The sequence below is a fragment of the Hevea brasiliensis genome, chromosome 5 (assembly GCF_030052815.1).
Source record: "Hevea brasiliensis isolate MT/VB/25A 57/8 chromosome 5, ASM3005281v1, whole genome shotgun sequence".
In the NCBI taxonomy this organism is placed as follows: domain Eukaryota; kingdom Viridiplantae; phylum Streptophyta; class Magnoliopsida; order Malpighiales; family Euphorbiaceae; genus Hevea; species Hevea brasiliensis.
This window is the reverse complement of record NC_079497.1, coordinates 87,190,161-87,262,249: the sequence shown is the minus strand read 5'-3', so window position 1 is coordinate 87,262,249 and position 72,089 is coordinate 87,190,161.

Here is a 72,089-nt window from a genome sequence, read left to right as displayed (position 1 = left end):
TAGGGGTGTTACAATTCTCCCCCCCTTAAATAAATTTCGTCCACGAAATTTTACCCAATAGCCATCCTACAATAGTCATACGTTTGTTTTCTCCTTTCTATAAGATCGTATAATCTTCTTTCCCTCGAATTTGTATAAGACTTTTAACAACCTAATACAACATTTAATTTGTTTGTATAACACCAATCTTCTCTCACTATTGTCCTGTCTAATATTTCGATTCATGTTCCTTCTTGAATGACTCTTAAGGTCATGTTAGAATGATTTATCTAGTTATTGGTCCTCTGACCATTCTAGTCAATAGTCTTACTTACATTCGTAACATTTTTTGTTATATCTGAGCCAACTGTTCAAATTTTTACTTCCATAACTCTTTTTATCTATTAATATTCTATAACTTACTTCCTTTTGTGCTAAACTATAACCTTTCAATTTTCTAACTTTTGAGTTTTAAATCCCTAAGTAGGATTTTCAAACTTATTTCTAACAATTAAATTCTGTCCTGGCATAACTATACCAAAACAGATGTTGTTGGCAACTATCCTCATCTTGGTGTACTATCGAGTAGTATGTAGCTCTACACAATAATCTCAAGTCAATACTGTAATCTGCAGCTTACAGTACAAACATCAAGAACATTGCATAATTACTACGATACATCCCAATAGATCAAATTTTTCGATATTTAATCCTTTTCGAATTTACTAATATTCGAATCTTATTCTGATTACAATATCCATTAACAATCACTAACAGTAACATCCTTGCCCTCATCTAGAACAATTCTATTACTATAACTTACTTTTACGTCCTCTTGTCTTACATTAAGTAGGCTCGCCAATTAGCTTTGTAATTTATGGTGTGTTAGAAAATACTTTTCGCCGATAAACTCTTTCAAAACTAATTTCACTTATTATCACAATCCTTATCCTAAAGGACTAATCACTAATGCATCAAAATTTATTTCCCTGTAAAGGAATAACAACAGAACATATAGTTCTAACACTAACATAAAAGTATGCAGACTCCAGGTCAAACAATACATATATATATATCTCAGTTACTAATTGTGAAAGTACCAGCAACAATGTCAAAAGTCTAAGCCTCTTCTCTCTGTCGTATATCGTATACTCTAACTGATGCATCAACTTGTTCTGGCTGATTCACAGTACTCTGACTTCTAGGCGTACTACCCCTACCTCTACCTCTGCCTCTACTAACTGATGGTGAACTCTTTGGGGTAGAAACTTGGGTTGATCCCTTTGGTGTAGTAAATGATCCAGAATGACATGGATTTACACAATCCCTAGCAAAATGACCAGTCTCTCCACAATTAAAACATGTTCGTACGGCTCTATAACATACCCCACTATGTGGTTTATCACAAGTTTCACAAAGTCGATCTAACAGCGCATTTTTGGTTTTCTGTTGAGTTTGCTGATCCGATCAGGGTGGTTTCTGTCCAGAAGATCTATCTCTAACGGACTTCTTACCACCTCTGTTGTGTCCCCCAAAGTTTTTCCTCTTTCTAGTAAGACCACTGGAACTCTGTTCTACTGACTTTCCCTCTTTTTTTGTCTTCTCTGATTTCTTTTTCTCAGGGGCCGCTTCAGATTCAATTCTTTCTAATTCTAGTGCTTGAGAAATAAGCTCAGAGAAGTTGTTATGTTTTAATCCGACCACTTGTAATCTGACACTAGGCTTCAAGCCGGTTTCAAACCTCTTATATCTCTCCCTACTGGTAGAAAGTAGACTTACTGCATAATGGCTCAGGCGGGAAAATTCCCTTTCATATTCAGCCACCGATCTACTCCCCTGTTTCAGACTTAGGAACTCTTGCAGCTTCTGATCCACATAAGCATCAGGGACATATTTTTGTCTGAACTCCCGAAGGAAATCATTCCATGTTAGCACTAAAGGTTCTACCAGACTATGGGGAATGGTTTTCCTCCAGTCATATGCATCCCCTTGTAGCAGAGATACTGAGTATTCAAATCTGAGCTCCTCTGTACAATGTAGCTTTTTGAACACCCTATCCATTCTCTCTAACCACTGTTCTGCCTCTAGAGGATCTACTGTCCCCTTGAACTCAGTAGCCCCATATTTCATTAATTTGTCATCGCTAATGTAAGATCGTGGTTGTACCATCGTGTATGTATTGGGACTTGAGTAGGCATATTACACCATTTGTTGGAACATTGCGACCATCCGCTAAGCGAGCAGGAACTGGTGATCTGGGGCCGGGTGTCGCTAAACCATCGACACTATGTAGGGTCAGCATCCCTTGCACCTCAGCCTCTATAGATTGATCGACTGAACGATCACCCTCTTCCATAGTCAATGCGACGATCTTAGACCTCCTGAACAAATAACACAAGGAGATTTCCTCCCGTTAGTGCATATTTATAATGTAATGTACTGTATGTATGAAACAATGATATTGAGCATTTATACTATGAAGAAAGAATATTCAAGTAACAGGTGAAAACAAAATTTAAAAACTTGCTCTGATACCACTAAAACATGTCACACCCTACCCCCTTGTAAGGCATAACATGATCCCGTAGTATACCTAATGAATTACCAACTTTGTCTACTGATAACCCATTAAATACACTACAAGGGATTTTAAGACTTTTCTTACTTCTTTTTATAGTGGTGAGCACTATTTACAGGTGTTAAAAACCTTTTTGAACTGAAGTGAAATAGCTAACACATTTAGACTATTAATAATTTCTATAAAAATTTTGGCAGAGTGCCATCTGTATTTTGGACAAAACAGTTCTTCAAAAACCTGTAAAAAGCACTTCAATATGTTTCTCAATCTCAACTCCAAAATTTAATCAACATAATATATTTTTTCAACTCAAATCCACAATAAATTTTCATAGATTGAGATAAAAGAAATATAATACAATTTTTTTTACAAGTCAAAATACTCATAATTTACTTTACAACTTCAATGTACAATTTTAATTTACAACTGCTCAAGACCAAAAACAATATATACATACAGTGAACATACATTACAGTACAAAATGCAAAATGTGGTATACTCAATATACCCGACGATCTCTCGCTGAATGCAATAGTAGCCTAGTCTGCTGCCTTGTCAGTCTGTCTACCTACGACAGCAATGAAAAGCTATCGCTGAGTAAAATTTACTCAGTGGTGCATAATAACAATTTGAAATGCGATACATAAATATTTTATTGACAATTCACAAATCAAATAGTTCACAATTCCATTTCATAATTTACAAAGTTCATATAACGTAAATTTGATCAAATAACTGAGTAACACAGTTTTGCCAATCAATAACACAAATTGATTAAATAACTAAATAACACGGTTTTGCCAATCCATAACACAATTTGATCAAATTACTGAATAACACGGTTTTGCCAATCTATAACACAATTTAATCAAATAACTGAATAATACAGTGTTGCCAATCAATAACACATTTTAGGCCATGACACAGTTTTTCCACACATGCCGTGTTGTACACCACGACAAGACACACTCACCCCAATAATCGAAATCAATGAGAGAGGAAGCTATCTGAATAATGAGTACTCATCCACACTCACCTCAGACTGGCAAGTCAAAGAGGGAGGAATATAATCACACACACCCTAGACTGATAAGTCAAAGAGGGAGGAATATATTAATAGTGTCATGCCAAGTGTGAATCAAAGCAATTTCAAATCACAATATTTCATACAAACCATAAATCACATTTTATCTCAAAATTTCCATTTGCAAAGTTGGCAACACAATAAGTTCCAAATAATATTCCCAAAACCAAAGCAATAAAAAATTATTCATAACTCATTTCTCCAAATAAATTTGCTAGTAAAAGCAATAAATATCAAAATTATTGTGCACAAACACAATTTAAAACAATAACATATAAATAATCATAATTTATTTCAATTGAAAAATTTAAAAGAAATACTTATTGTGCACAAACACAATTTAAAACAATAACATATAAATAATCATAATTTATTTCAATTGAAAAATTCAAAAGAAATACTTATTGTGCACAAACACAATTTAAAATAATAACATATAAATAATCATAATTTATTACAATTGAAAAATTCGAAAGAACTACTTATTGTGCACAAACATAATTTAAAATAATAATGTACAATAATCATAATTCATTTCAATTGAAAAATTCAAAAGAAATAGCCGTTGTGCACAAACCTGTGATATATGCTTCCTGGCCTTGACTCAGTGTTTCCTTCCCTTTCCCTGAGTCTTTGCTAACTGAGAAACACAATTTGAAGTGTTTCAGTAATCATTTAAACTGTCTCTAACGATAATCTTGATAATTAATTCACTGAATTTTATTATTTGCTTAGTCAACCTAATATGTCGACCCTCGATGCATTCTAAGTAAATTAGGTTTTAATGTTACTAATATGTCACATTCGATAGGCTTTTAGGGTTGGTACATGTTACCAAATTCATTTCCATGTATCTTGCATTTTCTTGCAATTTGCTGGATTCCAGGATACTAGTTTGACCTAGCTGGACGACCTAGTTCCCTCGGTTTTCGGGTTTCGGTCAAAACTACAAACTTGTAGATCTATGTCTTATTGCACGCAGGGCGAAATTTCAGGTCATTCTGGGTTATTTAGTCCAAGTTATGGTCATTTTACTATTGCTAGTCAAAATGCATCAAAATTTGTCACTTTAGGTCACTTTAGGTTCGGCCAGTTTTTGGACCCAAACTTGTGCAAGCTGTTAGACTTACTTATGGTCATTTTTGGGCTTTGGTGTCTTCATAAGACTTGTAAATATAGGTCTTAACTATTCATGGTCAAAATTTCTGGTCAATTGGACCTGTTTTGAGTGAGTTGTGGCCTAAACACTAAATGCTGCCCAAATGGTCAATTTTCAGGCCTTATTTGCACTTAATCCGGATTTGGTTATTTTTCAAGCTACCTTACAAGCAGAATTTTGGCAAGCTTCCTTCATGAAATTTGGCGCATTTTGTGCCTAGTTTCACCTCCAATTTGTTTCATGCCAATTGGAGCCACACACTTAAGGTTCTACGCCCAAAATGCAAACTGCCCTATTGCATTTCCTTCATACACATCAAGGATCACTTTTAACACTTACCAAACTCAACATTCAAGCCAATTCTGGTTGTACCATAACCTAAACATATTTTACTACATATTGTTGATCATTTTGGCAGCTTACAATCACATTCAACATACACCACAAAGTGCGAAATTTGTCAAATTCAATTACAACAATTTAACTACCTATTCATGCTCATTTACATGCTCAACTTCACACCATCACACATATATCCAAACTGCCATCACAACTAACACAATTCAACATTAATATTCCATCATCCAAACATGAAACAACATCCTTATGGTTCACCCAACCAGGCTGCCAATTCATGCATTACATTCCATTAATTCCCAAGCTTCAAATTTCAAATACACATCCACATATACTAAGTATACATCACCCAAATAATTTCCTACACACATATACATTTAATCAATCCTTTAATCTACCATTTAGAAGCAAGAATAAGCTGTCCTCAAAGTGTTTCCATGGCTACCAAAAGTACACATCCCCTTCAAACATCAAACCTCAAAAATTTCTCCATAAATCAAGTACCCATAACATCCTTACAAACTTTAATAAAACAATAATCAAAAACTCAAAATTACCACTTTGGAAATTCTTCAAAACTCCACAAAAACATTCATTTCTTGCTGCCTATCTACTGCCCTTGGTGTGAGGATCATTTTTCATGAAGACACTTGCAAGAAATCAAGGCTTGATCATGGAGAACTTGAGCTCCATGCATGGTGCGGCCATGGAGTTTCTTTGGGAGAAATCTTCACTTCGGCAATGGAAGGGAATGAAGGTTGAAGATGAGTTTACAGATTTGTTAGTGGATTTACACCTGCCCATTTAATGGTTGTTTAACCCCATAGTGCTCCACTCACCATAAATAATGATATTATATGTTTAAATGTGTTAATTACTCAATTTGAATCCCATTTTTGCTATTTACATTAGGTACCACTAATTAAATTTTTCATGACATTTTCCAAATATAATATCATGTATTTTCAATGGCCATTTGGGTCAAAAGACAACTCGGGATGTCAAATGCCCACAATGCCCCTGTTCGGGTTGCATTCCTGAGTTTTCGGTAACACTGGGTTTTGTTCGTTTTTTGATTTCTCACTTTTCTTTGTACTAATTAATTAATTTTTCTTTGATATTTATAATGATATTTGTACTTCAATTGATGTCTCTTTAAGTCCTAAAAATATTTTCCAAGGTTCCTCGCGGTCCAGAGCTAGTCAACGGTCCACGCCGTGACTTCCCGGTGCGATCACCCATCGTTAGGGTTCTCGGCTCGCTTAACTTGGTTACATTTCTTTGCTATTATTTTTCCTTTGTTTTACTTGTATTTTCTTTTCTTGTATTTCATTATTTTATGGCTCCTCACTCATATCGAAGTGTAGTTTTAGGCATCCTAGCTGTCCGAACAACACTGGTCACCGGAACAGTAAAACACACTACCGAACATAGGGGCGTTACATGGCCTCTGGAGGTAAGGGACCAGGAACATTTGAATCTAGAACATATCCTATATGTTCAAGGTTCAGGACAAGATTCAAATTTCTTAGCCAATCAGAGATATTAGGTCCTGTCAACCTATTGCGATCAAGTATGCTTGCAAGGATATTGGATGGTGGTGGTGGTTTTGTGCTCATTATTATCAGAAATTAACTGCAGAAAATAACCAGATTAATTAGTAAATATATCAAGTAATTAACCAAAATGATTATGGTCTTTTAATCAAATTGGTCCTCCCACTAACTTAGCAAATCCTATACTTCCAAAGTAGAAAACGGAAATCCTAGTTGGATGGATTTCTAGTGGGTGATTGAATTCTTATAATTCTACTGATCATCCTCAGGTACATCCATTATTGGATTTATAATAAACTATAAGTGAGCAACACCTTGCTCATCATATCTTATATGAGGTTCAATCCTTTACCTAGCCCCTAATGCTTAAAATCTTAGGTACATCCATTATTAACTTATCTTGCATTAGTTAAGTTGATCCCATTGAGCCAGTAATTATGCAAATAATTTTAATGTCCTTAGGTACGTCCAATATTGGCCACCAAACCATTTACATATTTACAACATCTCATGCTTAATAATTATTCTTAAGAAAATCTCTTAAATTAATTGCATCGTATGCAAGTATTTAAAATTTCCTAAAATAATTGCCTCAATGGATGGCCTATGTTATAATTACTTTAATTATAGCATTTTCAACTTAATCATTTGTTTGGAAGATTGCTATGGTCATCCTAATTACTATTAAGGTCTCACTTTGCACATTATCCATTTAGCATGCGCATATCATATAATTGCATACATTCTCATACATCTCATGCATTCATTAATAAGCACTAAATATGGTATGATCATGGACTTTCTAAGGGATTCAATTCTGAGCCACCAAGAATTGAATCAGGGCATTCCTAAGTGCATTTCATTCATTCATTTTACAAGAGTTACTGAAGGAGTACATAATCAACACTTGATCTTGAATTCCTCCCACTGGTCCCACCAATGCTCTTGACCTCCTTGAACTTCTTGCAATCCTATTACATAGTAATCCATGGCATACCAAGGTAAATTTACAAGAACTTAAAGAAATGAAATTACAACCCAAAAATTATTACGAACTTAATAATACATGCCCAAAATAAATTAAAATAAATTAATTAATTTACAATCTCAAAGAAACATAAAAGAAATAAATCCAATCACATTGCTCTTTTATAGTCCATGATCATCCATCATGCATATCACTATTTAACAATTAAATAAAACATATATACCTAAATTAAATTGAATATCTCATATTCAACTTAAAAATCCAGATTTGAATATGATTCAAATAAATTTAAAAAATCATATTTGAATCTCATTCAAACAAATTTAAAAATTCAGATTTGAATCACATTCAAACAATTTTTAAAAAATCTGATTTGAATCACATTCAAACAATTTTCAAAAATTCAGATCTGAATATTATTCAAACAACTTTAAAAAAATCAGATTTAAATATGATTCAAACAACTTTAAAAATTCAGATTTGAATCACATTCAAACAACTTTTAAAATTCAGATTTGAATCACATTCAAACAACCTTAAAAATTTAGATTTGAATCATATACAAACAATTTATAAAAAATCTGATTTGAATCACATTCAAACATTTTTTAAAAAATTCAGATCTGAATATTATTCAAACAACTTTAAAAAAATTAGATTTAAATATGATTCAAACAACTATAAAAATTCATATTTGAATCACATTCAAACAACTTTTAAAATTCATATTTGAATCACATTCAAGCAATTTTTAAAATTCTGATTTGAATCAAAATTTAATTGTGTGATTAAAATTCTAATTAAACAATTTAATTAGACATAGGATGAGCTTTTAGATCATACAACAATTGCAAATTAAAAAGCCAAACCTTGAGCCACCCTTTAGCCACAAACCTTACGCACCATGAAGGTGTTCTCTTGCATACTGCCACACATCCATTGCAACCAGCAATGGATAAATCATCTCATGACCAAAACACACAATTAAATCATATAATCAATAATCTAAATGGTAAATATAGTGGCTCTAATACCAATTGAAGGAATGGAAGCGTGAAAAACATAAGTTTATACCATTGAATTCAAAAATTTTTACCTAGGGTCACATGCATCATGCAAGATTTATTTTTATCTATTTCATTTCAATGATAAACAACATATTAAAACTCTTTTAATATGTTCTTGGATATGTATTTGCCATTTAAGATTTTAAAATTAATCAGATTAATTTTAAAACCCTAGATTAAATCAAGAACAAACACACTAACCTCTTGATGCACTGTAGTGTATTTGTGCCTTTCAGATGCGTCTTCAGGACACCAGATATTGTCCCTCTAGATTTTCCACACTAAGAACATCTATGGCGGCCCTTGAACAGCGTCTAAAGCTTTTTCTTTCATTTAGAAAATCAAGTTCTGCCTTTTAAGAGAATAAAGATGTGAACAGGACACTAGAAACGATTTCTAGTATTTTTAATTCAAGAGATTGTTTGTTAATCTCTTGGAAAGATGAGAGAAGAAGATGAAAGAGAAGGGAGACTTTTGGGTTGCAGCACCACGGATGAGGAGATGCTGGTTGTATTTTTCTCTCTTTATAACAACACTTATATAGCTAGGTTAACACATTAAACCCTTGCCACATGTCACCCTCTGATTGATTATAGGCTTAATTGACCCAATCACATTGGGCCAAGTGTCAAACCTATATTTAATCTTAATTTCAATCATCTTACATGATTAAAAGACATTTGGCAAGCTTATGTATAATGCCATGCGTCACCATCTCATGGTGCCACATGTCACCCTGTGAAATGACCAAAATGCCCCTGTGTCTTAATTTTGAGTTCTCAACCCAAAATAATTATTTCTCTTCTTCTAATCAATTTATATAAAATATAAATTAATTAATTAATCTATATTAATTAATTTCTCATTAATTAAATTCATATTTAAACACTTTAAATATAAATTTAACTTATACTGTACATCCAATAATCTAGATTTGGTTTCAAGTCATGCTAGGGACTTTGCAATCTAATTGCAAACCAAACCTATTTAATTAATCAATTAAACTCTTTAATTAATTAATTATATCATATTTAATTAGGTGATAACTTGTGTATGTGTGTGACTTACTAGGCTCATCACTAATTGGCAATGAGATATGATATCAATTCTTAATATCATCAGAACTCTTTCTTACCATAAATTATTTCTCTAAATCATTTTATGCACCACATAGACCATGGTTAACACCTAGCATAGCATGCCATGGCTACCTAATTAGTAATAAGGTTTACCTTAAATGAACCTATAATCATATGTTACCATGCACTAGAATCTCTCTGTTACAAAATCCCAACTCAAGCTGGAGTCATGGTTTATGTCAAACCCCATTTGCTATGAATATTATGTTCTCTTTTAATTCTAGTTCTTGATTAAAATGATTTTCTCATCAAAAACTCTTTTCTGATTAAATCTGTCTGTCTTGGGCAGGAACTTGAAACATCAAGAACAATTAAATGAACATAGGATTTTATCTCTATTCACTTAGAGGAATAGATTCTATCTTGATCAACACCTACCTCCATATATAACTAGTAGGAGCCAACACATGCCCATATACCCACACACAGTACAAGTATGAAAGCAACTCAAACCACCTATATACAAGATAACTGTGCTATCTCAAGTCTAAAGATTATATGCACTGATATGATTTATGATAATGCATTGACAAGAGTAAACTCCATGTGCTTGTCGCAAGTGTCACTGGTTCGGCCTACTTATCATTTATAAGTGCCTATCATGTTTGTCATATGGCATGAGACTCACCATTCCATCTTATTTATATCTCATATAAATAACTTGGGAACAAACATGAATACAATCTTTTTTGGATAAGTCATGTCCTAATTATAAAGTATCCTCGATTGTGAACTTATTTATGATACTTTGTACTAGAAATACTGTCACTCATATTCTTAACAACTTAAGAATAGAATTTCTAAGAAAATATCAATAGACCTTTTCTATTACACATAAATATATTATGTAAATGGAAAAGTGGAAATGCCTTTTATTAATAAAAACATGTACAAGATACATACTAAATGATATGCTCTAGGGCATACTACTAATAGTCTATACACCCTAGTGTGTCACCATGGGAACACCCTAGGCAAATCCCATATCGGCAAAACACGGGAGAGATGCTGGATTTATAAGTTGGTTGTTCATAACTCCTAGTGACGCGTTTTAAAACCGTGAGGGCTTCTGCTAAGAGCGGACAATATCACTAGTGAGTCGGGCCATTACATTTGTGGTATTAGAGTCGCTCCGAGTGCAACCTTGAGCGATGGTGGGGCAAACCTCAGCAAGGACGCTGAGTCCCATAAGGGGGGTGGATTGTAACACCCTAGGCAAATCCCACATCGGCAAAACACGGGAGAGATGTTGGGTTTATAATTTGGCTATTTGTAACTCCTAGTGACGCGTTTTAAAACCATGAGGGCTTCGGCTCAGAGCGGACAATATCACTAGTGGGCCGAGCCATTACAGCTCCAATGCTGTTTGTAAAGAAGAAGGAAGGGACTTTGAGGTTATGCATTGATTACCGGTAATTGAATAAAGTGACAGTGAAGAACAAATATTCATTGCCTAGAATTGATGATTTGTTTGATAAGTTGAAGGGAGCAGGAGTATTTTATAAAATTGATCTTAGATCAGGGTATCATCAATTAAGGGTGAAGGATGCAAATGTGCCAAAGACTGCATTCATAACCCGATATGGGCATTATGCGTTTCTAGTGATGCCCTTTGGCCCAACAAATGCACCAGCAGCATTCATGGACCTTATGAACCGTATCTTCCATCCATACTTAGATCGGTTCATAGTGGTCTTTATTGATGATATTTTGGTGTATTCTAAGACCAGGGAAGAACATGATGAGCATTTGAGGATTGTTCTGCAAACCCTGCGAGAAAAGGAGCTGTATGCTAAGTTGTCCAAGTGTGACTTCTGGTTGAATGAAATTGCATTCCTTGGACACATAGTGTCAGCTGATGGGATTAGAGTGGATCCCAAGAAAATAGAAGCAGTGATGGAATGGAAGCCTCCCAGGAATACTTTTAGTAGTATGCCCTAGAGCATATTATTTAGTATGTATCTTATACATATTTTATTAATAAAAGGCATTTTCACTTTTCCGTTTACATAATATATTTATGTGTAATAGAAAAGGTCCATTGATATTTTGTTAGAAATATTATTGTTAAGTTGTTAAAAATATGAGTGACAATATTTCTAGCACAAAGTATCATAAATAGGTTCACAATTGAGGATACTTCATAATAAGGATATGACTTATCCAGAAAGATTGTATTCATATTTGTTCCCAAGTTATTTATATGAGATATAAATAAGATGGAATGGTGAGTCTCATGCCATATAACAAACATGATAGGCACTTATAAATGATAAGTAGGCCGAACCAGTGACTCTTATGACAAGCACATGGAGTTTACTCTTGTCAATGTTTTGTCATAAATCATATCAGTGCATATAATCTTTAGATCTGAGATAACATAGTTATCTTGTATATAGGTAGTTTGAGTTTGATACTGCTTTCATACTTGTACTGTATATGGGTATATGGGCATGTGTTGGCTCCTACTAGTTATATATAGAGGTAGGTGTTGATCAAGATGGAATCTGTTCCTCTAAGTAAATGGAGATAAAATCCTATGTTCATTTAATTGTTCTTTATGTTTCAAGTTCCTGGCCAGGACAGATAGATTTACTCAGAAAAGAGTTTTTGATGAGAAAATCTTTTTAATCAAGAACTGGAATTAAAAGAGAACATAATATTCATAGCAAATAGAGTTTGACATAAACCATGACTCCAGCTTGAGTTGGGATTTTGTAACAGACAGATTCTAGTGCATGGTAACATATGATTATAGGTTCATTTAAGGTAAACCTTATTACTAATTGGGTGGCCATGGCATGCTATGCTAGGCATTAACCATGGTCTATGATGTTCATAAAATGATTTAGAGAAATCATTTATGGTAAGAAAGAGTTCTGATGATATTAAGAGTTGATATCATGTCTCATTGCCAATTATTGATGAGCCTAGTAAGTCACACACATACACAAGTTATCACCTATTTAAATATGATTCAATTAATTAATTAAAGAGTTTAATTGATTAATTAAATAGGTTTGGTTTGCAATTAAATTGCAAAGTCCCTAGCATGACTTGAAACCAAATCTAGATTATTGGATGTATAGTATAAGTTAAATTTATATTTAAAGTATTTAAATATAAATTTAATTAATGATAAATTAATTAATAGAGATTAATTAATTAATTTATATTTGATATAAATTTATTAGAAGAAGAAAAATAATTATTTTGGGTTAAGAACTCAAAATTAAGACATAGGGGCATTTTAGTCATTTCACAGTGTGACACGTGGCACCATGAGATGGTGACACATGGGATTCCACATAAGCTTGCCAAATGTTTTTTTTAATCATGTAAGATGATTAAAATCAAGATTAAATATAGGTTTGACACTTGGCACAATGTGATTGGGTCACTTAAACCTAGAGCTAATCAAAGGGTGATATGTGGTCAGGGTTTAATGTGTTAACCTAGCTATATAAGTGTTGTTATGAAAAGAAAAACAACCAGCAGCCAATCCTCTCCTTCGTCACGCCATTTTGAGGCTCTTCATCTATTCTTCTTCATCTCTCATCAATTCAAAGAGATTAGCCATCAATCTCTTGAATTAAGAACACTAGAAATTGTTTCTAGTGTCCTGTTTACATCTCTAATCTCTTAAAAGGCAGAACTTGAATTTCTAATTAATAGAAAAAGCTTTAAAAGCTGTTCAAGGGCTGCCATAGGTGTTCTTGGTGTGGACAATCTAGAGGGACAACATTTGGTGTCCTAAAGACAAATCTCAAAGGCGCAGACACGCTGCAGTGCATCAAGAGGTTAGTGTAATCATTCTTGATTTAATCTAGGGTTCTAAAATTAATCTGATTAATTTTAAAATCTTAAATGGCAAATACAGATCTAAAAACATATTAAAAGAGTTTTAATATGTTATTTATCATTCAAATCAAATAGATAAAAATAAATCTTGCATGATGCATGTGACCCTAGGTGAAAATTTTGAATTTAATGGTATAAACTTGTGTTTTTCACGCTTCCATTCCTTCACTTGGTATCAGAGACACTATATTTTCCATTTCGATTGATGTTTATATGATTTAATTGTGTGTTTGATCATGAGATCAAAAGTTCATTGCTGGTTGCAAAGCCAAGGTGGCGGCACAAATGATGAACACCATGGTGAGCATGGATGATACACCACAATGGTGTGCAAAGGTAAATGGATGGTGAATGTGCAATTGTTGTATGATCTAAGATCCAATTTATGTCTAATTAAATTGTTTAATTAGAATTTTTATAACACAATTAAATTATGATTCAAATCAGAATTTTAAAAATTGTTTGAATGTGATTCAAATCTGAATTTTAAAAGTTGTTTGAATGTGATTCAAATCTGAATTTTTAAAGTTGTTTGAATCATATTTAAATCTGATTTTTTAAAATTGATTGAATAAAATTCAGATCTTATTTTTTAAAAAATGTTTGAATGTGATTCAAATCTGATTTTTTAAAAAATGTTTGAATGTGATTTAAATCTAAATTTATAAAGTTGTTTGAATGTAATTCAAATCTGAATTTTTAAATTTGTTTGAATGAGATTCAAATCTGAATTTTTAAATTTATTTGAATCATATTCAAATCTGGATTTTTAAGTTGAATATGAGATATTCAATTTAATTTAAGTATGTATGTTTTAATTAATCATTAAATAGTGATATGCATGATGGATGATCATGGACTATAAAAGACCAATGTGATTGGATTTATTTTTTTTATGTTTCTTTGGGATTGTAAATTAATTAATTTATTTTAATTTATTTTGGGCATGTATTATTAAGTTTTTAATAATTTTTGGGTTGTAATTTCATTTATTTAAGTTCTTGTAAATTCGCCTTGGTATGCCAAGGATTACTATATAATATTGGATTGCAAGAAGTTCAAGGAGGTCAAGAGCATTGGTGGGACCAGTGGGAGGAATTCAAGATCAAGTGTTGATTATGTACTCCTTCAGCAACTCTTGTAAAATGAATGAATGAAATGCACCAAGGAATGCCCTGATTCAATTCTTGGTGGCTCAGAATTGAATCCCTTAGAAAGTCCATGATCATACCATATTTAGTGCTTATCAATGAATGCATGAGATGTATGGGAATGTATGCAATTATATGATATGCGCATGCTAAATGGATAATGTGCAAAGTGAGACCTTAATAGTAATTAGGATGACTATAAAATCTTCCAAACAAATGATTAAGTTGGAAATGCTATAATTAAAATAATTATAACATAGGCCCTCCATTGGGGCAATTATTTTAAGAAATTTTAAATAGTTGCATAAGATGCAATTAATTTAAGAGATTTTCTTAAGAATAATTATTAAGCATGAAATGTTGTAAATATGTAAATAGTTTGGTGGCCAATATTGGATGTACCTGAGGATATTAAAATTATTTGCATAATTACTGGCTCAATGGGATCAACTTAACTAATGCAAGATAAGTCAATAATGGATGTACCTGAGATTTTGAGCATTAGAGGCTAGGTAAAGGATTGAACCTCACATGAGATGTGATGGGCAAGGAGTTGCTCACTTATAGTTTATTGTAATTCCAATAATGGATGTACCTGAGGATGATCAATAGAATTATAAGAATTCAATCACCCACTAGAAATCCATCCAACTACGATTTCCGTTTTCTACTTTGGAAGTGTAGGATTTGCTAAGTTAGTGGGAGGACCAATTTGATTAAAAGACCATAATCATTTTGGTTAATTACATGATACATTTACTAATTAATCCGGTTATTTTCTGCAATTAATTTTCTAATAAAAATGAGCACAGAACAACCACTACCATCCAATATCCTTGCAAGCATACTTGATTGCAATAGGTTGACAAGACCTAATCTGTCTGATTGGCTAAGAAATTTGAAACTTGTCCTGAACCTTGAACATATATGGTATGTTCTAGATTCAAATGTTCCTGGTCCCTTACCTCCAGAGGCCACATAAGAGGAACATGAAACTTTGGATAAGTGGAAGGAGCACGATATGAGTGCTAAGTGTTACATGCTTGCTTCCATGGGTAATGAGTTGCAAAAGCAGAATGAGAATATGTTGAGTGCGAGTGAGATCCTCCTTCACCTACAAGAGTTGTATAGTGAGCACAGCAGGAATGCTAGGTATGAGATATCTAGACAGCTATTCCGTATGAGGATGTCTGAGGGACAGAATATTGGGGATCATGTCCACAAGATGATTCAGTTGATTGAGCAGTTGGAACATCTTGACTTCAACATGGATTTCCAACTACAGACGGATTTGATCCTTCAGTCCCTTCCTGAGTCTTTTGGGAATTTTGTGACAAATTTCCTTATGACTCAACAGGAATGCACCTTAGCTAGTTTACTCAACATGCTGGTTATTGCCCAAAAGAATATGCTGGGCAATAAAGGAAAAGAGGTAGCTTTGATTGCATCTTTTTCTGCCGGAAAGTCCAATAAGAAGAAGGGCAATAAGAAAAAGAAACCTCAGATTCCTGGTCCTTCCAAGAAAATAGCTAAACAGAAAAGGAAGACTAAAGCTGATGGAGGCAAAGGAAAGTGTTTCCACTGCCAAAAGGATGGGCACTGGAAAAGGAACTGCCCAGAGTATCTTGCTTCTCTGAAGGACAAGAAGGATACACCTTCGGAAGGTATGTCCATATCTTGTTATTTAGATTATGATGATACTCATAGTTCATCTACAGCTTGGGTTTTAGATACTGGTGCTAGTTCTCACATTTCTAATGATATGAAGGAACTAGCAAATAGTAGCAACTTGCGTTTTCAAGATATTAGAGTCCGAATTGGCAATGGCTCAACTGTTGAAGCTTTAGCCATAGGATCTAAATCTTTTTACATGTTTGGACATGTTTTGTGTTTGGATAATATTTTATATGTACCTGATGCTTTTAAGAACATCATTTCTATATCTAGTTTGACTAGAAATGGCTATGAATTTCAGTTCACAGATGATGTTTGCAATATTTATTTTGGAAATAAATATGTTGATTTGGGTTATATGAATGATGGTCTTTATTATTTGGATAATAATGACAAACACAAATTGAATGCAAGTGTGACACCCCTTACCCGACTACAGTGTAGCCGAGCAAGTTATGCCACTCAATGTGCTGAGCACTCTATTTTATCTTAATTAATTTATATCATGCTTTTGAATATAATTTGTGAAATATAATTTATTTAAGTCATTTATCGAAATCATAATTTATTTGAGGTTCTGAGAATTTTATAGAAAATCAGGCAGAGTACCGGCTAAAAATAGAGAAAACAGTTCTTCGGAACCTGTGAAAAACACTTCCTATGATCATATTCAATCATCTCATCACTCTCAAACTTCAATATCAAAATCTCAACATTTTTCACCATTCATTTCTCAATCATTCATCTCATGTGATAATCATGTACAAGTCACAGTTATGTATTCACTTTTCCTTTCACAAACACAATTTTCTTAACAATTCCTCTATTTGTCATTCATTCATTTCACATCATCATTAGACTCAAATCATAAATAAATTCTCACATGTGATTTATAATCACAATTTACAAGTACTTACATTAATACAAAATTATATTACATTTGTTTCAAATACACATGATAAAATAAGAGTTTAATTACAAAATTTACAAAAACCTCAAAATACAAAATGGGACCTAGTGTCCTACCAATGCACTGTGGATGGTGAGGTGACACGGACACTATGCAGAACTGTGAACGGCCTTACCCAATCTGTGGTCTACTGGGCCCTCTATCCAAATCTTCAGTACCTACGCGTTGCAAAAGCGACGCGCTAAGCATAAAGCTTAGTGGTGCCAATAATACAAGAAAATAAAATATGCAAATAAAAATAATAATTTCCTTGCTATTGTGTTCATAAGAAATGAATAATTACTAACTTATTGTTTAGTCGAGAGCTAATCATGTTTTATGATATTAACTTCTTCATGCATTTCGTTAATTATTTTCTTCATGATCTTGAGCTTCTTTGTATTTTTGTAATCATTCCTGATACTTAATTTTCGTATTTTCTTTAATAATCAGTTCAATCACAGTTATACTTTTCCATGCCCAAGTAACCTATACTGGACGACTGGACTGGATAACGGGTCGTTGGCACTGGACACCGCGGTGCCTCGGGCCGTCATACCATGGGACGCAGAACGTCAACCATGTATGCAGTCAGTATGGCTAAAAAACCATGATATCACATAATCGGGAAGAAAAGCCATGCATACGGGCATAAAAGCCATGAATACGGGCATAAAGCCATGAATACAGGCATAAAGCCTTTCGCAGTACTGCTAAAACAATACCCTATTGGCATGCCAATCTATCCAAACCAATCACATTAGGCCTACTAGGGCATTTTGCACTTTTAAGTTTCACAATTTTTGAATTTCAAGTTTTCATGTCACTATTCATTTCATTAGTCAACTAAAATGTTGACTTTTGCATAAACAATAGGTGCATTGGTTTTAATACTCTCAACATACCACATTTTCTATTCAAAACTTGTTGGTTTTGGTCACTTTCTCAAAGCTTAGGTCATTTTGGCAAAATTGCCAATTTTTTGTTTTGGTGTCACTATTCACCTCATTGGTCAACAAAAATGTTGACTTTTGGATAGAAAATAGGTGTATTGGTTTTAACACCCCAAACATACCACATTTTGTATTTAAAACTTGTTGGTATTGGTTGCCAATACCATTTCTAAGCTTAATGCTAATTGAACAAAATTTTCAGATTTGGTGCTTCATCTTTACTGTTCCATTTGTTATTTTTACAGTGGGAATTTGAGGAAATGGTAAACATGAAAGTTGTTCCTTATTTTGTCTAGTTGAATTTCCTTTTTTGAATCACTCCATTTGGAGTTTTTTTAGCTCAAGTTATGGCCAAAATAAATTTACTGTTCACGTGCAATCGTTCATCTTTGAGATTTTGGGTGCAGCAGATTTTTGGTCCAACTTTGGTCAGTAATTTGATCAAGTTAAGTTCATAATTTGGTCTAACTTTCTTCTTATGAAATGTTCTACCATACCTTAGGTTTCCATCGGTTCAAGAATCGCCTAAATCTGAGTTTTCTAGAGAGAGTTATAGTCCTCCAAACATTACTGCTCAAATGAAAATCTGCAGAGTTGCAGGTTTGATAACTCAACTTTGCCCAATAATTTGAATGGGTTAATGGCATAATTTGGGGTGATGTTCTTCATGAAAGTTGTTTTTCTATATCATATCTTGTTACTGTAAAAATTTCAGGTCAATTTGACCATTCTACAGTGAGTTATGGCCAAATGAATAGTTACTATTCATTTGGTCATTCTGCAGGGGCTGTTTGCAGGGTATCCGGATTGGGGCCAACTTTTGGTCCTCTTGCTTTGGTCTTTTGGGCAGGGTTTCTTCAGCAAAAATGTGCCATTATAAGCCTAGTTTCATGTCCAATTGGCCAAACACCAATTGGACCAACACAACCCAAGCTATGGCAGTCCAAGTGGACTGAAATTTCAGTCACCCTGCTGCACTCATTGGGCAGCCTTCCATTTCAGTTTTGCCATGCATTAACTCACTTCAAATTATGATTAACTTACCTTAAATGGTCACTAATTGACCACTAGAATGTCCATTAATCATTTAAACACAATATCTCCAATTTTCATACTAACCCTAATTGATCAAATCTCATTCTCATACAAACTCAAAAAAATTCAACTCCATTAAACTCCAATTCATATATATGCATTAATTGACATTAATATACCAACTTAATTGCAATTAAACCATCAATACCCTAACCCTCTCTTGGCTGCCACCATTCATACATACTCCTACATAAGTGTTTTATTCAATTTCTTAACAATTTCTTATTCACTTGAACTTCCTAACATGCAATAAAAAGAAAAATGTAAGAGTTAGCACTAACCTTTTTTTTTAGCAGAATTTTCCCAACCAATTCCTTCACTTTCTTGGCTTTTCTTGGCTGCCAAACACTCCTACAAGGTGTGGGGGTAATTTTTATTGAAGGGATCTAGGGTTTTTGGTGCAAGATAAGCAAGGTTTCCAAGCTTGGAAGCTTGAACTATGGTGGAAACCCTCTCCTCTCTATCTCTACGTTTTGGCTGCCCAAGGATGAAGATGGGAGTGCAGATTTGGTCTTTCATTTTGTCTCTTTTTAATTAGTTTTTATCTCTTTTAATTTGGCTTGTTGGGTTGTGATTGGTGGAAGCCTTCCAAATGACATCATGTGATGTCATATTTAGGTTTTTCTTTCATTTTCTTTTCTTCTTTTCTCTACTCATTTTCACTTTAATTTTTAGTAATATTTATTCATATTTTAGATCATAATAATTATTTACTTAACTGGACAAGTCGGTCAAAAATTGTCTCTGAAGGCGAAATGACCAAAATGCCCTCCGTTTGGCTTAACGGGTCAAAATTGTCTGTACCGATTGAAAAATTTTTCTAAATATTTTCTTGGCATTCTAATGCCATAGGAACCTCAATGACCCTTCTCTGGAGTCCCAAAAATTATTTTATAATTTTTTCCCCAAGTCTAGGGCACCTCGTTGCGAGAACCGCAACTTCCCTCTGGGTTACCCATCGCTTGGGCACCGGCTCATTTGACTTGATTGTATTTTATTTCTAAAATTTTTACTAAATTTTTCTTATTAATATTTGAGTTAATTATGGTTCTTGACTTTAGTTTAAATATTTTTTTTCAGAAGTTCTAGCTGTCCGGACCGACACTGGTCACCGGAACAGTAGACTGTGCGGAATTACTACCGGGAGGATGTTACAGCAAGTGATCTAAAAGAATGCAATGCCATGGAGAAAATCTTTTTAATCAAGAACTAGAATTAAAAGAGAACATAATATTCATAGCAAATGGAGTTTGACATAAACCATGACTCCAGCTTGAGTTGGGATTTTGTAACAGACAAATTCTAGTGCATGGTAACATATGATTATAGGTTCATTTAAGGTAAACCTTATTACTAATTGGGTGGCCATGGCATGCTATGTTAGGCGTTAACCATGGTCTATGAGGTTCATAAAATGATTTAGAGAAATCATTTATGGTAAGAAAGAGTTCTGATGATATTAAGAGTTGATATCATGTCTCATTGCCAATTAGTGATGAGCCTAGAAATACAACTAAGGTCAGAAGTTTCTTGAGGCTAGCTGGGCATTACAGAAGATTTGTGAAGGGATTTTCTTTACTAACTGCTCCAATGACCAAGTTGTTACACAAGAATGTCAGATTTGACTAGAATGACAAGTGTTAGGCCAGTTTTGAGAAGTTGAAGGCTATGTTAACAGAGGCACCAGTGTTAACATAGCCAGTGTCAAGAAAGGACTTTGTGGTCTATAGTGATGCCTCTCATAATGGGTTAGGGTGTATATTTATGCAAGAGGGGAAGGTGGTCGCCTATGCTTCCAGGCAGCTGAGGCCACATGAACAGAATTACCCTACCCATGATCTAGAACTTGCAGCAATTATCTTCACACTAAAGATATGAAGACACTACTTATATGGTGAAAAGTACTACATTTACACAGACCACAAAAGTTTAAAATATTTGCCAACCCGGAAGGAGCTCAACCTCAGACAGAGGCGATAGATTGAGTTCCTGAAGGACTATGATTATGTGATTGACTATCATCCTAGGAAGGCAAATGTAGTTGCTGATGCTTTGAGCAGAAAATCCATCACAGCTTTGAGATCATTGAATGCCCATCTATCCTTGGCTCAAGATGGAGCTATTTTACCTGAGTTGCAAGTGAGGCCAAACCTGCTATAGCAAATTTTAGATGGGCAGAAGGTATATGAGAAGTTAATGACTACTATGAGTAAAATCTCAGAAGGGAAGGCAACTGACTATGAGGTAAAAGCAGATGGGTGTCTGTACTACAAAGGAAGAGTATATGTTCCAGATGATAGGGAATTGAAAGCCAATATTCTGAAAGAGGCACACACCAGTGTTTATACTATGCACCTAGGAAGTACAAAAATGTATCATGATCTAAAGCTTCATTATTGGTGGCTTGGTATGAAGAAGGACATAGCTGACTATGTGACTAAATGCTTGACATGTCAGCAAGTCAAGGTAGAACATCAAGTTCCATCGGGTTTGCTACAACCTATATGCATACTTGAATGGAAATGGGATCGGGTCACCATGGATTTTGTAACTGGTCTACCTCTCACCCAGAAGAAACATGATGCAGTATGGGTGATAATAGATAGATTGACAAAGTCAGCACACTTTCTGCCAGTTAGGACTGACTACTCAATGGAGAAGTTAGCAGAATTGTATATCAGTGAGATAGTTAGACTGCATGGAATTCCACTTTCCATCATATCTAATCGAGACCCAAGGTTTACATTGAGATTTTGGAAGAAGTTGCATGAATCCTTGGGTACACAACTCCACTTTAGCATAGCTTTTCATCCTCAGACGGATGGGCAATTAGAAAGAGTAATCCAGGTAAACAATTGAAACCAATTGAACTAATACAAATATTGAACTGAAATGATAATAATAACATGAAATATATGTCAGGTCCTTGAGGATATGCTGACGAGTTGTGTCATTGAGTTTGAGGGAAGTTGGGATAGATACCTCCCACTGGCAGAATTTGCATACAATAATAGATACCAAGCTAGCATCCAAATGGCCCCGTATGAAGCACTGTATGGGAGGAAATATAGAACTCTAGTGTGCTGGACTGAATTGGATGAAGATAAACTGGTAGGGCCAGACCTGGTGAAACAGACTGAGGAGAAAGTAAAACTAATCAAAGCCAATCTAAAGGTTACCTCATATAGACAAAAATCTTATGCTGACCTGATGTAACACCCTCCCTGTAGCAACTCCATACATTCTACTGTTCCGGTGACCAGTGTCGGTCCGGATAGCTAGAACGTCCGAAAAAATATTTAAACTAAAGTGAGGAACCATAATTAACTCAAATACTAATAAGAAAAATTTAGGAAAAATTTTAGAAATAAAATACAACCAAGTTAAATGAGCCGGTGCCCTAGCGATGGGTAACCTAGTAGGAAATTGCGGTTCTCGCAACTAGGAGCCCTAGACCGGGGGAAAAATTCATAAAATAATTTTTGGGGCTCCAGAGAAGGGTCATTGAGGTTTCTATGGTATTAGAATGCCAAGGAAATTCTTAGAAAAAATTTTCAATCGGTACAGACAATTTTGGCTCAATAAACCAAACGAAGGGCATTTTGGTCATTTTGTTTAAGTAAATAATTATTATGACATAAAATATGAATAAATATTACTAAAAATTGAATTGAAAATGAGTAGAAAAGAAAAGAAAAAAAATGAATTAAATGGGAATTTATGACATCACATGATGTCATTAGTGTGCCTTCACCCAATTGCATGGTGACACATGGCTATAACCCATTTAAAATGAATAAATGGGGCAGAAAATGAAAGAAAACAATCTGATTTCTCTTCCTCCTTTCTTGTTGCCGAACTCTTCTCTCTTCCTCCATAGCTTTTTCTTTCTTTAAGCTTTGATTCCTTTCAATTTCCCTCACAAAACCTCTTAAACCTTTCATAAAAAATTGTCTTTGCACCTTGGGCAAGGTTAAGGAAGCAAAAAGAAGTGACAAAGAAGAGCTTTTGCAAGCTTGAAAATTTACTCCATTAAAGGTTAGTGTCCAATCTACTCCTTTTCTTGCTTAATTCATGTTTAAGGCCATGAGTCAAGTAAAAATTGTCATAAAAACATAATATAATTCATGTGTATTTATCTATACAATTTCTGCAGCTTAGGGATGTTAAGGGTTTCATCAATTTCCTTGAAACAAAATGGTATGTGAGCTGTCTTGACATGAGATGAGTGTTTAAACCTTTAAGTGCAAGTGAAATGTATGTATGGAGTTAGAAAACTTGGGGACTTGAACAAAATTAGATTTTGCTCATATAATGGTATATGAAAATTGTAATGGTCAATTAGTGACCACTTGACTATATGTGAGGAGGAATTGAAGTGATTTAGGACAATGGAATTGAGGTTAGGCAAGCTGCCCTTGGTGACCTGCAGGGCTGGGCATGAGTCTAGCAGGTTTGGGCAGCAATAACTTGAATTGTAGAGGTTCAATTGGTGCAAGGCTAATTGGACATGAAACTAGACACGTAATGGCACAACTTTGGTGAAGAAACCATGCCCATAAAACCAAACCAAGTGGACCAAAAGCTTGCCCTAATCTGGGTGACCTGCAGTCTGCCTGGGCAAAATGACCAAATGAACAGTGTTTGGTCATTTGGCCATAAATCAGTGTAGAAAGGTCCAATTGACCTGAAATTTTACCAGCAACAAGTTGAGATATAGACCAACAACTTTTATGAAGAAACCTAACCCAAATTATGACTAGAATATATTCAAAAGGTGAGTTATAGTCACTATTCATTGCACTGTAGATATGGTCAGTCCAGAAATTTTGGATAGAATTTCAATCCAGCCAGTTGTGGTTTTTGGACCATAACTTGAGCTACAAAACTCAAAATGGAGTGATTCAAAAAGAAAATGCAACTAGACAAAATAAGGAACAACTTTCATGTTGATCAGTTTGCCAAATTTGTAACACCCCTATTTGTATAGCTTGGTATATTTCACTGTTCCGGTGACCGGTGTCGGTCCTGACAATTAAGGGGACTAGAACCATACTTAAGACAACTAGAGAAACCATAAACACAAATAATTAGTAATGTTCAATTAGTTAAGTATAAATATGAAAAACAGCACATAAGAAGTTAAACGAGCCGAGAGTCACAGCGATGGGTGACCTCCTCGGGAATGACTGTGAAGTCATTTTAAACTCAAATTTCGAACCTTAAAATGTGACGCTGTGGTCCTTAGGACCCTTATGAACACAGTGGAAAAGAGAAAATCGTGAAAAAGAACTGTTAAGTCAGTAAAGTAATTAGGTCAGGGAGCCGGAAGAAATATTGGATTATTTGCAAACCGGGATGAACAGGCGAGGGGCAATTTGGTCAATTGACCCTAAGAGCTGACTCCTGACCTAACTGTCAAATAAAATCAGAGAAAAGAAAATTTTAGGATCAAGAATTAAATTAAAGAGCTAATAGAAATATATATGAAAAAGAAAAAGAAAAAAATTTAGAAAAGGTGAAAAAGCTTATTACATCATGCATGACATCATGCATGATGTAATAAACTTAATAATTAAAAATTTAAATTTTAGGATAATTTTGTTTTACTAAATATTTAAAAAAAAATGTAAAAGAAAAAGAGAAAAAAAAAAGAAAATTGAATAATGACATCACCAAATGACATAAGATATGACATCAAAATTAGTTTTAATTTAATTAACCAATTTGACTAAGTCAAATTTTGCATAAATACACATTAAATGAAAAAAAAAATAAAATGAAATGAGATCCATCTTCTTCTTCCCGTAGCTCTCTTTCTCTCTTTCTCCCAAAGCTCTCTCACCCTTAAAACCTCCATGAAAGCTCATCTTTGAGCTTGGAAAACCAAAAACCTCACCATAGAAAATTACTCTACCATGGTTAAAGCTTGTTTTGGCAACTAGAAGAGGTGATTGAAGAATAAAGAAAGAAGAAAGGAAGAGGTTTGAAGGGAAAGAAAATTCTGCACTAAGGTTAGTAAACTAAATTTGATTTTCTAGTTGAATTAGTTGTGTTTATAGCTTAATTAACCTAGAAATAAACTTAAAATGAAAAGAAATTAATTGTTGGAGGAGTAGATGGAAATTCTGGCAGCTAGGGTTTCTGATGAAAAGCATGTGTTTTGATTGAATTTCTTATGTTAGGCAAGCTTATGTGAATGTGGTAATGAGATTGAAATGTTTAGATTTGGTTAAATGCAAAAAAATTGTGAACTAGGGTTTTGGGACTTAGGGTTTATGAACCAAAAATGTGAGAAATGAGTAAATAATGTCTTTGACCTATTATGAAGTGAAAAATGGTCATTTGTGATCAAATGAGTAGTGTTGGAATGGTTGGAATTGAAGTTAAATTCGGAGGGAGTGTGGTCATGCTGCTGGCAGCATGACCAAGTCAACTTTGAAGGACCAAAAATGAAATTTTACAAGTCCAATTGATATGGCACCAATTGGGGATGAAAATAGACATAAAATGACACAATTTTTATTTAGGAAGCATGCCCAAAAAGTGACAAAAACCTAGTGAACAAATTGACCAAAGTTGGATAAGTGCAGTCTGCCACTGTACAAACTGACCAAATGAACAGTGTTTGTTCATTTGGTCATAACTCGAGCTAGGCAGGTCCAAATGACATGAACTTTTACCAGTGGTTAGATGAGATATAGATGTAAAACTTTCATGAAGAACACAAACTCAAATTCTGCCAGCAACCAAGTCATTTGGCCACCCCAAGTTGGTGACCCAAAACTGCCAGCACCAAAATTGCCCAGAAAATCTGGGTTGTGTCTAACCCGGCAGCCCTGGTTCAAATGGCCATAACTTGAGCTAAAAAACTCCAATTGGGGTGATTCAAAAATAAGAATAAACTTATGACAATAAGGAACATTTTCTATGAAGGAAGTTTTGCCAAATTCGAACAGTAAAATTACTAATGGAACAGTGCAACTAGGAGCACCAAAACTGAAAATTTGACAATTTTGCCAAAAGGATTTAAGCTTTGAGAAAATGACCAAAACCAACAAATTTAATGACCAAAATGTGGTATGTGGGTGAAGTTGGAGTTCCCATACCTATTAAGTCTTAGAAAGTCAACAATTTGACTTGAATAGTGTAGTGAATAGTAACCCGAAACACAAAAACTTCGAGAACGTCAAATTTAGTACGTTAGAGCTAAATAAAAGTGAAGTTAAATTTATTTTTGGAATTTATGCTAAGTTATGGTACTGAAACACTGTGAAACTGTGTGTTTCAGCTGAAAAAGATTTGGAAACTTGAAAAGACTGAGTCAAGACTTAAAGGTGACTCACGTCAGGTCTGTGCACAGTAATTGTTGTTTAAATATATGATTCCTGAAAATTTGATTTTTCTTGAGTTAATTGCGAATTGTGTTACCATTTATGATTGTGAATATGACTTTGAAAATTTACCAGATTTCCAATAAATTATTTGCATAAATTGTTTTGAATTGATTTTATGTTCACACTTAGCATGACAGTATCACATTATTCCTTCTCCATTTATGGGGTTGAGATCGTTTATTTTCCTCCCTCTCTGGCTTGCCAATTGAGGTTGAGATCGGATGAGTACTCATTAGCTAGCTAGCCACCTCCCTCATTGATTTCGATTAGTGAGGTTGTAGATTGCTTTATCGTGGTGTACAACGCGGCATTGATCGAAAATTTTGTGTCATGGCTTAAGTTGTGTATGAATTGGCAACACTGTGTTTCTTAAATTATTTGACTAAATTGTGTTATTATGAGCTTTGATAATTTGTGAAATGTGATTGAGAAATATTTAAACTGTGTTTTGATAATGAATGATTTATGTATTGTATTTTAAATTTTTATTGTGCACCACTGAGTATTTTTATACTCAGCGATAGCTTGTTTTGCTGTCGCAGACAAGAGCAAGGAGAAAGCAGCAGAGTGAGCTGCTATTGATATTGAAGACTTCATTGACCTTTTTTGTACGGGTATTGTTTTATACCCTTGTAATTATTTTGATGTAAATACTGTAATGTCATAAGTATTAATGTAAGGTGAGCAGTTGTATAATAAATTGTAATAATATTATTTTTGGATTTTATATCTGTAAATTTAATTTGTGCATACTATGTTGATGGAATTATTTGAAATGGTTTGTTTTCAAAATTTTGAGTTGACTTGAAATTATTTGGTGATTGGGAGTTGTGTAAAATTATTGGAAGTGCTTTTTACAGGATTTTGAAGAACGGTTTTCTCCAAATACAAATGAAATTCTGTCAAAATTTTTATAAACTTTGAGGAAAAATAAAAATGGACAAAAATTTTTACTAGTTTATAAGCCTTGAATAAAAGATTTTAATTCCTACCAAAATGCTCGCCACTTCCAAAATGCAAGAAAGTAGTTTTAAAATCCCTTGTAGTGTACTTAATGAATTATCGGTAGGCGAAGTTCGGTAGTTCATTAGGTATTCTACGGGATCATGTTATGCCTTACAGAGGGGTAAGGTGGGACATGTTTTAGTGGTATCAGAGCATGGTTTTTCAATAAATTGTGACTATGTGTATGAACATTTTATTGATAAGTACAACTGCTCAAGTGTCTTTAATTGATACATATGACATACTTACATCATGAATATGCACTAACGGAGGTCAACCTCCTTGTGTTTGATCTCAAAAAGTAGAAAATTTGGGAAAATGGAATGGAAGTAGGGGATCATTCCGAAGAACAATCTGTTGAGGCTGAAGTTCAAGGGGAAGCCCCAGCACTCCAGAATGTGAGTGGGTCAGCCACTCCACTCTGCTCCCAAAGATCGCAGATTCTCGCTCAATTTGTACAAAGAGTTGGCTGTTTTTCCAAAGAAATGGCGGGAAATGTGCCACCCCAAACTCAGATGCAAGTACCTGTAGCACAACCACAGCCCTCAGCTCGACAATATGAAAAATTGATGAAATTTGGGGCCACCGAGTTTAAAGGCACTGTGGATCCACTGGAGGCGGAATAGTGGTTGAAAAGAATGGAACGGGTTTTTAGAAAGCTGCAGTGTACTGAAGAATTAAAATTTGAATATTCAGTATCTCTTCTGCAAGGGGATGCATATGAATGGTCAAAGACCATCCCCCACAGCCTAGTTAAGCCACCTGTGCTGACGTCGACAGACTTCCTGAGCGAATTCAGGCAGAAATGGGTTCCTGATGCGTATGTAGATATGAAATTGTAAGAATTCTTGAGGTTGAAACAAGGGGACAGAACCATAGCAGAGTATGAGAGAGACTTCTCAAGGAAGCCACTATGCTGGAAGCTTTGTCTCCACTCCCAGGGATAGATGTAAGAGGTTTGAGTCCGGGTTAAGGCCAAATCTGAGAATGCAAGTTGTGGGTTTCCGACATCAAAATTTTGCTGAATTTATCTCACAGGCCCTGGAACTGGAAATGATAGAATCAGAAGGGGCAGTGAAGAAGGGTATACAAGAGAAAGAGAAGACTGAAAAGACTACTGGACAAGCATCTGAGAGTGGTTATGGGAAGAGGAAACAGTTTGGGGGATCCAGTTCCCGTAGATCTAGTAGAGGCAGATTCTCTGGCCAAAGACCACCCCGGTCTGGTCAGCAGACCCTGGAGGCACCCCAAGGAGCTCTATCAGTACGACAGTGTGAAACTTGTGGTAGAACACATGGTGGGGTGTGTTTCAAGGCCAGTGGTGCATGTTTTAACTGTGGAGGAGCGGACATTTCGCTAAGGATTGCACTAGTCCGCACCGTGCGGACCTTCGCTACATCTGAAGGATCACCCAAGTCTCGCACCAAGAGGATCACGGCACCGGTGGTAGAGGTAAAGGCAGGTAGGGGTCTGGTAATACTCCGGGAGTCAAAGCATCATTAACCAGCCAGCATCCAGTGGCGCACCAGTCAGAGTGTATACCATGCGTCAGAGGGAGGAAGCTGAAACATCAGACGTAGTAGCTGGTATTTTCTCCATCCTTGACCAAGATATACATGTGTTATTTGATCCTAGCTCCACACATTCATGTGTTATTTGATCCTAGCTCCACACATTCGTATGTTAGTGCTAGTATGATGCGTTCTACTACTATCCAGTGTGTACCAATGGATTATGATGTGCTAGTAACTAGTCCATTAGGCCAGGAGGTCAGGGTAAATAGACTATATAGGGACTGTCCTTTGGTGATCCAAGGGCACACTTTTCTGTCTGATTTGATTGAAATGCCCTTCAGAGATTATGACATTATCTTGGGCATGGATTGGTTAGCCAGGCATCATGCGATGATTGATCAGAGATCAAGACAGTCACTTTTGGTCTTCCTCAGTATGGTGATGTAGTAATACATGGGGAGAGGCAGTTATTGCCTTCAAATATCATTTCAGCTGCACTGGCCAGAAAAATGATTAGGAAAGGGTGTGAAGCATACTTGGCACATGTGATAGACACCCAAATGGATAGTCCAGCATTGAGGGACATCCCCATAGTATGTGACTTTCCGGATGTATTTTCTGATGAATTGCCAGGATTACCTCCAGAAAGAGAGGTGCAGTTTGAAATTAATGTTATGCCTAGTGTGGATCCAATCTCCATAATGCCATGCAGAATGGCACTAGCAGAACTAAAAGAATTGAAAGTGCAGTTGCAAGAGTTGCTTGACAAGGGCTTCATCCGCCCTAGTGTGTCACCTTGGGGAGCGCCAGTGTTGTTTGTAAAGAAGAAAGATGGCACTCTCTTCTTGTGTATTGATTATCGGCAGTTGAATAAGGTGACAATAAAGAACAGATATCCATTGCCCCGCATAGATGACTTATTTGATCAGTTGAGGGGTGCAGCTGTGTTCTCCAAAATTGACCTGAGATCAGGTTATTATCAGCTGAAAGTACAAGAGCAGAGTATTCCTAAAACTGCCTTTAGAACCCGCTATGGCCATTATGAGTTTTTTGTTATGCCATTCGGGTTAACTAATGCTCCGGCTGCTTTTATGGATCTGATGAACACTATCTTCATACCATACCTCGACCAGTTTGTTGTGGTATTTATCGATGATATATTGGTTTACTCGAGGAATGCAGAAGAGCATGATAGACATTTGCGCATTGTACTGCAAACTTTGAGGGAGAAATAGCTATATGCCAAATTGTCGAAGTGTGAATTTTGGCTGAAGGAGATATCCTTGTTGGGGCATATAATATCAGTAGAGGATATTAAGGTAGATCCAAGTAAGATTGAAGCTGTCCTTAATTGGAGGCCACCCAGAAATGTCACAGAGATTCGCAGTTTTCTGGGTTTAGCTGGATACTACAGTCGGTTTGTGAAGGGAGTCTCCATGTTGGCATCTCCATTGACCAAGCTGCTTAGAAAAGATGTAAAATTTCAGTGGACGGACAAATGCCAGCAAAGCTTTGATGAATTGAAGAGATGTTTGACTGAAGCTCCAGTCCTGACTTTACCTACACCGGGTATAGAATATACGATTCTGATGCTTCTCACAATGGGTTAGGTTGTGTGTTGATGCAAGATCGAAATGTCATTGCCTATGCATCACGCCAGCTAAAACCGCATGAGAGGAATTATCCGACACATGACTTGGAGCTTGCAGCCATTGTGTTTGCTCTTAAGATCTGGAGACATTATTTGTATAGGGAGAAGTGTTACATCTACATAGATCATAAGAGTTTGAAGTATTTGGGCACCCAGAAAGAGCTGAATTTGAGACAGAGGAGATGGTTAGAGTTGATAAAAGACTATGATTGTCTGATAGACTATCAACCAGGGAAAGCTAATGTTGTGGCTGATGCCTTAAGTCGCAAGACTATGGCAAGTCTACGAGTTACTCCTTTGTCTTTGGTGGATGAGTTAAGATCATTACATGCCAGCTTAGAGGTTAATAACGATGGACAGACAACAGTTGCATGGCATGTACAGCCAGTGTTGATTGATCATATTAGAATGGCTGCTCAGAAGGATCAGAAATATCAGAAGCTGTTGGAAGAAGTCCGGCAGGGCAAGAAACCAGAATTCTCAATAAGAGATGATGGTCTATTGCTACACCAGGGTATAATGTGTATTCCTAATGATGTTGATTTCAGGCAAATCATTTTGAAGGAAGCACATGAGTCTCCTTTTGCCATGCACCCTGGTGGTACAAAAATGTATAGAGGACTAAAGGAGCATTACTGGTGGATGAGTATGAAAAGAGATGTGGTAGAATTTGTTTCCAAATGCCTAACTTGTCAGCAAGTAAAGGCAGAGCATCAAGTACCAACTGGGTTATTACATCCACTACCAGTACCAGAATGGAAATGGGAGAGAATAACTATGGATTTTGTGATAGGACTTCCGAGGACATAGAAGAGTCATGATGCAATATGGGTCATTGTTGACAGACTAACCAAGTCTGCTCATTTTCTGCCAGTCCGAATGGACTACAGTTTAGACAGATTGGCCAGGTTGTACATCAATGAGATTGTGAGACTTCATGGAGTGCCAGTATCCAGTGTATCAGACAGAGATCCTAGGTTCACTTCTAGATTCTGGGGTAGTCTTCAGAGAGCCCTAGGAACTAGATTGAACTTCAGTACTGCATTCCATCCACAGAAAGATGGCCAGTCTGAGAGGGTAATTCAGATCTTGGAGGATATGCTACGGGCTTGTGTGATTGAGTTTGAGGGCAGTTGGGATACACACTTGCCTTTGATTGAGTTTCCTTACAACAACAGCTACCAATCAAGCATTGGGATGCCCCCATATGAAGCTTTGTATGGCAGACAATGTAGAACCTCGTTGTGTTGGGATGACGTGGGTTAAAGAAAGATGATTGGACCCGAAATTGTTCAGCAAACTGAAGAAAAAATCAGAGTGATCAGAGATCGACTTAAGACTGCATCAGACCGTCAAAAGTCCTACATTGATTTGAAAAGAAGAGATATTGAGTATGCAATGGGTGAGAAAGTTTTCCTCAAAGTTTCTCCTTGGAAGAGAATTATGAGATTCGGCAGAAAGAGGAAACTAAGTCCTCGTTTCATTGGGCCATATGAGGTTCTGGAAAGAGTGGGTCCTTTGGCATATCGGTTGGCATTACCTCCAGAGTTGGAGAAGATACATAACGTCTTCCATGTGTCTATGTTGAGGAGGCATCGATCAGACCCATCTCATGTACTACCAGTAGAAGAAATTGAAGTGAATCCAGACCTCACATATGAAGAAGAACCCATAGAGATTCTAGCTTATGAGGTGAAGCAGCTACGAAACAAGCAGATACCATTGGTAAAAGTGCTGTGGAACCGTCATTCGGGCCAGAAGGCTACTTGGGAACGAGAGGAGGACATGAGGAGATAACACCCACAGCTGTTCAGAGATTAATACCAGGTAAAATTTCGAGACGAAATTTATTTAAGGGGGGAAGAATTGTAACACCCCTATTTGTATAGCCTAGTATATTTCACTATTCCGGTGACCCGTGTCGGTCCTGACAATTAAGGGGATTAGAACCATACTTAAGACAACTAGAGAAATCATAAACACAAATAATTAGTAATATTCAATTAGTTAAGTATAAATAAGAAAAATAGAATATAAGAAGTTAAACGAGCCGAGAGTCACAGCGATGGGTGACCTCCTCGTGAACAACTGCGAAGTCATTTTAAACTCAAATTTCAACCCATAAAATCTAATGCTGCGGTCCTTAGGACCCTTATGAACACAGTGGAAAAGAGAAAATCGTGAAAAAGAACTGTTAAGCCAGTCAAATAATTAGGTCAGGGAGCCGGAAGAAATATTGGATTATTTGTAAACCGGGATGAACAGGCGAGGGGCAATTTGGTCAATTGACCCTGAGAGCTGACTCCTGACCTAACTGTTAAATAAAATCGGAGAAAAGAAAATTTTGTGATCAAGAATTAAATTAAAGAGCTAATAAAAATATATATGAAAAAGAAAAAAAAAATTTAGAAAATGTGAAAAAGCTTATTACATCATGCATGACATCATGCATGATGCAATAAACTTAAAAATTAAAAATTTAAATTTTAGGATAATTTTGTCTTACTAAATTTAAAAAAAAACACATAAAAGAAAAAGAGAAAAAAAAAGGAAATTGAATAATGACATCACCAAATGACATAAGATATGACATCAAAATTAATTTTAATTTAATTAACCAATTTGACTAAGTCAAATTTTGCATAAATACACATTAAATGAAAAAAAAAATAAAATGAAAAGAGATCCATCTTCTTCTTCCCGTAGCTCTCTTTCTCTCTTTCTCCCAAAGCTCTCTCACCCTTAAAACCTCCATGAAAGCTCATCTTTGATCTTGAAAAACCAAAAATCTCACCATAGAAAATTACTCTACCATGGTTAAAGCTTGTTTTGGCAACTAGAAGAGGTGATTGAAGAACAAAGGAAGAAGAAAGGAAGAGGTTTGAAGGGAAAGAAAATTCTGCACTAAGGTTAGTAAACTAAATTTGATTTTCTAGTTGAATTAGTTGTGTTTATAGCTTAATTAACTTAGAAATAAACTTAAAATGAAAAGAAATTAATTGTTGGAGGAGTAGATGGAAATTCTGGCAACTAGGGTTTGTGATGAAAAGCATGTGTTTTGATTAAATTTCTTATGTTAGGCAAGCTTATGTGAATGTGGTAATGAGATTGAAATGTTTAGATTTTGTTAAATGCAAACAAATTGTGAACTAGGGTTTTGGGACTTAGGGTTTATGAACCAAAAATATGAAAAATGAGTAAATAATGTCTTTGACCTCTTATGAAGTGAAAAATGGTCATTTGTGACCAAATGAGTTGTGTTGGAATGGTTGGAATTAAAGTTAAATTCGGAGGGAGTGTGGTCATACTGCTGGCAGCATGACCAAGTCAACTTTGAAGGACCAAAAATGAAATTTTACATGTCCAATTGATATGGCACAAATTGGGGATGAAAATAGACATAAAATGACACAATTTTCATTTAGGAAGCATGCCCAAAAACTGACCAAAACCTAGTGAACAAATTGACCAAAGTTAGATAAGTGCAGTCTGCCACTGTACAAACTGACCAAATAAACAGTATTTGTTCATTTGGTCATAACTCGAGCTAGGCAGGTCCAAATGACCTGAAATTTTACCAGTGGTTAGATGAGATATAGACCTAAAACTTTCATGAAGAACACAAACTCAAATTCTCTCAGCAACCAAGTCATTTGGCCACCCCAATTTGGTGACCCAAAACTGCCAGCACCAAAATTGCCCAGAAAATCTGGGTTGTGTCGAACCCGGCAGCCCTGGTTCAAATGGCCATAACTTGAGTTAAAAAACTCCAATTGGGGAGATTCAAAAATGAGAATAAACTTAAGATAATAAGGAACATTTTCTATGAAGGAAGTTTTTCCAAATTCCAACAGTAAAATTACTAATGGAACAGTGCAACTAGGAGCACCAAAACTAAAAATTTGACAATTTTGCCAAAAGGATTTAAGCTTTGAGAAAATGACCAAAACCAACAAATTTAATAACCAAAATGTGGTATGTGGGTGAAGTTGGAGTTCCCATACCTATTAAGTCTTAGAAAGTCAACAATTTGACTTGAATAGTGTAGTGAATAGTAACCCGAAACACAAAAATTTCGAGAACGTCGAATTTAGTACGTTAGAGCTAAATAAAAGTGAAGTTAAATTTATGCTAAGTTATGGTACTGAAACACTGTGAAACTATGTGTTTCAGCTGAAAAAGATTTGGAAACTTGAAGAGACTGAGTCAAGGCTTAAAGGCGACTCACGTCAGGTCTGTGCACAGTAATTATTGTTTAAATATATTATTCTTGAAAATTTGATTTTTCTTGAGTTAATTGCGAATTGTGTTGCCATTTATGATTGTGAATATGACTTTGAAAATTTACCAGATTTCCAATAAATTATTTACATAAATTGTTTTGAATTGATTTTATGTTCACACTTATCATGACAGTATCACATTATTCCTCCTCCATTTATGGGGTTGAGATCGTTTATTTTCCTCCCTCTCTGGCTTGCCAATTGAGGTTGAGATCGGATGAGTACTCATTAGCTAGCCAGCCACCTCCCTCATTGATTTCGATTAGTGAGGTTGTAGATTGCTTTGTCGTGGTGTACAACGCGGCATTGATCGGAAATTTTGTGTCATGGCTTAAGTTGTGTATGAATTGGCAATACTGTGTTTCTTAAATTATTTGACTAAATTGTGTTATTATGAGCTTTGATAATTTGTGAAATGTGATTGAGAAATATTTAAACTTTGTTTTGATAATGAATGATTTATGTATTGTATTTTAAATTTTTATTGTGCACCACTGAGTATTTTTATACTCAGCGATAGCTTGTTTTACTGTCGCAGACAAGAGCAAGGAGAAAGCAGCAGAGTGAGCTGCTATTGATATTGAAGACTTCATTGACCTTTTTTGTACGGGTATTGTTTTATACCCTTGTAATTATTTTGATGGAAATACTGTAATGTCATAAGTATTAATGTAAGGTGAGCAGTTGTATAATAAATTGTAATAATATTATTTTTGGATTTTATATCTGTAAATTTAATTTGTGCATACTATGTTGATGGAATTATTTGAAATGGTTTGTTTTCAAAATTTTGAGTTGACTTGAAATTATTTGGTGATTGGGAGTTGTGTAAAATTATTGGAAGTGCTTTTTACAGGATTTTGAAGAACGATTTTCTCCAAATACAAATGAAATTCTGTCAAAATTTTTATAAAATTTGCGGTAAAATTAAAATGGACAAAAATTTTTACTAGTTTATAAGCCTTGAATAAAAGATTTTAATTCCTACCAAAATGCTCGCCACTTCCAAAATGCAAGAAAGTAGTTTTAAAATCCCTTGTAGTGTACTTAATGAATTATCGGTAGGCGAAGTTCGGTAGTTCATTAGGTATTCTACGGGATCATGTTATGCCTTACAGAGGGGTAAGGTGGGACATGTTTTAGTGGTATCAGAGCATGGTTTTTCAATAAATTGTGACTATGTGTATGAACATTTTATTGATAAGTACAACTGCTCAAGTGTCTTTAATTGATACATATGACATACTTACATCATGAATATGCACTAACGGAGGTCAACCTCCTTGTGTTTGATCTCAAAAAGTAGAAAATTTGGGAAAATGGAATGGAAGTAGGGGATCATTCCGAAGAACAATCTGTTGAGGCTGAAGTTCAAGGGGAAGCCCCAGCACTCCAGAATGTGAGTGGGTCAGCCACTCCAGCTCCTGCTCCAGCATCGCAGTTCCCTGCTCAATTTGTACAGTAGTTGGCTGCGTTTTTCCAGCAAATGGCGGGAAATGTGCCACCCCAAACTCAGATGCAAGTACCTGTAGCACAACCACAACCCTCAGCTCGACAATATGAAAAATTGATGAAATTTGGGGCCACCGAGTTTAAAGGCACTGTGGATCCACTGGAGGAGGAATAGTGGTTGAAAAGAATGGAACGGGTTTTTAGAAAGCTGCAGTGTACTGAAGAATTAAAATTTGAATATTCAGTATCTCTTCTGCAAGGGGATGCATATGAATGGTCAAAGACCATCCCCCACAGCCTAGTTAAGCCACCTGTGCTGACGTCGACAGACTTCCTGAGCGAATTCAGGCAGAAATGGGTTCCTGATGCGTATGTAGATATGAGATTGTAAGAATTCTTGAGGTTGAAACAAGGGGACAGAACCATAGCAGAGTATGAGAGAGACTTCTCAAGGAAGCCACTATGCTGGAAGCTTTGTCTCCACCCCCAGGGATAGATGTAAGAGGTTTGAGTCCGGGTTAAGGCCAAATCTGAGAATGCAAGTTGTGGGTTTCCGACATCAAAATTTTGCTGAATTTATCTCACAGGCCCTGGAACTGGAAATGATAGAATCAGAAGGGGCAGTGAAGAAGGGTATACAAGAGAAAGAGAAGACTGAAAAGACTACTGGACAAGCATCTGAGAGTGGTTATGGGAAGAGGAAACAGTTTGGGGGATCCAGTTCCCGTAGATCTAGTAGAGGCAGATTCTCTGGCCAAAGACCACCCCGGTCTGGTCAGCAGACCCTGGAGGCACCCCAAGGAGCTCTATCAGTACGACAGTGTGAAACTTGTGGTAGAACACATGGTGGGGTGTGTTTCAAGGCCAGTGGTGCATGTTTTAACTGTGGAGGGAGCAGACATTTCGCTAAGGATTGCACTAGTCCGCACCGGTCTGGACCTTCTGCTACATCTGAAGGATCAGCCCAAGTCTCTGCACCAAGAGGATCACAGCCAGCTGGTAGAGGTAAAGGCAGAGGTAGGGGTCCTGGTAATACTCCTGGGAGTCAAAGCACTGTTAACCAGCCAGCATCCAGTGGCGCACCAGTCAGAGTGTATACCATGCGTCAGAGGGAGGAAGCTGAAACATCAGACGTAGTAGCTGGTATTTTCTCCATCCTTGACCAAGATATACATGTGTTATTTGATCCTAGCTCCACACATTCATGTGTTATTTGATCCTAGCTCCACACATTCGTATGTTAGTGCTAGTATGATGTGTTCTACTACTATCCAGTGTGTACCAATGGATTATGATGTGCTAGTAACTAGTCCATTAGGCCAGGAGGTCAGGGTAAATAGACTATATAGGGACTGTCCTTTGGTGATCCAAGGACACACTTTTCTGTCTGATTTGATTGAAATGCCCTTCAGAGATTATGATATTATCTTGGGCATGGATTGGTTAGCCAGGCATCATGCGATGATTGACTGTAGACTGAAGACAGTCACTTTTGGTCTTCCTCAGTATGGTGATGTAGTAATACATGGGGAGAGGCAGTTATTGCCTTCAAATATCATTTCAGCTGCACTGGCCAGAAAAATGATTAGGAAAGGGTGTGAAGCATACTTGGCACATGTGATAGACACCCAAATGGATAGTCCAGCATTGAGGGACATCCCCATAGTATGTGACTTTCCGGATGTATTTTCTGATGAATTGCCAGGATTACCTCCAGAAAGAGAGGTGCAGTTTGAAATTAATGTTATGCCTAGTGTGGATCCAATCTCCATAATGCCATGCAGAATGGCACCAGCAGAACTAAAAGAATTGAAAGTGCAGTTGCAAGAGTTGCTTGACAAGGGCTTCATCCGCCCTAGTGTGTCACCTTGGGGAGCGCCAGTGTTGTTTGTAAAGAAGAAAGATGGCACTCTCTGCTTGTGTATTGATTATCGGCAGTTGAAAAAGGTGACAATAAAGAACAGATATCCATTGCCCCGCATAGATGACTTATTTGATCAGTTGAGGGGTGCAGCTGTGTTCTCCAAAATTGACCTGAGATCAGGTTATTATCAGCTGAAAGTACAAGAGCAGAGTATTCCTAAAACTGCCTTTAGAACCCGCTATGGCCATTATGAGTTTTTTGTTATGCCATTCGGGTTAACTAATGCTCCGGCTGCTTTTATGGATCTGATGAACACTATCTTCAGACCATACCTCGACCAGTTTGTTGTGGTATTTATCGATGATATATTGGTTTACTCGAGGAATGCAGAAGAGCATGATAGACATTTGCGCATTGTACTGCAAACTTTGAGGGAGAAATAGCTATATGCCAAATTGTCGAAGTGTGAATTTTGGCTGAAGGAGATATCCTTTTTGGGCACATAGTATCAGCAGAGGGTATTAAGGTAGATCCAAGTAAGATTGAAGCTGTCCTTAATTGGAGGCCACCCAGAAATGTCACAGAGATTCGCAGTTTTCTGGGTTTAGCTGGATACTACAGTCGGTTTGTGAAGGGAGTCTCCATGTTGGCATCTCCATTGACCAAGCTGCTTAGAAAAGATGTAAAATTTCAGTGGACGGACAAATGCCAGCAAAGCTTTGATGAATTGAAGAGATGTTTGACTGAAGCTCCAGTCCTGACTTTACCTACACCGGGTAAAGAATATACAGTTTACAGCGATGCTTCTCACAATGGGTTAGGTTGTGTGTTGATGCAAGATCGAAATGTCATTGCCTATGCATCACGCCAGCTAAAACCGCATGAGAGGAATTATCCGACACATGACTTGGAGCTTGCAGCCATTGTGTTTGCTCTTAAGATCTGGAGACATTATTTGTATAGGGAGAAGTGTTACATCTACATAGATCATAAGAGTTTGAAGTATTTGGGCACCCAGAAAGAGCTGAATTTGAGACAGAGGAGATGGTTAGAGTTGATAAAAGACTATGATTGTCTGATAGACTATCAACCAGGGAAAGCTAATGTTGTGGCTGATGCCTTAAGTCGCAAGACTATGGCAAGTCTACGAGTTATTCCTTTGTCTTTGGTGGATGAGTTAAGATCATTACATGCCAGCTTAGAGGTTAATAACGATGGACAGACAACAGTTGCATGGCATGTACAGCCAGTGTTGATTGATCATATTAGAATGGTCGCCGTAACGATCGTAAATATCGAAGTCGTTGGAAGAAGTCCGCAGGCAAGAAACCGTAATTCTCAATAAGAGATGATGGTCTATTGCTACACCAGGGTATAATGTGTATTCCTAATGATGTTGATTTCAGGCAAATCATTTTGAAGGAAGCACATGAGTCTCCTTTTGCCATGCACCCTGGTGGTACAAAAATGTATAGAGGACTAAAGGAGCATTACTGGTGGATGAGTATGAAAAGAGATGTGGTAGAATTTGTTTCCAAATGCCTAACTTGTCAGCAAGTAAAGGCAGAGCATCAAGTACCAACTGGGTTATTACATCCACTACCAGTACCATAATGGAAATGGGAGAGAATAACTATGGATTTTGTGATAGGACTTCCGAGGACACAGAAGAGTCATGATGCAGTATGGGTCATTGTTGACAGACTAACCAAGTCTGCTCATTTTCTGCCAGTCCGAATGGACTACAGTTTAGACAGATTGGCCAGGTTGTACATCAATGAGATTGTGAGACTTCATGGAGTGCCAGTATCCATTGTATCAGACAGAGATCCTAGGTTCACTTCTAGATTCTGGGGTAGTCTTCAGAGAGCCCTAGGAACTAGATTGAACTTCAGTACTGCATTCCATCCACAGAAAGATGGCCAGTCTGAGAGGGTAATTCAGATCTTGGAGGATATGCTACGGGCTTGTGTGATTGAGTTTGAGGGCAGTTGGGATACACACTTGCCTTTGATTGAGTTTCCTTACAACAACAGCTACCAATCAAGCATTGGGATGCCCCCATATGAAGCTTTGTATGGCAGAAAATGTAGAACCTCGTTGTGTTGGGATGACGTGGGTTAAAGAAAGATGATTGGACCCGAAATTGTTCAAGAATCAAGAAAAATCGAGTGATCGAGATCGACTTAAGATCGCATCGCATCGGCCAAAAGTCCTACATTGATTTGAAAAGAAGAGATATTGAGTATGCAATGGGTGAGAAAGTTTTCCTCAAAGTTTCTCCTTGGAAGAGAATTATGAGATTCGGCAGAAAGAGGAAACTAAGTCCTCGTTTCATTGGGCCATATGAGGTTCTGGAAAGAGTGGGTCCTTTGGCATATCGGTTGGCATTACCTCCAGAGTTGGAGAAGATACATAACGTCTTCCATGTGTCTATGTTGAGGAGGCATCGATCAGACCCATCTCATGTACTACCAGTAGAAGAAACTGAAGTGAATCCAGACCTCACATATGAAGAAGAACCCATAGAGATTCTAGCTTATGAGGTGAAGCGACTCTGAAAACAAGCAGATACCATTGGTAAAAGTGCTGTGGAACCGTCATTCGGGCCAGGAGGCTACTTGGGAACGAGAGGAGGACATGAGGAGACAACACCCACAGCTGTTCAGAGATTAATACCAGGTAAAATTTCGAGATGAAATTTATTTAAGGGGGGAAGAATTGTAACACCCCTATTTGTATAGCCTAGTATATTTCACTATTAGGTGACCGTGTGGGTCACGACAATTAAGGGGATTAGAACCATACTTAAGACAACTAGAGAAATCATAAACACAAATAATTAGTAATGTTCAATTAGTTAAGTATAAATAAGAAAAATAGAACATAAGAAGTTAAACGAGCCGAGAGTCACAGCGATGGGTGACCTCCTCGTGAACAACTGCGAAGTCATTTTAAACTCAAATTTCAACCCATAAAATGTAATGCTGCGGTCCTTAGGACCCTTATGAACACAGTGGAAAAGAGAAAATCGTGAAAAAGAACTGTTAAGCCAGTCAAATAATTAGGTTAGGGAGCCGGAAGAAATATTGGATTATTTGTAAACCCGGATGAACAGGCGAGGGGCAATTTGGTCAATTGACCCTGAGAGCTGACTCCTGACCTAACTGTCAAATAAAATCGGAGAAAAGAAAATTTTGTGATCAAGAATTAAATTAAAGAGCTAATAAAAATATATATGAAAAAGAAAAAGAAAAAAATTTAGAAAATGTGAAAAAGCTTATTACATCATGCATGACATCATGCATGATGCAATAAACTTAATAATTAAAAATTTAAATTTTAGGATAATTTTGTCTTACTAAATTTAAAAAAAAAAACACATAAAAGAAAAAGAGAAAAAAAAAAGGAAATTGAATAATGACATCACCAAATGACATAAGATATGACATCAAAATTAATTTTAATTTAATTAACCAATTTGACTAAGTCAAATTTTGCATAAATACACATTAAATGAAAAAAAAAATAAAATGAAAAGAGATCCATCTTCTTCTTCCCGTAGCTCTCTTTCTCTCTTTCTCCCAAAGCTCTCTCACCCTTAAAACCTCCATGAAAGCTCATCTTTGATTTTGAAAAACCAAAAATCTCACCATAGAAAATTACTCTACCATGGTTAAAGCTTGTTTTGGCAACTAGAAGAGGTGATTGAAGAATAAAGGAAGAAGAAAGGAAGAGGTTTGAAGGGAAAGAAAATTCTGCACTAAGGTTAGTAAACTAAATTTGATTTTCTAGTTGAATTAGTTGTGTTTATAGCTTAATTAACTTAGAAATAAACTTAAAATGAAAAGAAATTAATTGTTGGAGGAGTAGATGGAAATTCTGGCAGCTAGGGTTTGTGATGAAAAGCATGCGTTTTGATTGAATTTCTTATGTTAGGCAAGCTTATGTGAATGTGGTAATGAGATTGAAATGTTTAGATTTTGTTAAATACAAAAAAATTGTGAACTAGGGTTTTGGGACTTAGGGTTTATGAACCAAAAATGTGAGAAATGAGTAAATAATGTCTTTGACCTATTATGAAGTGAAAAATGGTCATTTGTGACCAAATGAGTTGTGTTGGAATGGTTGGAATTAAAGTTAAATTCGGAGGGAGTGTGGTCATACTGCTGGCAGCATGACCAAGTCAACTTTGAAGGACCAAAAATGAAATTTTACAAGTCCAATTGATATGGCACAAATTGGGGATGAAAATAGACATAAAATGACACAATTTTCATTTAGGAAGCATGCCCAAAAACTGACCAAAACCTAGTGAACAAATTGACCAAAGTTAGATAAGTGCAGTCTGCCACTGTACAAACTGACCAAATAAACAGTGTTTGTTCATTTGGTCATAACTCGAGCTAGGAAGGTCCAAATGACCTGAAATTTTACCAGTGGTTAGATGAGATATAGACCTAAAACTTTCATGAAGAACGCAAACTCAAATTCTATCAGCAACCAAGTCATTTGGCCACCCCAATTTGGTGACCCAAAACTGCCAGCACCAAAATTGCCCAGAAAATCTGGGTTGTGTCGAACCCGGCAGCCCTGGTTCAAATGGCCATAACTTGAGTTAAAAAACTCCAATTGGGGAGATTCAAAAATGAGAATAAACTTAAGATAATAAGGAACATTTTCTATGAAGGAAGTTTTTCCAAATTCCAACAGTAAAATTACTAATGGAACAGTGCAACTAGGAGCACCAAAACTAAAAATTTGACAATTTTGCCAAAAGGATTTAAGCTTTGAGAAAATGACCAAAACCAACAAATTTAATGACCAAAATGTGGTATGTGGGTGAAGTTGGAGTTCCCATACCTATTAAGTCTTAGAAAGTCAACAATTTGACTTGAATAGTGTAGTGAATAGTAACCCGAAACACAAAAATTTCGAGAACGTCGAATTTAGTACGTTAGAGCTAAATAAAAGTGAAGTTAAATTTATGCTAAGTTATGGTACTGAAACACTGTGAAACTATGTGTTTCAGCTGAAAAAGATTTGGAAACTTGAAGAGACTGAGTCAAGGCTTAAAGGCGACTCACGTCAGGTCTGTGCACAGTAATTATTGTTTAAATATATTATTCTTGAAAATTTGATTTTTCTTGAGTTAATTGTGAATTGTGTTGCCATTTATGATTGCGAATATGACTTTGAAAATTTACCAGATTTCCAATAAATTATTTACATAAATTGTTTTGAATTGATTTTATGTTCACACTTAGCATGACAGTATCACATTATTCCTCCTCCATTTATGGGGTTGAGATCGTTTATTTTCCTCCCTCTCTGGCTTACCAGTTGAGGTTGAGATCGGATGAGTACTCATAAGCTAGCTAGCCACCTCCCTCATTGATTTCGATTAGTGAGGTTGTAGATTGCTTTGTCGTGGTATACAACGCGGCATTGATCGGAAATTTTATGTCATGGCTTAAGTTGTGTATGAATTGGCAACACTGTGTTTCTTAAATTATTTGACTAAATTGTGTTATTATGAGCTTTGATAATTTGTGAAATGTGATTGAGAAATATTTAAACTGTGTTTTGATAATGAATGATTTATGTATTGTATTTTAAATTTTTATTGTGCATCACTGAGTATTTTTATACTCAGCGATAGCTTGTTTTGCTGTCGCAGACAAGAGCAAGGAAAAAGCAGCAGAGTGAGCTGCTATCGATATTGAAGACTTCATTGACCTTTTTTGTATGGGTATTGTTTTATACCCTTGTAATTATTTTGATGTAAATACTGTAATGTCATAAGTATTAATGTAAAGTGAGCAGTTGTATAATAAATTGTAATAATATTATTTTTGGATTTTATATCTGTAAATTTAATTTGTGCATACTATGTTGATGGAATTATTTGAAATGGTTTGTTTTTAAAATTTTGAGTTGACTTGAAATTATTTGGTGATTGGGAGTTGTGTAAAATTATTGGAAGTGCTTTTTATAGGATTTTGAAGAATGGTTTTCTCCAAATACAAATGAAATTCTGTCAAAATTTTTATAAAATTTGCGGTAAAATTAAAATGGACAAAATTTTTTACTAGTTTATAAGCCTTGAGTAAATGATTTTAATTCCTACCAAAATGCTCACCACTTCCAAAATGCAAGAAAATAGTTTTAAAATCCCTTGTAGTGTACTTAATGAATTATCGGTAGGCGAAGTTTGGTAGTCCATTAGGTATTCTACGGGATCATGTTATGCCTTACAGAGGGGTAAGGTGTGAAAAAATTCCCACTGCAAAATTGACCAATGGAACAGTAAAAATAAGGCATAAAAAGTGAAAATTCTGCCCAACTAATATTAAGCTTAGAAATGGTATTGGCAACCAATACCAACGAATTTTGAATGCAAAATGTGGTATGTTGATGATATTAAAACCAATGTACCTATTGCCTATGCAAAAGTCAACATTTTTGTTGACCAATGAATGGAATAGTGACACTAAAACTTAAATTCCAAAAATTGTGAAACTTAAAAGTGTGAAATGCCCTAGTATGCCTAACAAGATTGGTTTGGATAGCTTGGCATGCCAATAGGGTTCAGTTAGCAGTACTGCACATGGCATTATGCCATTCTGTGATTTCATGGCTTTTAGCCATTCTGACATTATGTTGATACTTGGCATTGTGCCTAATATTATTACAGCTTATTAGCTGTTCTGTTGCACACCAGGAGACACATATGTGATCGATGGTGTGATGGCCCGAGGTACTTGATACCCAGTGCCAGTTTACCCGTTTATCCAGTCCAGTCGTTCAGTATAGGTTACTTGAGCAACCAAAAATGAAAGTGGATAAATTTAATGAAATAATGAATATAACAAGTACAAAATAAGTGAGACTACAAATACTCATCGAAAATTTATTTGCAATGAGACATCAATACATTCACTGCATATTTATTTTCTGTCATTTCTTTTTATTTTATTATTGGCACCACTAAGCATTATTGCTTAGCGTGTTGCTTTTGCCACACGTAGGTTCTGGAGAGACCGATCGAGAGCCCAGTAAACCACAGACTGGGTGAGACCATCAGCAGCTCTACATAGTGTCCGTGTCACCTCACCGTCATCAGTGCATTGGTAGGACACTAGGTTTTACTTTGACATTTTATAATTAACTTTTATTTTCTCATATGTAATTGAAACTTATGTAATGTATTTTGGTATTAATGTAAATAGTGGAAATTGTGTTTATGAATGAAAAAGTGAATATTTATTTATGACTTTTACATGATTATCATATGAGATGAATGATTGAGAAATGGAAATGTTGTTGAAAAACATATTGAGATTTTGTTGATGAAATGGAGTTTGGGATTGATTGAAAATATTGGAAGTGTTTTTCACAAGTTCCGAAGAACTGTTTTCTCCATTATTAGCCGGTACTCTGCCGGATTTTCTATAAAATTTGCGAAACCTCAAATAAATTTATGACTTCAATAAATGACTGAAATGAATTATATTTCACAAATTGTACTCCATCACTATAAAAAAAAATTAGGAAGAATAAAAATGATTGAATTAAAATAGGGTGTTCCGGTACGCTGTGTGGCATATCTTGCCCGGCTGCATTGTAAACGGGTAAGGGGTGTCACACCTGAAGAGAAAAGAAATAGAATATGCAGTTGGTGACAAAGTGTTCCTCAAGGTGTCACCATGGAAGAAGGTACTGAGGTTTGGAAGAAAAGGTAAGTTAAGCCCTAGGTTCATTGGTCCATATGAAGTCATTGAACATGTGGGTCCAGTGGCCTATACGCTAGCTTTACTGTGACACCACTTACCCGACTACAGTGTAGCCGAGCAAGTTATGCCACTCAGTGTGCCGGAGCACTCTATTTTATATGATTTCATTACAGTCCTTGATTTATTTATTCAAAAACTTTATTGAAGATTTAGGCTATTTTTACTTTTATCAAAATCTAACTAAGTTGGAAATTTCAAAAATTTTAACGATAATCCGACAAAGTGTCGGCTGTAATTTGGACTAACAGTTCTTCTGAACCTGCCAAAGACAATTTCAATATATACTCAATTTCTCAAACTTAATAGTCTCAAAAATTTTCAAACATAATGTATCTCAATGCAGTATCCAGATTTCTCAGAAATCTCATTAGATTTTCAATATCTCAATATTCACAAGTATAATCTCATTATAACTCAAATTCAATTCACATACTAAAATACTTACTTTGAATAGCTTCCATAATTCATAGGTTAATTACGTGAGTTTATTTTGTACAAGATATACAAATAATTTACAATGTGCTAGGAATGAACAATATACATAACATGTATAAAATGAGCCCTATCTACATGCATTGCTGAGGAGGTGACAATCTTGAACTCTTCTGACACTTCTGCAGATCTGGACTCCAAAAATCTCGATCGACGATCTCTGGTTTTACCTTCAATACTGCGAGGAAGCAATTCCATCGCGCTAAGCATTTCTGCTTAGTGGTGCAATAATATAACCAGAAATAATATATACAAGTAAAGAAAGAAATAAATGATAATTCAGATACTCAAGAATCAATTTAATTTGGTATGGTATTTCTAGTATCAACGATCTTATATACTAGTTTGTTCCTCTTTTGAAGTGCTTAGTTTATAACTTTTCAGTAATACTAGCAGGTATATAATTTATTCTATTTGTATTGTATTTCAAGTGCATGCGGTTACGCAATTTATATTTTTGTTATGTTTCTTTTGCTAATCTCTTTTGCTTATTCATTCAATACTTAATTTAATTGTCTTGGATTTTCATTATACTTAACTTAACTTAGCTGAATTGAATAATACTTTAATTGATCGCCCAAGTAACCTATACTAGGCAGTCGAATCTGGATAATGGGTCGTTGTACTTTGGACACCGCGGTGCCTCGGGCCGTCATACCATGGGACGCAGAACGTCAACCATGTATGCAGTCAGTATGGCTAAAAAGCCATGATATCACATAATCGGGCATAAAAGCCATGCATAGTCAGTATGGCTAAAAAGCCATGATATCACATAATCGGGCATAAAAGCCATGCATACGGGCATAGAAGCCATAAATACGGGCATAAAGCCATGAATACAGGCATAAAGCCTTTCGCAGTACTGCTAAAACAATACCCTATTGGCATGCCAAACTATCCAAACCAATCTTGTTAGGTATACTAGGGCATTTGATACTTTAAAATATTAATATATTGTGCTTTATGACTTCATTATTTCATGATAAATTTCAATCATAATTCATACATTCATTTGATCATTTATATGATCACAATTCACATCAATTATCCTTTTATACCATTGTACTCAAAATACTTCTCCTCTTTACAATAATGAGAACTAATGTCTCATTCATACATTAATATGGTTTATTTATCCATTCATTATGTTATTCATATTGATCCCAATTCTAAACAATGGTTCACATGTACCATTGTATTCAAAACATTTTTCCTTTCTCATTTATACATTCAAGAGTCTACTTATGTAATTACAAATTTTATATTTCAAGTTGAGTTACTAATATTTTATGAATTCCATTTGTGATGGGCATATATGCCCTAACTATCTATTCACATCAATTAGGTGACTTATTTTTCATGTTTCAAGTAATCCATGAATATTTCATGGATTTCAAATTTATGGCCTAAATTTCTTTTTAACAATTTTGACTAGGATGCATAGTCCATATTTGTCATACAATTCTAAGCATTTAAGCTTAGAATTGGTTCTAGGTCTTCATCTTAATTCACTAATCATTTTGATTACTATTCACCATACTAGTCAACCAAAATGTTGACCTTTTTATACTTAATGGATATATTAATTCTAATTACACCAAGATCCCACATTTTGAGTTTTACATTTACTAGTATTAATTGCCAATTGCAATTTAAAGTCCCCTAGATGCATTTCTAATTTCAAATTTTGAATTTCAAGTTTTGGTGTCACTATTCACCTCATTGGTCAACAAAAATGTTGACTTTTGCATAGACAATAGGTACATTGGTTTTAACACTCCCGATGTACTACATTTTACATTTAAAACTTGTTGGAATCAATTACCAAATCCATTTCCAAGCTTATTTCAAGTTTTCATGTCACTATTCACTTCATTAGTCAACTAAAATATTGACTTTTGCATAGAAAATATGTACATTGACTTTGGCACTTCAAACATACTACATTTTTCATTTAAAACTTGTTGGTTTTGGTCACTTTCTCAAAGCTTAGGTCATTTTGGCAAAATTGCCAATTTTCGGTTTTGGTACTCCGAAGTTGCACTGTTTCATTGGTCAATTTACTGTTGGAATTTGACAAAACTTCCTTCATATAAAATGTTCCTCATTTTGTCTAGTTGAATTTCTTTTTTTGAATCACTCCATTTGGAGTTTTGTAGCTCAAGTTATGGCCAAAATAAGTTTACTATTCACGTGCACTGTTCATGCTGCTATCATGGGTTTTGGCAGATTTTGATCCAACTTTGGTCAGTAATTTGATCAAGTTAAGTTCCTAATTTGGTCTAACTTTCCTCATATGAAATGTTCTACTATGCCTTAGGTTTCCATCGGTTCATAAAATCGCCTAAATCCGAGTTTTCTAGAGAGAGTTATAGTCCTCCAAACATTGCTGCTCAAATGAAAATTCTGGAAATCTCAGTACAGTAAACTTCACTTTGCTCAATGATTTGATTAGGTTCTGGTCATAATTTGGGGTAGGTTTCTTCATGAAAGTTGTTTGTCTATGTCTTAACTTGTTGCTGTAAAACTTTCAGGTCAATTGACCAAATCTACAGTGAGTTATGGCCAAATGAATAGTTACTGTTCATTTGGTCATTTCTGCAGGTGCTGTTGCAGGGTGTCCGGATTAGGGCCAACTTTTGGTCCTCTTGCTTTGGTCTTTTGGGCATAGTTTCTTCAGGAAAAATGTGCCATTATAAGCCTAGTTTCATGTCCAATTGGCCAAACCCCAATTGAACCTACACAACCAAAGATATGGTAGTCCAAGTGGACTGAAATCTCAGCTACCCTGCTGCACTCATTGGACAGCCTGCCCATTCCACTTTGCCATGCAATAATTCACTCCTAATTATGATCAACTTACCTCAAATGGTCACTAATTGACCATTAGAATGTTCTTTAACAATTTCATAAGCAAAGTCAAATTTTCACTCCTAAACCCTAGCTCAAAGTCATGGTTTTCACAATTTCTTTAGTTAACTCTTTCATTCTTTGTATATATATATATGTATACACTTTAAACATAATCTCCAATTCACTCTAAGTCCATTAATACAATCAAACTCATTCCTTCCTAGGGCTGCTGAAAATTCAAGGGATGCATACACTTAACTTTTATTCATTTAATTTACAATTTCTCACTTATTTCAAGCTTCTAACATGGAATCAAAGAAGTATATATATAAGTAGGCACTAACCTCACTTTAACCTCTTGTAGGGCAGATTTCTCCAAACTAAAACTTCACTTTCCTTCCTTTTCTAGGCTGCCAAACACTTCCCAAGAGGTAGAGACAAGTTTTTAGTGAAGGGACTTAGGGTTTTATAGTGCAAATTCATGGGAAAATGGAAGTAATTAAAGAAAACTTCCATGGAGGGTTATGGAGGAGAGGATCACGTTTTGAAGAAGAAGATGGCTGCTTGTTTTTGGTCTTCCTTGGTCTTTATTTATCTCTTTTATTAATTAGTCAAATGGTTACTTAATTGTGATTGGTTATGGCTTTTAAATGACATCATCAAGATGTCATAAATTGCTTTTTATTTCATTTTCCTTTTCTTTTATCCACTACTCATTTCCAATTTCATTTTTAGTAATATTTATTCATATTTTATGTCATATTAATTATTTACTTAACTGGACAAGTCGGCCAAAAATCACCTCTGAAGGCGAAATGACCAAAATGCCCTCCGTTTGGCTTAACGGGTCAAAATTGTCTGTACCGATTGAAAAATTTTTCTAAATATTTTCTTGGCATTCTAATGCCATAGGAACCTCAATAACCCTTCTCTGGAGTCCCAAAAATTATTTTATGAATTTTTCCCTGGGTCTAGGGCTCCTCGTTGCGAGAACCGCAACTTCCCTCTGGTTACCCATCGCTTGGGCATCGGCTCATTTGACTTAGTTGTATTTTATTTCTAAAAATTTTACTAAATTTTTCTTGTTAATATTTGAGTTAATTATGGTTCCTGACTTTAGTTTAAATATTTTTCTGGACGTTCTAGCTGTCCGGACCGACACCGGTCACCGAAACAGTAGAATGTACGGAGTTGCTACCGAGAGGATGTTACAACTCTTCCCCTCTTATTTAAATTTCGTCCTCGAAATTTACCTGACTTAAGTAATCGGGGAGTTGCTACCTCCTTGTTTCTTCACCTTTCCGTGTTATCCTACTTCACTTTCTCCTTAGTCTCAATCCTATCCTCAAACAGTTATGTACTCATCCTTTTTCATCTTAAATATAGTCTCCTTCTCATCTCCATTCGCTATCTCATTGTCTCTTCACTCTCTTATTCCATATCTTAACCTAAAATAAACAGGAAATACAGATCTGCAATAGTGTCACCTCGACTCTTATGAATACAATGCATGATATGCAATCTATCTAGGTCCAGAAATGCCTAAATAGCGCTCTGATACCACTAAATGTGACACCCCTTACCCGACTATAGTGTAGCCGAGCAAGTTATGTCACTCAGTGTGCCGGAGCACTCTATTTTATCTGATTTCATTACAATCCTTGATTTATTTATTCAAAAACTTTATTGAAGATTTAGGCTATTTTTACTTTTATCAAAATCTAACTAAGTTGGAAATTTCAAAAATTTTAATGATAATCCGACAAAGTGTCGGCTGTAATTTGGACTATGATTCTTCCGAACTGCCAAAGACAATTTCAATATATACTCAATTTCTCAAACTTAATAGTCTCAAAAATTTTCAAACATAATGTATCTCAATGCAGTATCCAGATTTCTCAGAAATCTCATTAGATTTTCAATATCTCAATATTCACAAGTATAATCTCATTATAACTCAAATTCAATTCACATACTAAAATACTTTCTTTGAATAGCTTCCATAATTCATAGGTTAATTACATGAGTTTATTTTGTACAAGATATACAAATAATTTACAATGTGCTAGGAATGAACAATATACATAACATGTATAAAATGAGCCCTATCTACATGCATTGCTGAGGAGGTGACAATCTTGAACTCTTCTGACACTTCTGCAGATCTGGACTCCAAAATCTCGATCGACAGTCTCTGGTTTTACCTTGATTACTGCGAGGAAGCAATTCCATCGCGCTAAGCATTTCTGCTTAGTGGTGCAATAATATAACCAGAAATAATATATACAAGTAAAGAAAGAAATAAATGATAATTCAGATACTCAAGAATCAATTTAATTTGGTATGGTATTTCTAGTATCAACGATCTTATATACTAGTTTGTTCCTCTTTGGAAGTGCTTAGTTTATAACTTTTCAGTAATACTAGCAGGTATATAATTTATTCTATCTGTATTGTATTTCAAGTCTGTACGGTTCAAATTGAAGTACAACCGGATTTAACATATGAAGAAGAACCCATACGGATCCTAGCTCGGGAAGTGAAAGAGTTGAGGAATAAGTAGATTCCACTGGTGAAAGTGCTTTGGAGGCAACACAACACCGAAGAGGCAACATGGGAAAGTGAAGAGATGATGAGGCAATAGTTCCCTCAACTGTTTGCATCAGGTAAATTTCGAGGACGAAATTTTTATTAGAGGAGAAGAGTTATAACACCCTCACTGTAGCAATTCAGTACATTCTACTGTTCCAGTGACCGGTGTTGGTCTAGACAGCTAGAACATCTAGAAAAATATTTAAACTAAAGTGAGGAACCATAATTAACTCAAATATTAATAAGAAAAATTTAGGAAAATTTTAGAAATAACATGCAACCAAGTTAAATGAGCCGGTGCTTTAGTGATGGGTAAGCCAGTGGGAAGTTGCGGTCCTTGAAACTAGAAGCCCTAAACCAGAGAGAAAATTCATAAAATAATTTTTGGGATTCCAGAGACGGGTCATTGAGGTTTCTAAGGCACTAGAATTCCAAGAAAATTCTTAGAAAAATTTTTCAATCAGTCCAGACTATTTTGGTCTGTTAAGCCAAATGAAGGGCATTTTGGTCATTTCGTCTTCAGAGATAATTTTTTGCCGACTTGTCCAGTTAAGTAAAAAAATTATTATGACATAAAATATGAATAAATATTGCTAAAAATTAAATTAAAAATGAGTAGAAATAAAAGAAAAAGAAAAATGAAAGAAAACATCATAATTACCTCATGCTTAAGTAAGCATGATGCAATTAAAATGCTTTTAACCAATCAAATTTCAAAAAGTTATTAAACACCACTTAAAAGATGATAAAATGTAGGAAATAGCTAAAAACCAATCTACCTTCTTCCCTAACCAAAGACCAGCCGTCTCCCTTATCCCAAACCCCAACCTCCATGGAAGCTTAATGAAAGCTTCAAACCTCACCTCATCTCACCTTGAAACCACTACCTAGCTTCACAAAAAATTGATCTTGCAACTTGAACATCCTCTAGCCAGCCAAAAGAGGAAAGGAAAAAGGAAGTTTTGTTAGCTTGAAATTCAGCTCCAACAAGGTTAGTGTCCAAACTTTTGCTATTTTTGATTTAATTCATGTTTAATTGCATGAGGTAAGTAGGAAATGTAAGAAAACAAAATAAAAATGTGTGTGCATGGACCCTTATAATTTCAATAGGTAGGGTTGGTTAGGATTTGATGATCTTGCTTTATAGCAAAGTGGTTATGAGTAGCCCTTGCTATGAGATGAGTGATTGAATATGTTTGGGTAAGTGAAATGCAAGTGGAATGCATGAAAGAACTTTAAAAAAATGTGGACACTTGAACAACATTAGGGTTTGCATTTGTAATGGTATGTTAACCTTGTAATGGTCAATTAGTGAACATTTGAATGTGTGTGAGGAGGAATTGAAGTGAGTAAGGATGTTGAAGTTTACCTTAGGCATGCTGCCCTTGGTCACCTACAGGACTGGGTGTGAGTCCAGCAGGTTTGGGCAGAGATAAATGGAGTTGTATAGGTTTAATTGGTGCAAGGCCAATTATACATGAAACTAGACACATAATGGCACAATTTTAGTGAAGAAACCCTGCCCAGAAAATCAAACCAAGTTGACCTAAAAATTGCCCTAATCTGGGTGACTTGCATTCTGCCTGGGCAAAATGACCAAATGAACAGTGTTTATTCATTTGGTCATAACTCAGTGTAGAAAGGTCCAATTGACCTGAAATTTTATCAGCAGATAGCTGAGACATAGACCTACAACTTTCATGAAGAAACCAAACCCAAAATTTGATCATAACATGTTCAAAAATTGACTTGCAGTTAGTGTACAAAACACTGTAAATTTGGTTCTATCTAGAAAATCTAGAAAATTTGCAATCCGGCCAGTTATGGTATTTAGGCCATAACTTGAGCTACAAAACTCCAAATGGACTGATTCAAAAAGGGAAATATAACTAGACACAATAAGGAACAACTTTCATGTAGATAATTTTGCTAAATTCCTACTGTACAAATGACTAATGGAATAGTAAACTTAATGCTTGAAATCTGAAAATTGTGAAAAACTAACACTAAGTTTTGAATTGGTATTGACAACCAATACCAATAACTTTAGAATGCAAAATGTGGTATGTTGAGGATATTAGAACAAATGTACCTATTGTTTATGCAAAAGTCAACATTTTAGTTGACTAACGAAATGAATAATAACACTTAAACTTCAATTCCAAGAATTATAAAATTTAAAAGTGTAACATGCCCTAGTACACCTAGTAAGATTGGTTTGGATAGGTTGGCATGCCAATAGGGTTCAGTTAGCAGTACTGCACATGGCATTATGGCATTCTGTGATTTTATGGCTTTTAGCTATTCTGACATTATGATGATACTTGGCCTTGTGCCTGATATTTATTACAGCTTATTAGCTGTTCTGTTGCACACCGGGAGATACATGTGTGACTGATGGTGTGACGGCCCAAGGTACTTGATATCCAGTACCAGTTTACCCGTTTATCCAGTCCAGTCATCTAGTATAGTTTACTTGGGCAACCAAAAATGAAAATGGATAAATTTAATGAAATAATGAATATAACAAGTACCAAATAAATAAGATTACAAATAATTACAAAAAAAAAAAAAATTTGTCTGCATAAGACATCAATACATTCACTACATATTTATTTTCTTTCAGTTTTGTTTATTTTATTATTGGCACGACTAAGCATTATTGCTTAGCGCGTTACTTTTTACCATGCATAGGTTCGAAAGAGATTGACAGAGAGCCCAGTAGACCACAAACTGGGTGAGGCTGTCCACAGTTCTGTATAGTATCCGTGTCACCTCACAAATTTCAGTGCATTGGTAGGACACTAGGTTTCATTTTGGTATTTTGTAATTAACTTTTATTTTCTCATGTATAATTGAGACTTATGTAATATAATTTGGTATTAAAGTAAATAGTGGAAATTTGTGTTTATAAATGAAAAATTGAGTATTTATTTATGACTTATATATGAATATCATGTGAAATGAATGAATGAGAAATGGAAGTATTGTTGAGAAATAGTGAGACTTTGTTGATAAAATGGAGTTTGAGAATGGTTGAAAACTTATTGGAAGTGTTTTTCACAGGTTCCGAAGAACTGTTTTCTCCATTTTTAGCCGGTACTTTGCCGGATTTTCTATAAATTTTGCGAAATTTCAAATAAATTTATAATTTCAATTAATGACTTAAATGAATTATATTTCACAAATTGTACTTCATAACTATGAATAAAAATAAATTAAGGAAGAATAAAAATGATTGAAACAAAATAGGGTATTCAGGTACACTGTGTGATATATCTTACTCGGATATACTGTAAACGGGTAAGGGTTGTCACAGGTGCAGACACTCTAAGTGACCTTTGGCTGTGGGAGCAACAAGCATAACTGGACTAACATATCTACTGTGTAGTTTCCACAAATAGATGCACTAGCTTCTCAGATGGTGGTACCTACAGCTCTAGTTCTAATGGTACTAATAGCTTATCATGGGACTCAAGTTCCACAGGTGGCTTCAGGCTTATAGGGCAATCAAAGTATTAGAGGAGTTGATGCTTTTACAATACAGGTTCCACATATAACAATTCTAGCTATGCAACAGTTTTAGGGATGCAATTCTCTAGGCCCAAAGCCATCGCACCTTGTAGGAAGTCGATGGGATAACACTAAGCATAAAATAGCTAAGGGCAATCCACTGCCTCAAATTGCTAATCTCATGGGTTTTTTTAAGTTCATCTATAATCAATGTAAAGATAAAGCTGACATAATGGCTAACATATTGCAGCATTCATTCACATGTAATTAAATAGATAAAAGGTTAATGTGATAAGTAGGCCTTGTGGCCCCTCTTTCATAAATAAAAGCTAAAACATAGCTTATTGTTCAATAAATATCTAAGTATTTACATGTATGCTCAATTTATTACATCAAGATATAATGACTACAGACTGTAGAAAATCCTTAAAGGAAACTAGGAGTTAATAAGTAGCTCTGAATAAGGCTATATAGACAACTCCCCAGTATCTAGTACTAGCACATGATGAAGAAGTTCTAAAAGACCTATATTCATATTCTTCAATAAAGGTTTGTAAAGAAAGATAAAGGATAGCGCCTGCAAAAGTATAAGGCAAGAAGTACCTGCAGAGGCAGTAAAAACACATGCCATGAAAAATTTGATAGAGTTTCTCCTATGTGAGGAGGGTATAGAAAATTGGCCAATCAAGTTTTAAGGTCAATCTTCAAAAAAGCAACAAACACAACTAGCATAACACAAAAAATTCAACATATGAGTAGATATGGCATAACTCATCACAGATGCAGAAGAAGTTCATTATAAGTTTAGTAAAGAGAACTACCTTTGACTATTATTGAGAAAGAGTTTATGTTGGACACCAGAAATCTTGGTGGTGTAAAGACGCTTGGTACAAAAGAGGAAAAGTTCTCAAAGGAGATATGACCAAGGGAGGGGCCATACCACCATAATAGGTGCTATACCAAGTGTCGCAATAAGCACCATACTAGGTGTTATAACAAATACCACAATTGATGTCGCAGTAGCTGCAGTAGCAAGGGAGGTCAAAGACTTTTTTGTAGTATAAAATTTGAATGCATGCACAATAATTGCAGCTTACACAATACGTCTCAAATGCACAAATAAGCTAAAATAATATAAAGGCACCAAATTCATTCTTGAATATTAAGATTCATAGGTAACTACAATTTCTTCCAAATTTTCTCAAATTCCTTCAAATTCTCAACAAATTGACGATACCTAGATAAGACCCAGTCACTATATTGCTAAGAAATGGCCATTAGAGCTAAGAAATGGCTAAAAGAAAGCATGAATCAAAGAAAATGAAAATTAGAAGTACCAAAATAGTGCCAAAAATGGACCAAAGGGACACGATGTGCGTGGAAGGCCTTTGGGTCATCGGACTGATGGTTAGATTAATCGATGACCTTTAAATTCTTAATAAATTAAAAATAGCTATGTAAAACCCAATGTTACACCTTACCCCTCTGCAAGGCATGACATGATCTCTCAGCATATCTAATAAATTACTGATCTTTCCCTCCCGATAATCTATTAAATATACTACAAGGCATTTTAAACAATTCCATTTTATTTTTAAATGTAGAGTGGTGCTTAAATAATTATTAAGGTGTTTCTAATTTCAATAAAAGCCACATAGATTATTTAGAAATAATTTAGCATTTTAAAATTTTATAAAAATTCTGCATGGTGCCGGCTAAAAATACAATAAAATAGTTCTTCTAAACCTATAGAAAAATAATTTATAAAAAAAATCTTATACTTAATTTGAACTCTGTCAACTCATTTAGCTCATTTCATTTAACCAATCATATACAAATTAAAATGGGTATTTATTTACAAATCTACAACTCAAAAGGAATAACAAAACATTATTACAAGTCCATTTGTACAACTACTCATTTATCTTTTAGATACATATGAACTAAATTACATCAAAATGAATTTACAAGGGTATAAATAATATACCCAAAAAAGATCTAAGAATGGCTTCAACCATAGCTACTAGCGGCTCACTCTGCTGCTTTGCCCTTCTCCTTATCTGCGACAGCATGAAACAGCCATGGCTGAGTAATTCACTCAATGGTACACAACCAAAAATTTAAAAACTCATTATCATGCATAATATATCAAAACACAACAAATTATATCTCCATAATTAAAGAATCATTCCATAATTCTAAATTAGTAACAATCATTTATTTAAAATCACATTTCATTTAAGAATCACAATTCACAACCCACAAAACATAAGTGTTGCCAAGAACACACAGTTTAGACCATGACATAAAGTTTCACGATCAATATCGTGTTATACGCCACGACAAAGCAAATCAACCTCACTAATAGTTATTAATGAGGGAAGGCTAGATACCTAATGAGTACTCATATAGTCTCACCCACTAACCATTATTAATGGGGGACATAATCATAATCAATTATCAGACCCCAAATAGCCGTTAGTACTGGAGAATTTCGAATGGGACTGTCATGCTAACTATGGTTTTAAAATAATTTCAAATAATTTCATTCATCAAAATATATTTACCAATTCACAATCACATTTCATTCAAAATAATTACCAAAAAAGGGTCGGTAACACACAATTTCTCAAACACTTCAAATTTCATTCAAAATCAGCCCACTCCATACTACAATGGTACAAATGGCCAACATCCTCCTTTCTAAAATCATAAAATCATTTTACAAAATTAAAGCACTCATTCAAACCATTTACAATTTAAAATAAAAGGGGAGGGTTTAGTTATGTACAAACCTCTTTATACTCCTCTTACTTAGTTCAACTCTTCTCCTCTTTAGGAGGCTTCTTTTCCACTGAAAATATAAAATGAAAATGTCTCAATACTTATCTCAATTATCTCCAATAACTAACCAAATGAATGCCTAATGAATGCCTAAGTTACTCATGCAAATTCAAAGAGTTTGGGTTCTGGATAGTTTTATCCCCTGACATTTGAACCCAATTTCAACTTAGTTTTGTTCATAATTTGGTAAAGTGTCTTCATGAAACTTGTTCCTCTATGTCTTAGTTTTATTTTCCTTTTTGAATTACTCAATTTGGAGTTTTGTAGCTTTAGTTATGATCAATTAACCACATACTAGTCCAGTGACCAATACTTTTCCAGAATAGGGCAAATTCTAGAACTCAACTTTGTTAAGCTAATTGGATAAGTTGTAGTCATAATTTGGCTTGGTGTTCTTCATATGAGTTGTTATCCTATGTCTCATGGTTACACAGGTTCAAAAATCACTAAATTTGAAGTTGTGTAGGGTAAGTTATGGCTAATTAACCAACTTGAACTCATAAATCCTACAACTCCAGAATTCCAGGTTTTAAGTCAGTTTTTCAATTAATATTTAAGGTCTTACACCCAATATTTGAGTAAGGTTTCTAAATCAAAGTTGTAGCCCTAATTCTTAGGTTTTCAAATCATTTTGGTTCATCCCATTTGGAATTTTCTAGTGAAAGTTATGGTCTAATTATTGTCCTAGGGTTAAATGGCTAAAATGATTCCAATGCTAGAATTCCATATTGGGAAGTCCTGACTTCTCCTAACAATTTCCCCAAGATGCCTTTGTGATCTAGGTTCTGATCAAAACACAAAACTTGTAATTCTATGTGTTATGAGCATTTTGCTTTTGGAATCACAACATTTGCAGTTTTGTAGCCCAAGTTATGGCAATTTTGTCAAAACTGGTCGGATAGGTAATTGTCCAAAATTTCTAGGTATGTCCAGAGTCAAGGTAGATTTGTTGGACCAATTTTGTCTAGCAATTTGATTAACATAGGATCATAATTTGACTTTATGATCTTCATAAGTGTTCTATTATGTTTTAGGTTTCCATTGGTTCAAGAATCAAGTCAATTGGAGTTTTCTAGTATGAGTTATGCCTAATCTACTAAACACTATTCTTTTGGTCATTTTTTGTCAGTCCAGAATTGAAATCTGGATTCAAGGTTCATTTAGGGCAACTTATGGTCATTTTCTGGGTAAGGTGTCTCATGAAAATTCTAGCCCTGTGTCTTATGTTTCATCTCCAATTGGCCTCACACCAATTGGAGCTATGTAGCTCAAATTATGCTTATTCAAAGCCGCTGGACTCAAGTGCCCGGATTCTAGCTCATTGGCACACCACCACTCCATCAATTCTATTCCTCAATTCAACATCAATACACATTCATGACACATCATATGACCTTAATTTACCATTACTACCATCAATTTGGTAACCTACCATAAAAACCATAATTTCCATAAGCCCTAATTCTTCCATCTTCTAATTCAATACAACTCATGAAATCTCACTACACCAATCTTACATACAACATCATTTAAGCTAGAATTTATCATCAATTCAATTAAAAACACATCAAACCCTAAAGTTCTTAAGATGGCCAAATTTCATGGTCTTCCCTTCATGCATGATTTTTCAAATTTTAATGTAATTCAAACTTATTTCTATGAGTATACAACAAATTAAATTGGAAGAGTGGCTTACCTCTAATGGAGTTTTTCCCAACTTCTTATTTCTTCAAATTCTCTTATTTTTCTTGCTTCTAATCTTCCACCCAAGGTCTAATTAGAGCTTTTTATTGAAGTGGCTATGAAAATTATGGATTAAAATTATGGTTTTAAGAGCTTGAATGGGTCATTAATGGTGGAAAATGAAAAGAAAGGAAGAGAGGGATGGAACCGGCTGTCCAAGGAAGAAGAAATGAATTTTCTACTTTTATTTTTTTGTCTTTTTAATGTTATAATTATCTCCAAAATTCATAATTTAAAAATTAAAATTTTTAATTGTGTTATGCTTGTGTAATGCTTATGTCATAATACTAATTTAATATTTGAAATTTTCATTTCTTTTTCTTTTCCTTCCCTACTCTCTTTATTTTTAATTCTTTCTCCACAATTTAATCTCACACAATTTAATGGACATTTAGGCCAAAAGTTACTTCTAGGAGTGAATTGACCAAAATGCCCATCATCGGGTTATATTTCATCTTTTAATAATGTCCGATGAGTCCTTAAGTTCTAATTCACTTATTTGTACTTGTTTCCTTTTTATTTCCATGATTTTCTAGTTTCCAATAGTTTTGCATTTATCCCTTAATTAAGGATGTCATGGGATCCCACACGAATATAGGGTAGCAATTGAGCTCGTAGTCACTGTCACACCTTACCCTTCCATAAGATGTGGCATGACTCAGAAGGATATCTAATAAATTAACGAACTTCACCTACCAATAATCTATTAAAAATACTACAAGGGATTTTGGCAAAATAATTTCGTTTTAAAGTTTAGCATGGTGATAAAAATTAATTTAAGTGTTTTCAATTCTAGTAAGTGTCATAAAATTTATTTAGAAATAAATAGGCATTTTTAAAATTTTACAAAAGATCCGCATAGTTACGGCTAAAACTATATCAAAACAGTTCTTCAAAACCTGTCGACAAACAATTTACAAAGTATTATATTCAATTGGAACTCAATCAATTCAAATTGTCTCATTTCATATCAACAAACCTCATCATAATAAAAATAATTGATCATTCACAAGACTCAGAAAGAAATTTATGTTTACATTTATTGAAGTAATAACATTACTATTACAAAAATATACAAGTAAATAAAATCTCAAAATAATGTTACAAATATTTTTATACAACTGCTCGAATGTAATTACATACATATAACTACATGATTACATTAAAACCTAATGTACAAGGGTATACCTACAATATACCCGTAGAAAGTTCCAACACATTTTCAAGTCACATCTTCAAGTGATCTCACTCAGCTGGTTTATATTTTCTTTCACCTGTGACATCATACAAAGCTATCGCTTAGCAGTAAATTTAGTGGTGCACAACTAATAATTTAAAATGCGATACAAAATATACTTTGACAAATCATAACAAAAGATTGAAAATATTCAAATTCTTCATAATTCATAAAATCAAGTCAGTATTTTTGTAACATCCTCATTTTAGCTAGTCTGTACAGTCTACTATTCTAGTGACCAGTGTCGGTCCGGACAGCTAGAACGTTCAGAAAAATATTTAAACTAAAGTGAGGAACCAAAAATTAACTAAAATAATTAATAAAAAAAATTAATTAATTAAAAAAAATTTAGGAAAAATTATAAAATAATTCTTAGGACCCCAGAGCAGGGTCATTGAGGTTCTTATGACATTAGAATGCCAAGAAAATACTTAGAAAAATTTTTCAATCGGTAAAGACAATTTTGGCTCGTTAAGCCAAACGGAGGGCATTTTGGTCATTTCGTCTTCAGAGATGATTTTTGGGCCAACTTGTTCAGTTAAATAAATAATTTGTATAACATAAAATATGATTAAATATTGTTAAAAATTTAATTGAAATTAATTGGACAAGAAAAGGATGGAAAAATGAAAGAAATTGAAATTATGACATCATAAGGATGTCATTAAAAGTCTCCAACCCAATCAAGTGTTGACACATGTCACCAAGGTATTTAAAAAGACTTAAGTGGCAGAAAAAGAAAGAAAAAGAAGCCCAAAAATTCGTGAAGCTCCTCTCTCCCTCTTCTTCATGCCACCCCCTTTGCCCTCCATCACCAAAGCTTTACCAAGCTTGATTTCTTGGGTTTCTATCCATTAAAACCTAAATTTCCCAACACAAAAAATTGTTCTAGCTTCTTGGAGATTCTTTTGGGAGAAAAAAGAAAAGGAAAGGAAGAACTTTAGAAAATTGGAAAGCTCACTCCTTTAAGGTTAGTGACCTAACCATGAAATTTTCTTTAAATTCATGTTAAGAACTTTGAATATGTGTAAATTGCAAAGAAAAAAAATTGTTGAATACCATTTGGATGGAAACCCTGGATTTTTGGTAGCCATGGTTAGGGTTTGATTGTGTTGAGTTTAATGAAATTAAAAGACTATCATAGCTGCCCACAACATGTATTTACTAAATGGATTGATGAAATGAAGTGAAAATGCATTTGGGGTAATGTTTGAGATGTTAGGGTTAGGGTTTGGGGTGGAAAATGGGACTTTGAGCATGTAATGATGAAAGTGAGTTTTAATGGTCAATTAGTGACCATTTGGTTATGTGTAAACAAGAAATGAAGTGGTTTGATTAGTGGGAATTACAGTTGGTGTGGCTGCCCATGGTGACCTGCAGAATTAGACATGAGTCCAGCAGGTTTGGGCAGCCATATCTTGAATTTTACGGGTTCAATTGGTGCAAGGCCAATTGGACATGAAACTAGACACATAATGGCACAACTTTGGTGAAGAAACCATGCCTATAAAACCAAACCAAGTGAATCAAAAGCTTGCTCAAATCCGGGTGACCTGCAGGCTATTTCTGCAGAATGACCAAATGAACAGTGATTGTTCATTTGGCCATAATTCAATGTAGAAAGGTCCAATTGACCTGATATTTTACCAACAATAAGCTGAGATATAGACCAACAACTTTTATGAAGAAACCTACCCCAAATTATGACCAGAACCTATCCAACAAGTGAGTTGCAGTCGGTGACCTGCAGTCTGATTCTACAGAATGACCAAATTCATTTAGCCATAACTCAATGTAGAAAGGCCCAATTGACCTGAAATTTTACCAGCAACAAGATAAGATATATACCAACAACTTTCATGAAGAAACCTACCCCAAATTATGACCAGAACCTATCCAACAAGGGAGTTGCACTCACTGTTTACTGCACTATAGATATGGTGAGTCCAGAAAAATTCCAATCCGGCCAGTTGTGGTTTTTGGACTATAACTTGAGCTAAAAAACTCCAAATGGAGTGATTCAAAAAAGGAAATTCAATTAGACAAAATAAGGAACAAGTTTCATGTTGATCATTTTACCAAATTCCAGCTGCAAAAATGACTAATGAAACAGTAAAAATGAGGCATGAAAACTGAAAATTCTGCTTAGTTAACATTAAGCTTAGAAATGGTATTGGCAACCAATACCAAAAAAATTTGAATGCAAAATGTGGTATGTTGGGAGTATTAAAACTAATGTACCTATTGTCTATGCAAAAGTCAACATTTTGGTTGATTAATGAAGTGAATAGTAACACCAAAACATGAAATTCAAAAATTGTAAAACTTAAAAGTGTAAAATGCCCTAGTATACCTAACAAGATTGGTTTGGATAGCTTGGCATACCAATAGGGTTCTGTGACACTCCTTACTCGTGTACAGTATATTATTCGAGTAAGCAATGTCACACGGTGTATCGGCACCCTCTATTTTAATTTAATCAATTTTTATCATAGTTTTGAATATAACTTGTGAAATATAATATATTTGAGCCATTTATCGAAATTATAATTTATTTAAGGTTCCGAACATTTTATAGAAAATCCGGCAGAGTACCGGCTAAAAATGGAGAAAACAGTTCTTCGGAACCTGTGAAAAACACTTCCAATAATCGTATTCAATCATTCTCAAACTCCAATGTCATCACAAACTCAATATTTTTCAACAACATTTCTCAATCAATCATTTCTCAGGGTACTCATATATAAGCAACGAATAAATACTCAAATTTTTCCATACATAACCACAAATCTTTATTATTTACATGAAAATCAAAATACATTACATAAGTTTCATTTACACAAGGGAAAATAAAAATCAATTACAAAATACCAAAATGAAGCCTGGTGTCCTACCAATGCACTGTAGATGGTGAGGTGACACAAACACTATGCAGAGCTGCAGGATGGACTCACCCAGTCTGCGGTCTACTGGGCTCACGATCACTATCTCCAGAACCTACGCGTGGCAAAAGCAACACGCTAAGCAATGATGCTTAGTGGTGCAATAATAAAATAAAAGAAAATAGCAGAAAATAAATATGTATTTAATGTATATGTCTTATTTGTTTGGTATTTGTATATCCATTTATTTCATTAACTTTGTCCATTTTCATTCATTTGGTTGCCCAAGTAACCTATACTAAATGACTAGACTGGATAAACGGGTAAACTGGCACTGGGTATCAAGTACCTCGGGCCGTCACACCATCGGTCACATATGTATCTCCCGGTGTGCATCAGAACAGCTAACAAGCTGTATATAACAATAGGCACAAGGCCAAGTCTCAACACAATATCAAAATGGCTAAAAGCCATAAAATCACAGAATGGCATAATGCCATGTGCAGTACTACTAACTGAACCCTATTGGCATGCCAAACTATCCAAACCAATCTTGTTAGGTATACTAGGGCATTTGATACTTTAAAATTCTTCAATTTGTAAATTTCAAGTTTTGGTGTCACTATTCACCTCATTGGTCAACAAAAATGTTGAATTTTTGATAGCAAATAGGTACATTGGTTTTGACACTCCCAACATACCACATTTTGCATTCAAAACTTGTTGGCATTAAGCATTAATACCATTTCTAAGTTTAAACCAAGGGAAGCAGGATTTTCAGTTTTTGTAACCCAACTTTACTGTTCCATTGGTGACTGTTACAGTGAAAATTTGAGGAAATGGTAAACATGAAAGTTGTTCCTTATTTTGTCTAGTTGAATTTCGTTTTTTGAGTCACTCAATTTGGAGTTTTTTAGCTCCAGATATGGTCCAAAAACTACAGCTGGCCGGATTGCAAAACTATAGAATTGACCATATCTACAGTACAATGAACAGTGACTGCCACTGCCTTGTTGGATAGGTTTTGGTCATAATTTGGGGTAGGTTTCTTCATGAAAGTTGTTTGTCTATGTCTTAACTTGTTGCTGTAAAACTTTCAGGTCAATTGAACATATCTACAGTGAGTTATGGCCAAATGAACAGTTACTGTTCATTTGGTCATTCTGCAGAACCTGTTTGCAGGGTATTCGGATTGGGGCCAATTTTTGGTGCACTTGCTTTGGTCTTTTGGACATGGTTTCTTCAGAAAAATTGTGCCATTATAAGTCTAGTTTCATGTCCAATTGGCCAAACACCAATTGGACCTACACAGCCAAAGATATGGCAGTCCAAACAGGCTGGACTCACAGACTCCCTGCTGCTGTCACTAGGCAGCCTACCAAAACTCTTTGTAACCCTCTAATGCACTTCAAATTATGGTCAACTTACCTCAAATGGTCACTAATTGACCATTAAAATGTTCTTTAACAATTTCATCAGCCAAGTCAAAATTTTACTCTCAAAACCCTAACTTCCCATTATGATTCACACAAGATGCCTTAATTTGCTAATTCATTCACTAACCACATACATATATGCTTTAAACATGATCTCTAGTCCACTTTAAATCCATCAAAACAGTCAACCCTATCCCTTCCTTAGGGCTGCCGAAATTCATGGTGGACATACACATAATTTTTATTCATTTAAGTTACAAATTCTCACTTAATTCAAGTCACTAACATGGAAATAAAGAGTTTAAGGTATATATGTGCACTAACCTCTTGTAGGGCAGAATTTTCCAAGCTTAACTTCACTTCTTTTCCTTTTTCTTGGCTGCCAAAAGGTTATGCAAGGTGCAAGGATAAATTTTAGTGAAAGGAGTAGGAGGATTTAAGGTGAAAGGAGGAGAGAAATTGAGCTTGTTGAATGTTTTAATGGAGGTTTGGTGCTAGGGCATGGTTCGGCTGGTTTTGGGGAGGATGAAGGTGGCTGTTGGCTTTTTAATTCTTTGGTCTTTATTTCTCTCTTTTATTAGTTAATTTGATAGTTGTTTAAATACAATTGGTGGGGACTTGTAAATGACATCATAAAGATGTCATAATTTGCTTTATTTTGATTTTTCTTTTCTTTCATCTCTACTCATTTTCAATTTAATTTTTAGTAATGTTTATTCATATTTTATGTTATAATAATTATTTACTCAACTGGACAAGTCGGCCAAAAATCACCTCTGAAGGCGAAATGACCAAAATGCCCTCTGTTTGGCTTAACGGGTCAAAATTGTCTATACCGATTGAAAAATTTTTCTAAATATTTTCTTGGCATTCTAATGCCATAGGAACCTCAATGGCCCTTCTCTGGAGTCTCAAAAATTATTTTATAATTTTTCCCCCGGTCTAGGGCTCCTAGTTGCGAGAACCGCAACTTCCCTCTGGGTTACCCATCGCTAGGGCACCGGCTCGTTTAACTTGGTTGTATTTTATTTCTAGAATTTTTTCTAAATTTTTCTTATTAATATTTGAGTTAATTATAGTCCCTCACTTTAGTTTAAATATTTTTCCGGATGTTCTAGCTGTCCGGACCCATACTGGTCACCGGAACAGTAGAATGTACGGAGTTGCTACTGGGAGGGTGTTACAACTCTTCCCCTCTAATTTAAATTTCGTCCTCGAAATTTACCTGATGCAAACAGTTGAGGGAACTATTGCCTCATCGTCTCTTCACTTTCCCAAGTTGCCTCCTCGGTGTTGTGGTGCCTCCAAAGCACTTTCACCAGTGGAATCTGTTTGTTCCTCAATTCTTTTACTTCCCGAGCTAGGATCCGTAAAGGTTATTCTTCATATGTCAAATCCGGTTGTATTTTAATTTCTTCCTTGGAGATGACATGTGAAGGATCTGAGCGGTATCTTCTTAACATAGATACGTGAAACACATTGTGGATCTTGTCCAGCTCTGGCGGTAAAGCTAGCCTATAGGCCATTGGACCCACACGTTCAATGACTTCATATGGGCCAATGAACCTAGGGCTTAACTTACCTTTCCTTTCAAACCTCAATACCTTCTTCCACGGTGACACCTTGAGGAACACTTTATCGCCAACTGCATATTCTATTTCTTTTCTCTTCAGGTCGGCATAAGATTTCTGTCTATCTGAGGCAACCTTCAGATTGGCTTTGATTAGTTTTACTTTCTCCTCAGTCTGTTTCACCAGGTCTGGCCCCACCAATTTGTCTTCGCCCAATTCACCCAAAGACACCTGGAGTTCTACATTTCCTCCCATATAATGCTTCATACGGGCCATTTGGATGCTAGCTTGGTAGCTATTGTTGTATGCAAATTCGCGGCATGAGGTATCTATCCCAACTTCCCTCAAACTCAATGACACAACTCCTCAGCATATTCTCAAGGACCTGACATATATTTCATGTTATTGTTATCATTTTAGTTCAATAGTTGTATTAATTCAATTAGTTCAATTGTTTACCTGGATTACTCTTTCTGATTGCCCATCCATCTGAGGATGGAAAGCTGTGCTGAAGTGGAGTTGTGTACCCAAGGACTCATGCAAATTCTTCCAAAATCTCGATGTAAACCTTGGGTCTCGATAAGATATGATGGAAAGTGGAATTCCATGCAGTCTAACTATCTCACTGATATACAATTCTGCTAACTTCTCCGGTGAGTAGTCACCCTAATCGCAGAAGTGTCGACTTCGTCAATCTATCCACTATCACCCATACTGCATCATGTTTCTTCTGGGTGAGAGGTAGACCACTTACAAAATCCATGGTGACCCGATCCCATTTCCATTTAGGTATGCGTATAGGCTGTAGCAAACCTGATGGAACTTGATGTTCTGCCTTGACTTGCTGACATGTCAAGCATTTAGTCACATAGTCAGCTATGTCCTTCTTCATACTGTGCCACCAATATCAAGCTTCAGATTATGATACATTTTTGTACTTCCTGGGTGCATAGCATATACACTGGTGTGTGCCTCTTTCAGAATACTGGCTTTTAATTCCCCATTGTCTGGTACACACAATCTTCCTTTGTAATACAGACACCCATCTGCTTTCACTTCATAATCAGTTGCTTTTCCCTCTGAGTTGGCAAATATTTCAGGCTTTTGTGGTCCATGCAAATGTAGCACTTTTCACCATATAAATAATGCCTCCATATCTTCAGTGCGAAGATAATTGCTGCAAGCTCTAAATCATGGGTAGGGTAATTCTGTTCATGTGGCCTTAGCTGTCTGGAAGCATAAGCGACCACCTTCCACTCTTGCATCAATACACATCCTAACCCATTATGTGAGGCATCACTGTAGACCACAAAGTCCCTTCCTGACACTGGCTGTGTTAACACTGGTGCCTCTATTAACAAAGCCTTCAACTTCTCAAAACTGGTCTGACACTTGTCATTCCAGTCAAATCTGACATTCTTGTGTAACAGCTTGGTCATTGGAGCAGCTATTAAGGAAAATCCCTTCACAAATCTCCTGTAATACCCAGCTAGCCCCAAGAAGCTTCTGACCTCAGTTGTGTTTCTGGGAGGCTTCCATTCCATCACTGCTTCTATTTTCTTGGGATCCACCCTAATCCCATCAGCTGACACTATGTGTCCAAGGAATGCAATCTCATTCAACCAAAAATCACACTTGGACAACATAGCATACAGCTTCTTTTCTCTCAGGGTTTGTAGAACAATCCTCAAATGCTCATCATGTTCTTCCCTGGTCTTGGAATACACCAAAATATCATCGATAAAGACCACTACGAACCGATCTAAGTGTGGATGGAAGATACGGTTCATAAGGTCCATAAATGCTGCTGGTGCATTTGTTAGGCCAAAGGGCATCACCAGAAACTCATAATGCCCATACCGGGTCCTGAATGCAGTCTTTGGCACATCTACATCCTTCACCCTCAACTGATGATACCCTGATCTGAGATCAATTTTGGAAAATACTCCTGCTCCCTTCAACTGATCAAACAGATCATCAATTCTAGGCAACGGATATTTGTTCTTCACAGTCACTTTATTCAACTGCCGGTAATCAATGCATAGCCTCAAAGTCCCATCCTTCTTTTTCACAAACAGCACTGGAGCTCCCCATGGTGACACACTGGGGCGTATAAACCCCTTATTAAGTAACTCTTGCAACTGAGTTTTTAACTCCCTTAATTCCATGGGTGCCATCCTATAAGGAGCAATGGAAATGGGTGCTGTACCCGGCAGTGTCTCAATAGCAAATTCAACTTCCCTTTCTGGTGGCAAACCAGGTAACTCTTCAGGAAATACCTCTGGGAAGTCTCTTACTGTGAGTATATCACTCAGGTTTGACTTAGCCTGCCTAGTATCCACCACATGTGCTAGGTAGGCTTCGCAGCCTTTTCTCATCATTCGTCTAGCAACTGTGGCTGAGATGACATTGGACAAGAAATCTGTCCTTTCCCCCACAACTGTGATCTCATTACCCTCAAAAGTTTTCAGAGAAATTCTCTTCAATTTGCAATCAACTATTGCCTGATGACGTGACAACCAGTCCATTCCCAAAATCACGTCAAACTCATGGAAGAGCAACTCAATTAGGTCTGCCAAGAATTCATACCCCTGAATCCTTAATGGGCAACCCTTGTATACTTTGTTCACTACAACACTGTGGCCCAATGGATTAGTAACCAGAATGTCTTGGTCACTCTCCCCTACTAGTATCCCCCTTTCTACGGGTAAGTTGATGCAGATGTATGAATGAGTGGATCCTGGATCCACCAATGCATGCACAGATGTATTGTAGAGGGAGAACGTACCCCTGATGACGTCTAGGGCATCTTGCTCCTCCTGAGCTCTAATGGCATAAGCTCTTGCAGGTGGTCTGCTGTCAGGCCTCTCTGCTGGCTCAGACGCAGGCCTCTGTGATGGTCCCACAGCCTCAGATTTGCCAGATTTCCTACCCCTTTGTGGTGCAGGAGCAGGTCTGTCTGCTTGTGTTGGAGCAGCTGTAGTAGTTCTGCGTGGACAGTTCTTCAACTGATGCTCTGTTGACCCACATCTTAAGCAGGCACCAGTCACTCTCCAACACTCCCCCTTGTGCCACTTCAGACAGTGTGGACATGCAGAAGATGTTGGGGCTGGTCCCCTGAACCCCATCCCTGGAGAGCTGCCCACTGATGGTGTGGACTGACCTCTCCTAGGGGTAAACTGTGGCCTGGGCCCCTGAGACTGACCCTGACCTTGTGGCTAGCCTGAACTCTGTGCAGGTGGACCCTTGAACCTCTTCCCAGGTGCAGGAGATGAACTAGACTGACCCGGGCCCCTCTTCTGCTGTCTATCCCTTTTGGTTTGCTCACTGATTCTTACTTTTTCAACCTTTATTGCAGCTTCCACTAACTAAGTAAATTCTGTGATTCCCAGGGCAGTGAGCTGGATCTTTATGTTGTCATTTAGTCCCTCTTCAAATCTCTTACACCTTTCAGCTTCATTAAGGACTATCTCCCTTCCGTAGCGGCTTAATCTAATGAATTCCTTCTCATACTCGGCCACTGACAATTGTCTCTGCCTCAAGTTAATGAATTCCCTTCTTCTCACTTCTAGATATACAGTACCCACATATTTCTTTTTGAATTCTGAGAGGAAAAAGTCCCAAGTTACTATTTCTAGCTGTACTTCACTGGATACCGTATCCCACCATTCATAAGCATCATCTTGTAACAGAGATATGACAGCTTCTAGTTTTTGTTCTGGGGTGTAGTGGAGTTGTTTTAAGACTTTGCCTGTTCTGTTCAACCAATTCTCGGCTGCAACAAAATCATCTTCTCTCTTGCCAAAGAAGTCCACTGCTCCATACTTTCTCAATTTTTCCTGGTGTGATTTCTGCTGTGGAGCTGGTGGTGGTGGTGGTGCTGGCATTACCCTGGCCATTTGTCTAAAGAAATCGGCCATTTGCTGGAACATGGCCTGTGGAGGCTGAGCAGGCTCTGCTTGAGCTGGCGGAGCAGGTTCTCCCATACCCCCAGTCTCAGCTGCTGCAGGTGGAGCATGACTCTCCACTTCCTCCTCAACTGCTCTCTGTGATGTAGGGTCCATATCCTATTCAAAATAAGAAAGACAAACAGATCTGCATTAGTGTCACCTCGACTCTTACAAATGCAATGCATGGTATGGACTCAATCTAGGCCCAGAAATGCCAAAACCGTGCTCTGATACCACAAAATGTGACACCCCTTACCCGTGTACAGTATATCCGAGTAAGCAATGTCACACGGTGTATCGGCACCCTCTATTTTAATTTAATCAATTTTTGTCATAGTTTTGAATATAACTTGTGAAATATAATATATTGGAGCCATTTATCGAAATTATAATTTATTTGAGGTTCCGAACATTTTATAGA